The 72,089-nt window shown below is 39.8% G+C and overlaps 5 protein-coding genes across 9 annotated transcripts; all 5 read right to left on the reverse strand.

The window, feature by feature from the left end:
- Positions 1–271: 271 nt before the first annotated feature.
- Positions 272–3,643, reverse strand: Cyp337a1 (cytochrome P450). The gene is given in 2 exon segments (NM_001111357.1): positions 272–432; positions 2,335–3,643. Coding segments are annotated over 2 exon segments (1,470 nt in total).
- Positions 3,644–9,654: 6,011 nt separating this feature from the next.
- On the reverse strand, positions 9,655–16,498 carry LOC101736881 (uncharacterized PPE family protein PPE12). Its single transcript, XM_004924404.5, has 6 exons — positions 16,359–16,498; positions 16,001–16,040; positions 13,729–15,070; positions 12,051–12,145; positions 11,647–11,689; positions 9,655–9,993 (listed from the first exon to the last, which is right to left on the reverse strand). The coding sequence occupies exons 1-3, from the start codon at positions 16,368–16,370 to the stop codon at positions 14,169–14,171; spliced, it is 954 nt and encodes a 317-aa protein (XP_004924461.1). The 5' UTR covers positions 16,371–16,498; the 3' UTR covers positions 9,655–9,993; positions 11,647–11,689; positions 12,051–12,145; positions 13,729–14,168.
- Positions 16,499–26,360: 9,862 nt separating this feature from the next.
- LOC119629568 (uncharacterized) lies at positions 26,361–29,954 on the reverse strand. The gene is made up of 3 exons (XM_038015720.1): positions 27,885–29,954; positions 27,225–27,377; positions 26,361–26,579 (listed from the first exon to the last, which is right to left on the reverse strand). Exons 1-3 carry the CDS (start codon positions 29,952–29,954, stop codon positions 26,361–26,363), a joined length of 2,442 nt encoding a protein of 813 aa, XP_037871648.1.
- A 14,857-nt stretch (positions 29,955–44,811) lies between these two features.
- LOC101738200 (fibroin heavy chain-like) lies at positions 44,812–51,524 on the reverse strand. Of its 4 annotated transcripts, none has more exons than XM_062672788.1 (4): positions 50,909–51,023; positions 50,217–50,256; positions 48,296–48,394; positions 44,812–48,034 (listed from the first exon to the last, which is right to left on the reverse strand). In XM_062672788.1, the coding sequence occupies exons 1-4, from the start codon at positions 50,948–50,950 to the stop codon at positions 44,862–44,864; spliced, it is 3,354 nt and encodes a 1,117-aa protein (XP_062528772.1). In that variant the 5' UTR covers positions 50,951–51,023; the 3' UTR covers positions 44,812–44,861. The 4 variants fall into 4 exon arrangements, with proteins under 4 accessions (XP_062528772.1, XP_062528771.1, XP_062528770.1 ...); XM_062672787.1 differs by having other exon boundaries at positions 44,812–48,169; XM_062672786.1 differs by having other exon boundaries at positions 44,812–48,235.
- Positions 51,525–54,986: 3,462 nt separating this feature from the next.
- Positions 54,987–59,697, reverse strand: CPG16 (cuticular protein glycine-rich 16). Of its 2 annotated transcripts, XM_062672288.1 has the most exons (4): positions 59,372–59,697; positions 57,514–58,204; positions 57,130–57,235; positions 54,987–55,671 (listed from the first exon to the last, which is right to left on the reverse strand). In XM_062672288.1, the coding sequence occupies exons 3-4, from the start codon at positions 57,188–57,190 to the stop codon at positions 55,076–55,078; spliced, it is 657 nt and encodes a 218-aa protein (XP_062528272.1). In that variant the 5' UTR covers positions 57,191–57,235; positions 57,514–58,204; positions 59,372–59,697; the 3' UTR covers positions 54,987–55,075.
- Between the last annotated feature and the right edge of the window lie 12,392 nt (positions 59,698–72,089).

Raw genomic sequence — 72,089 nt, forward strand, 5'->3', positions numbered from 1 at the left:
TGCCCTACCCTTCAAACCGAAAGGCATTGCTGCTTCACGGCAGAAATAGGTAGGGCGGTGGTAACTACCCGTGCAGACTAACAAGAGCTCCTACTACCAGTTTGAAGCTCCTAGCACCAGTTTAGACGTCATATCACCAGCCTATTAAGCTTCAAATCATAATATATTATATACAAAGTTACAATGTCAATGGTGACATTCGACAATTTACAATGTGATTGTCGCGGTTTTCGTTAAGTTCAGTTCACTATCAATTTAATACTTTTTTTTTCTAATTCGTCCTATTAATCAATCGATATTTCGCTTTTGTATCACGGACCGCGAACGGACTCCTTTCGAACTTCACAGGCTTGTAGTCTTGGGGCACCAACGTGTACTTCCGCAGTAGCCACGCAAGACCTGCTCTCAGTTGGAGACGTGCGAATTTAGCACCTGGAATCAAGAAGTTTGTTTGTGGATCAAGGTCGCTATGGATTATTTTTATAGAAAAATATATTTACCCTTTGGCTATTTAACAAAATAAAAATGAAATATTGTTCCGTATGCTTCTTGGGGAGTGCTCTTAGGAATTGTTTGAGATGATCCCATCATCTCGTTTTTACCATCGCACCGCCCGCCACTGGAGTAGAATTCATCCATACTACGTGGAGCCACTGCGTACATCCACAGTGCGTTCCCAAAGTTCTTTTCTGCCACGTACCAACTGGCTTTGGAATGAACTCCCCTCCAGCTGTTTCCCGAGCGCTATGATATGTCCTTCTTTAAACGAGGCTTGTGGTGTATACTTAACGGTAGGCAGCGGCTTGGCTCTGCCCCTGGCATTGCTGAAGGTCATGGGCGGTGGTAACCACTCACCATCAGGTAGGCCGTATGCTCGTCTGCCTACAGGGACAATAGAAAAAAGTTCAGAATCCAAAAAGAGATACATTTTAATGGCAAGTCGAAATGAAAATGATTTGTCTTGTGACTCTGGTAAAAATATTAGAAAAAATAGTTAATACAATTATTGCATTGTCATTGGTCCTCGTCTCAGTGCAAGTCTTAAATCTTGAATCGTAATCGTATTACGTGCGCACAGTTCATTGAATGGCTTGGGGCTTGTAGTTGTGATGTGATAATCTTTGAACTATATAATCTCAAAGTAAGCTTGTGTACAAAGATCCAATAACATTCATAATACAGCACAATAAGAGTATCCAGTTTTGGCTTTTATATATTTCATAGGATGTGGCATTGGTTGCAATTACGGCCCAATTAGAGAAAATACCATTTTTTTGGGATGGAGGGATGGGTGAGCTGCTGGTTGGGAGGTCGTTCTAGGTCCACCAAAGTGGGTGGACGGGCTTGGGCTTAATTAAGCGAGGGAGTATCAGCTATCAACTGATTAAGGACCATCGAAGTCCTAATAGCTCGGCAGCAGCTTTGCGAGTGAATCTAACGCTGGAACGGGATCCGCTGAGAAGATCCGGCGAGAAGCTCAGCGTGATCACGTCATCGTATCAACTCGTATCAAAAAGTCGTCGTGGCCTAAAAGGATAAGACGTCCGGTGCATTCGTGTTGAAGCGATGCACCGGTGTTCGAATCCCGCAGGCGGGTACCAATTTTTCTAATGAAATACGTACTCAACAAATGTTCACGATTGACTTCCACGGTGAAGGAATAACATCGTGCAATAAAAACCAAACCCGCAAAATTATAATTTGCGTAATCACTGGTGGTAGGACCTCTTGTGAGTCCGCACGGGTAGGTACCACCACCCCGCCTATTTCCGCCGTGAAGCAGTAATGCGTTTCGGTTCGAAGGGTGGGGTAGCCGTTGTAACTATACTGAGACCTTAGAACTTATATCTCGAGGTGGGTGGCGCATTTACGTTGTAGATGTCTATGGGCTCCAGTAACCACTTAACACCAGGTGGGCTGTGAGCTCGTCCATCCATCTAAGCAATAAAAAAAAAATAAAAAAAACTATCGCACTACGCTCTAACACAGAACCTATGTATTGTAACGCGAAAACGGAAGGCTAAGCATATAAACACGTTTGTTAGATTTCAAGTGCTAGCGACTCGGATTCGGATTACGTAGATTGAATTAGGAAAATCTATATATTAATATTTTTATTCGTCAATTAATTTACTATTCGTCTGATATGCGTGGAAAAATTCCAACGAAATAAAAAATCGAGGTCTCAAGTCGCGGAATGATTTGTAATCGAAAAATTACCAATACAAAGATGGGCTTTTGCTCGAAACATAAGATTTGGCTGACACGTTAAGCTGACCCCAAATTTTATACATAGCTTTATTACTTTACCTTATAGATATATGTGTAACTTACCAATGCAAACCCTGTTTCCTTCGCCGAAAGGCAAAAATGAAAATTTATTGATTTCATTAAAATTTTCCGGTGCAAACCTCTGAGGATCAAACGCATCTGACTTTGGATAAAATCTTTCATCCCTATGTAACGCCAATACGGGCACAACTGCTATTGTATCCTTACTTATCCTCAGATTATTACTGGGAAGATTTGTCTCTTTGGTACAAATTCTTTGTAACAAACCTATCGGTGGATACTTCCTCATGGTTTCATTTACTACCATTTCTAAATATTTGAATTTGTCCATATCTTCAAAATTTAGCGTTTTCTTACCGTCTTGGAAAACTTCATCGATTTCTGCATGAAGCTTCTTCAAGACGCTAGGATTAGACGAAAGTTCCAGAAGAGTAAAATGCATAACGTTTGCAGTGGTATCGGCTCCAGCAACAAAGAAGAAGAATGCTTGAGCAGCTAACAATTCATCAGTCGGTACGATTTCGTAGCCTGTAACAAGATCTCTCAAAACTTCATGATTTTGGAGTTCTAAGCAAACGTCAATGAAATCATATTGTTTCTCTCCCGCGCGTCGATTCTCTAGTACTTTTTTTACTGCATCGATGAAACTTGTCTCGTAGTTATCGAAGTTCATCATATCCAACCATTTGATTAGTCTCGGGAATGTGCCGGCTAAAAAAAACGTCATGATTGACTTAAGAGTCGGTTCGAGAGCTTTTCGAGTTATATTAAGCGCCGGTGTGTCTAACGTGTTTTGGTCTACGTCAACACCAAATACTGCGGCTCCAATAGACCCGGTGGTGTACTTGTAGATTGCGTTGAAGGGCATTTCTTCAAGATCTTGATCGTTGCCACTGTTCTCAATAAATTCAACAAAGTCTCGAGCGCTTCTTTCAATACCTTCAAACATAGTTTTAAGTCGCAAGCTGCTGAAGGCAGGAGACAGTTTTTGTCTCAAGATCTTCCATCGAGGGAGGTCGTCAATAAATAAAATACTGTCAGCCAGGGTTTCTTTTTCACTCAGGATGATGCCGCGACTGTGGAAACTTTGGAAATCACCAGCCAACACCGCTTGGATATCTCTTAAATCTTTGAGGATAATAGCCGGCCGACGTCCCAAGTAAATGCCGATTTGACTTTCATTGTGTTTATCGTAAATCTCTTTGTAGTACTCTGGGAGAGAACGACTTCCGAATGTAAATTTGAACAGCGTACCCGTTACTTGCTTTACATTGCGGCTCTTCCAGTAATTATTTTGTTTCCAAAAAAATATAAGCAGTAACGTAAACGAAATCAACAATAATAACAACATACTGAGATGAACGTCTCACTTGTTTCGATTCAAACGGATCACTAAGTATTGTAGTTATCTAAAGTACTTAACTATTATCAATTAGCGAATGAACTAGAACTGGTTATCATTTCGTTGCAACGCAACGATGGCTCTACGTGATTTATGTATTTTGGTAGCGATATCATACTAAGTCTGGCCATAAATACTGTTACAATTAAAAATAAACAAAATATTACATTTGAATTTGGAATCTGTCATTTTTATATGATTGCTCATTGTGTTTTCTCGTTTCGGCGCCAATACATTGTACAATATTTTGCGATATTAAAATGGAGTGGATAAAGAGAACCGAATCGCTGTGATTGCACTACACAAAGTAGGTATGGAGCCAAATGCAATTTTTAATATCTCCATACGCTTGGTATTAGTAAAATGTATGTGTACCGGGCTATTAATAGGTGCATTGAGACCTCCTCTGTTTGTGACAGAAAAATATCTGGCCGTCCACGTAGTGTTCATACGAAAAATGTGGTCAAAGCAGTAAGGGAAAGAATTCGAAGAAATCCTGTCCGAAAACTCCGAAAGCAAAAGATTTTATCTCAGGAGATGAAGATAGCACCTAGAACCATGTCGCGTATTTTAAAAGATGACTTAGGACTTGCAGCTTATAAGAGACGTACAGGTCATTTCTTAACTGATAATTTAAAAGAAAATAGGGTGGTAAAATCGAAACAACTACTAAAGCGGTACGCAAAGGGAGGTCATAGAAAAAAATTGTTTACGAATGAGAATTTTTTTTCAATTGAGCAACATTTTAACAAACAAAATGACCGTATTTATGCTCAAAGCTCTAAGGAAGCTTCCCAATTAGTCAACAAAGTGCAACGTGGACACTATCCGACTTCAGTGATGGTTTGGTGGGGTATTAGCTATGAAGGAGTGACTGAGCCATACTTTTGTGAAAAAGGTATCAAAACATCGGCACAAGTGTATCAAGATACCATTCTTGAGAAGGTAGTGAAGCCCCTTATAGTGAAGCCCCTTAACAACATCATGTTCAATAATCAAAAATGGTCCTTCCAGTAAGACTCGGCGCCAGCTCGGTCTACGCAGTCTTGGAAACGAACGTTTCGGACTGCATCAGAGCCGAAGACTTGCCGTCGTCTAGTCCCGATCTTAATCCGCTGGATTATGATTTATGGCTAGTCTTAAAGAGTATGGCTTGCTCTAAACGCCTTGATAATTTGGAGTCCTTAAAACAATCCGTACGATTGGCAGTGAAAAATTTTCCCATGGAAAGAGTGCGTGCTTCTATTGATAACTGGCCTCAACGTTTAAAGGACAGTATTGCAGTCAATGGAGACCACTTCGAATAAGCTTTTTATACTTTAAATTGTTTTATATTTATGTATTAAACTAACACACTGTAAAAGTAATAAATGTTATTTGCAATAGAATATTTTTTTTTCCTTTGTCTCAGTATTTATGGCAAGACTAGGTATAGGCTGACTGCATAAAGGTCACGAAGAGTAAAATTATAAACAAAATTGTAAGCTACTGCTTTATTTCACAATTATAGGTTTTCTTTTTTTATTATGCAGGTCACCAAATACTTTACGACTTTAGTTTAAAAAGTTACGTCCGATTCGAAAGGCTCTACAAATTTTAGGTTAACTAATTGGAATTTTAATTACTGTTTTTTTTCTATTCATTACTTTATCATTGCTAGTCTAAAGAGTTGTTTCAACTATGCGCAGACCGGTAGGTGAGCTCAGAGGACCGCTAGCACTGGCCGTAGCAAGAGCATCAGTATTATGACTACCTGTTCAATACATACGCAAGACACGCAAGCACGTCCAGAATGCACGTGTTCGGGAGAAATACGTACTGGTGAGATCAATGTGATCATCGACAGACGAAAAGTTATGTCCCTAAAATTTCACTAATGAAAGATACAACGAGCAATCAAAATCGAATTAAGCTTCATTTATTCATATGCGATAAATTGCTTCCCATATTTCACCGGGCGCTAGAATATATTTACGTTTTGCACGCACATACAGAAAAAAAATATTGAATTTATAATTCGCCGGCAAAGCGAACGCGAAATCGAATTATTTTACACATTCGAGGCCAAAGTAAAAATAAACGAATTTTTAATCCCCCCTGGCTTGTTTGGCCCCGCGAAACCTTAATATCCAATCGGTTGGAAAAACAAACAATTTTCCCCGGATTCCCTAATTGGGCTAAGCTGTGTTTTTTTTTATTGGCTGAAACGAACCCTTTTTCGGGGCATTGATGAATTTATCTTTCCACGATTTAATTTTAAATTTTACCCTTCTTTATTCGTCAACATTGGCAGGTGATTCGAAATTTATATTGAACTAACGTTAAGCTAAACTTTAAAATGTAAGAAAATCGTTTGTGATGAGTCATACAATTTTATTTGGCCCTAACTGGTGGTAGGACCTCTTGTGAGTCCGCACGGGTGGGTACCACCGCCTTGCCTATTTTTGCCGTGAAGCAGTAATGCGTTTCGGTTTGAAAGGTGGGGCAGCCGTTGTAACTATACTTGAGACTTTAGAACTTATACCTCAAGGTGGGTGGCGTATTTACGTTGTCGATGTCTATGGGCTCCAGTAACCACTTAACACCAGGTGGGCTGTGAGCTCGTCCACCTATCTAAGCAATAAAAAATAATAAAAAATTCCAGCAATCATTTGTGATTTACTATTACTATAATGTATTACTAATGTATTACTATAATGTTTGGTAGTGTAGGACAACAGTTTGAAAGAGGCATCTGTGACAGAGAAGCTGAGAAGTGCACGTTTGGGATGGTATGGACATGTGATGAGACGAAATGAAAATGAGGTTGTTAAGAGAGTGTTAACTATGAATGTGGAAGGATTTAGAGGAAGAGGTAGACCTAAGAAGAAATGGATGGATTGTGTGAAAGACGATATGGGTAGGAGGGGAGTGAGCGAAGAAATGGTATATGATAGAAAAGTATGGAAGGAGAAAACATATTGCGCCGACCCCAGGTGACTGGGAGAAGGGCAGGATAATGATGATGAGTGTAGGACAACAGTTTCTGTATCACGATACTGGTGTCGTAAGCCTCTGTAAAGTGTCTCGCGAGATTTACCATACAGATACGATATTTTTCATTCTTCCGTCGGCAGTTACTAGTGTTGAACGCACTGTAACAGTGGCATTCGCGTGATCTGTGGGCTCCGGTAGCAATTTTACCCGGAACTCCTCTACTCTTAAAAGTATTAAAAGCCGCGTTAATGTCTTCTTCTAACATAAAAGTCTCTAAAATATATCATTGTTACTCCGGTAAGAGTAACGCCATCTGTCATCAAATAGCAGAAACAAATATCAAAAGAACTAGTAACATTGAGAATAGAGAAGAATTGTTGAACAGAGTTTTAATTTGTACTTTGGTGAAAGTATTATTTATCCCGAGCCCCACCGCGTAACGATATGATGAACGAAGTTAGTATAAACTTATATACTTTAGTTGTTTTTAACCAAAAAGCCTAAGTCATAAGTTAATATTTGTCTTTTTATTTAGCAATTTTTTATTGCTTAGATGGGTGGACGAGTTCACAGCCCACCTGGTGTTAAGTGGTAACTGGAACCCATAGACATCTACAACGTAAATGCGCCACTCAACTTAAGATATAAGTTCTAAGGTCTCAAGTATAGTTATAACGGTTGCCCCACCCTTCAAACCGAAACGTATTACTGCTTCACGGCAGAAATAGGCGGGGTGGTGATACCCGCCCGTGTGCGGATTCAAGATGTCTTACAACTAGTAACAAGTTGTTGAGAGTGGCACATGAAATATAGAAGTTTTCCTGCGAGGCATCCATTTGTACTTTTCTCCTACAATTCGAATCCTATTTTCGAGTCTTTTAGGAGTAAATTTTCCCAATTTATCTCGGGATCAACGTCCGCGAAGGGAAAGTTGAAACCATAAAAAAATCTTCAAAAGCTCACACGAACTGTTTATACTAGCTACACGTTCACAAAGCTGCCTACACGCCTCGCATTGTTTATTACGTTTTTTTGAAACGCCAAGAAATCTTTGGCCGAACGTTTTCGCCGTCAAAAGGCTCAACTTTCACAATTAGGCTCCTGATACGAACACAGTTCATAGGTACCTACCTCTAAAGGAAAATTCGATTGCCTCAAATCATAACATCGTACATCGCAAACTCCGCATTGATGGTGAGCATCATCAGGATACCGTTCCAACACCATCAAGATTTTAACGCTTTATTTGTTATTGCTTAAATGGGTGGACGAGCTCACAGCCCACCGGTGTTAAGTGGTTACTGGAACTCGTAGATTCGTAGACACCTAAAAGGTAAATGCGCCACCCACCTTGAGATATGAGTTCTAAGGTCTCAGGTCTAAGGTCAAAAGTTATTACAGTAGGATAGTGAATTTAAAAAAAGAAAGTTAAACTTCCGCATTGTTTTTTTTTATTGTATCTCCACCTGATGGTGTACGGTTACTGTCGCCTATGGATTTCAGCAATGCCGGGGCAGGGCCAAGCCTCTGTCTACCGAGCCAAGGCACTGCCTAATCTACTGTTATGGTGAACTTTTCAAATCTAACCTTGGGGCGTTAGTGATTATGGTCGAATTTTGATTGTTCGACAAGCACCACAGATTTAGTCGGGCTTTCCATCGAAAGACAAGATATTTAGCTCTAGTGTCTCTAGGTAGACTAATGACGTTCGTCCTCCAAAACTAGTCTCCCACACGAGAATCGATAGACCAAAACAATATGCTCCTCACACGGTTTTCGCAAGAGGCAGCCGATTTATCAAAACAGCGTGCTGAATATTTTGATACTGTGTTTTTTTTCTACGCTTCCCCTTCGAAGTTCGTCGGTAAACAATGAGAAGCTTTAATTAAATTCGGTGCGTGAGACTTTTCAACTTCGTTTAATTATTTTGCGTTAAAATTAATTATAATCGAGAAGAAGTTGCTTGTTGGCTGGCTGTATACCCCGTAAACTAAAATAAAATTTGGACACATACCAATTTATTTATATTACTTTATAAGACCGCGGCCCAGTAAGCGGTGGTAAGACATAAAAATTATGTGGTGTCGTGGGACACCAGGTAGGAACGAAGTTCCTTCGGCACATGTAGAATCGACACAAATTGCAAAAAAAAATCGTGCTCAATTTTATGTAGGTTTTCTTGATTTTTCTCTTAAATTTTGCTGATTAGTTTTTATTTAAGTACAAGAAAGTATTTAGGAAATTCAGTATTTTAGGAAATAAAAAGAAAGAAAGAGAAAGAGAAAGGTTTATACACTACTCGCTTGTGTATGCGACTGTCGCGCCTGCGCACGTCTCATTTAACGGTTTTATTCCACGCACTTTTTTCCACGGATTTTTTCTTACGGTTTTACTATCACATTTTTTTCAGTTCGGTCGCGCAGCAAAATCCCTATCCCCTCCAAGCCTGCCGTAAGGAACTTCGTTCCAATAAAAAAAATCACAATTGAATTCTGACATTTACCTTGAGACGTGAGGTCAAACTCTCTACAGTATTGTACAACGGCTATACCGTCCTTCATTCAAATCGGAGCGTATGCATGCTTCGCGTTAGAAATAACAAGGACAATGTGTGGCCGCCTCACTAGCCGCTACCATCGGTAGGTAACAAAATTAAGATTTTTACGAGTTAGACTTTTCCCTACAAGATTTTATTCGTTCAATTTTATTCGTTCTTGGATTCGCTCTTTTTGGCACGTATGTATATTCATTAGATGATTTCGCGATCTGCCGCGGGTTTTAAATCCTGACATAGTGACACCTTTTGATATAAGTATATCGTTAGTCTCATATTGTCCAGATAAACCGGCAGCTAGGATTTCAAACCCTGCCTAAATCAAATTGTATCCCTATTATTATCTCTAAACGTGTTTCGACATATTTAAGATGATCCCGACTCAATTAATTTCTGTAGGCGAGTCATTTACCCATAAATGAATCACGCATTTATTTTGAAATATTTATTTCACTAAAAACCATTTATTACATATTAATTTTAATTTGGGCATGACAGAAGAATAATTATCAGATGTCGGTTTCCCCTATGATGTGTTCCTTGGGGTCAACGGCATCATTGCTTGCGAAACCAGGACCACCTCGTCCAAAGCCAGGGCCCAGTTTTCCAAAATTCTGAACAACTTTGTCATCCCCTAAGTTTCCGAATCCATGATCATCTAACCCTGATTTTCCAAATTTAGTACCGTAACCAACGCTTTCAGTAAGAGATCCGGGGCTGTCTTTTGCATCGACCACCGCACCGACTTCATCACTTCCAAGAGGACGGGCTGAAATAAAGAGAATAAGTTAAAAAATAAAGTCTGATTGATTCGTTACTAGCATACTAGACTAAAAGCTGATTGCAAATGAACTAATTTTATTATCAATCCTCTATTTAAAATTATTTATTACCTGCAATCTATATTTTTTCTTTCGTTATTTTTTTTTATCCCCAATTATTTGAAATAATTACATCGACAATAACAGTAATCACTCTAATATTAAAAAAATACCGAATTCTCACCGTAGCATTTCAAATGGTGTGCTTTAAAATAAGACAATACCCGATCGCTAATAATGATATTAGATGTTATACTGCATGTTTGAATTTTTCAATTTACACGTTTACATTGTGTCTCCACTAAAGAACAGGCGGCCACATTCTTAGTAGCATTAAATGTAGTAGTTTAAAGATCAAATTCAAATTATGTACGAACTACGGTATGGCCGTATTGGAGAAGTAACAAGATCCAAATTGTTTGATTTTGCTTAACTATTGTTATTTTGTTTTGTATTATTTTTTAAGGATTACCGACATAATTTACAGTAGAACAAAAATTTCTAGTTATATATCATTGAAAAACGTGATAATTCCAATTCCAATAACAAGCAATTTAATCTGACCAAGAAAATAGAATATTTTTTGTTAATAATTTATGGCTAAACTAGTTCAAGGCGCGCCTGGTGTTTCATCATAACACTAATAGAGTCCATGGATATCATATCATAGCACCATAGCCACTTTAAAAAATTTTCAATCGGTTGGCCTATCTTTTAAGTGGGCATAGGCAGGAATAGGGAGCAGGGCGAGTATGCCCCTGTAGGCGCCCATTAGCCAAGTCGTCGTGGCCTAAAGGATAAGACGTCCGGTGCATTTGTATCTAGCGATGCGATGGTGTTCAGATCCCGCTGGCAAGTACTAAATTTTCTTATGAAATACGTACTTCATAAATGTTCACGATTGATTTCCACAAGGAAGGAATGACATCTATCTTCTATAATATATATAAAAATGAATTGCTGTTCGTTAGTCTCGCTAAAACTCGAGAATGGCTGTACCGATTTGGCTAATTTTGGTTTTGAATTATTTGCGAAGTCTAGAGAGAAGGTTTAAAAGGTAGATAAATATGAAAATAGTCGGAATTAAATAAATATAACAATTTTGTTTTTTCTTTGATGTGTTCCCCGTCGGACGTTTTTATTTATCGACTTTTATTTATTGATTGAGGCACTATGAAGTCTGCCGGGTCAGCTAGTCGTGTGATAAAAATCCAACCCGCAAAATTATATTTTGCGTAATTACTGGTGGTAGGACGTATTGTGAGTCCGCACGGGTAGGTACCACCACCTTGCCTATTTGTGCCATGAAGCAGTAATGCGTTTCAGTTTGAAGGGTGAGGCAGCCGTTGTAACTATACTGAGACCTTAGAACTCATATCTCAAGGTGGGTGGCGGCATTTAAGTTGTAGATGTCTATGGGCTCCGGTAACTACTTAACCATCTTTGCATTTAAAAAAATAGAAAAGCAAGTTTCTATAATACATTTTACGGGCATGAATTTTATTAAAGAATACGATTCCGATGTTTTATTTTGTTCGTGAAATAGGGGCGGATTAATAAATACTACGAGGAAAATGAAACGAAAGAAACTTTTTACCCACCCTGTACTGCGACAGCCACAGCTAGTAGTACCATGCAAATCACCTAAAAATGCAAACGTATTTTTGTTAAAAATACAAACTTTAATTTGGAAGTAAGTAGTCGATGACATGAAAACAATAAGTAAGCATGCACATATTACTGTATTTGGTAATGTGCTTAAGCTTGGGGACGATATGTCAAATGTTGAGCTGGGTGCGGGAATTAACTTTTCGTGTCGATGGGTTCAGGAAATTTTCTTAACAAATGAAAAGTGGCCGGTGTAGATAGCCAGCCAGACTAGTTTTCTCAGAATGGCGGCTACCTAATCTGTATCCCGCATTACTGTGTCGCAGCAAATAGGTTTCATTTAAATTGGCCCTTTAAAAGTTAAAATATACTCGTAATAGTAAAAACGAACACTCACCTTCAACGCCATTGTGTAAATAACCAATGGTCTATTCACTGATGTAATTATATAGTGGTCTTAATCTAAGCATTTTGGGAGCTTGACCTTCCCATCTAAATATGATCATGTTTTTTTCCGTTAAAAAGGTGATCAAAACAAGTTTAGGGTTATCAGTAATATAAAATATTATCATTATGTCGAATTCCTAAACTCTGATCTGCCCATTTAGCTTTATTCGCCGACGACACGACTGTTTACTATTCTAGTAGAAATAAGTCCCTAATCGCGAAGAAGCTTCAGAGCGCAGCCCTAGCCCTAGGACAGTGGTTCCGAAAATGGCGCATAGACATCAACCCAGCGAAAAGTACTGCGGTGCTATTTCAGAGGGGAAGCTCCACACGGATTTCCTCCCGGATTAGGAGGAGGAATCTCACACCCCCGATTACTCTCTTTAGACAACCCATACCGTGGGCCAGGAAGGTCAAGTACCTGGGCGTTACCCTGGATGCATCGATGACATTCCGCCCGCATATAAAATCAGTCCGTGACCGTGCCGCGTTTATTCTCGGTAGACTCTACCCCATGATCTGTAAGCGGAGTAAAATGTCCCTTCGGAACAAGGTGACACTTTACAAAACTTGCATAAGGCCCGTCATGACTTACGCGAGTGTGGTGTTCGCTCACGCGGCCCGCACACACATAGACACCCTCCAATCCCTACAATCCCGCTTTTGCAGGTTAGCTGTCGGGGCTCCGTGGTTCGTGAGGAACGTTGACCTACACGACGACCTGGGCCTCGAATCAATTCGGAAATACATGAAGTCAGCGTCGGAACGATACTTCGATAAGGCTATGCGTCATGATAATCGCCTTATCGTTGCCGCCGCTGACTACTCCCCGAATCCTGATCATGCAGGAGCCAGTCACCGTCGACGCCCTAGACACGTCCTTACGGATCCATCAGATCCAATAACCTTTGCATTAGATGCCTTCAGCTCTAATACTAGGGGCAGGCTTAGGGACCCCGGTAACCGTACTCGTCGAACTCGACAAAGAGGTCGACGTGCAACCTAACCCATGCATCAGCCCGCTGAGTTTCTCGCCGGATCTTCTCAGCGGGTCGCGATTCCGATCCGGTAGTAGATTCATTCGCGAAACAATTGCTCTTGAGTTGTTAGGTCTCCTTCGGAGGCGCTCGGGCAGTTGTTAGCAAATCCCACCCCTCTTGGCTGAGCCTTTGCTCGCCCACCTGTCCTGGTGAAACTGGAAAGGCCTTCGGGCCACCAGTAAACTTTCAATCATAAAAAAAAAAAAAAAAAAAACTCTGATCTAGCTGTTCAATAACGGTATTGCTATGTCGTTAGGAGTAACGCCATCTATCGTCAAATAGCAGAAACGGATATCAAAACAAGTATTACTATCAAGAGAGTTCGAGAAAATTCTAAACATATCGTGTCAGCTATAAAAGCGTTGCTAAGATATAAAGACAGTTTCCTCCTGGCTGAGTCTTTGCTCGCCCACCTGTTCTGGTGGAGGTGGACAAGCCTCCGGACCTCTAATCCATCTTCATAAAATGAAGAAGAGTAGGGAAGAGTAAAGTAGGATGTAACCAGGCTTAGTTTAACTTAAATTTCGATTTGACTCATTTACAATTTAACTGATTAATTTTCGTCTTTTATTGATTTGACAAGTTTACTAATTTGACGCTCCATTCGATTATCCCAGTCTTAGATTATCCCAAGAGGAGCTTATTGATTATTTTCTTTAACTTAATTTAAGGTCAAATTTTTTATAGAATAGATATGACAAATGTCAACTAAGATGTCAAATTATTAATTGAAGTCAAATTAATAAAAAAAGCTTAAGTGAAAAAAAGCTCGAGTTAAATATAGGAAAAATTCTAATTAAATGAATGAATTTTTTTATGAATAAAACCTAATAAAATCTTAATTACCTAACTACAATTTCAAAATATAAAGAAAAAGCATCTAGTAAACGATACACAGAAAAGAAAATGGGTACTTATAAAGAATTTTTATTAAATTAAAAAGGAATTAAAGTTAAAACAATATGTGTAATGTAATTATGCAGATGAGAGGCACTGTAATATTGGGATTAGAGTTATTGTCTTCTCGATCAATGTCTCTTGAAGCCGGCCACAATGTTGGTAACTAGGCCTTCGCCAATAGCTGCACCGATACTTCCCAAATCCTTAGCCATATTTTCAACATGTTCTTCAAGTTTAGCTTCATCTATATCAGGATCTGGTAAACTAGAACCGACATTGTCATGATTTGTGGAACTGGAATCGTCTTTCCTGGTAGTACCTGATCCAGAGCTATTATGTCCAAAACTACTGGATCCAGAGTTACCAAAGCTACCAAATCCAGAGTCGCGGTGATCGAAAATGGAGTCATGCCCAAAACTATCGAATCTAGAGTCGTGATTCCCAAAGCTACCAAATCCAGGGTCACGATTTCCAAAGCTTCCGAATCCAGAATCGTGATTCCCAAAGCTACCAAATCCGGGGTCAAGATTTCCAAAGTTTCCGAACCTAGAATCGTAGTTCCCAAAGCTACCAAATCCGGGGTTGTGATTTCCAAAGCTACTGAATCCGGAGTTACCATGTGCAAAGCTATCGAAATCAGAACCGCCGTGTCTAAAACTATCAAATCCTCCATAGTTTCCAAAGCCACCTTGACCGAAGCCTTTTAAGCCTGAACTGGTTCCTTCTGCTTCGACACTGCTTCTAGTTTTTCCGTGTACAAGATCATGATCAACAGCGTTTCGTGTATCCCTGCCAATTCTAGTGTATACTCGTTCATGTACACCATTACCGGCTTTAGCGCCATCACGCCAAGTGATTTCATCTACTGTATCAGCTTTAGTGTCGCTGTTGTCGTAGCCATGCCCGCCAAGATCAAGATTAGCGCCCAAACCAGCTTCGGCATCAGCGTTTCCATAGTCGGGTCCGTGCCCATGCTCATGTCCGCCTAGATCAACACCAGCGCCAACACCCAAGCCGAGATGAGGAAGGCCTGAAATGCGTAATTGAAATTTGAATTATTGTAATATATTTGTTTATCAAATAGGTATTTATAATTTTATTTTTTATTTTATTTTTATTGCATAGATGGGCAGACCAGCTCACAGACCACCTGGTGTTATGTGGTAACCGGATCCCATAGACATTTACAACGAAAATGCCGCCACCCACCTTGGGATATGAGTTCTAAGGTCTCAGTATAGTTACAACGGTTACCCCACCCTCCAAACCGAAACGCATTACTGCTTCACGGCAGAAATAGGAAGGGTGGTGGTACCTGCCCGTGCGGACTCACAAGAGATTCTGCCACCAGTAATTATGGAAATTCTAATTTTTACGGGTTTGATTTTTGTTACACGATGTTGTTCCTTCACGGTGGAAGTCAATACAATATACAATACACAATAGCGCTTTGTAACCAGATAGAGTTCACAACATCATCACCGTTTAAATTTGGTAATTAGGTTTAGATAACATGTATGTGTAATATTCACTGTATTCAATATCAGGAAATAGAATAATGTAAACCCCTTGTTGGTAATGTCTAATAGTATATAAGCATAAAATCTTTATGAATAAATCAGTCCTTAACCATTCTCTGCCTTGAACGGTAGCTCTCTTGTTTCTTTTAAAAAAGCCTCAAGCTCTGCCGCGTATCATAACTCCGGCAAAAATTACTGGTGGTAGGACATCTTGTGAGTCCGTACCACTAACCTGCCTATTTATGCCGTCAGCAGTAATGCGTTTTGGTTTGAAGGATGGGGCAGCCGTTGTAGTGTTAAAACTGGAACTTAGAACTCATGTTTCAAGGTGAGTGGCGGCATTAACGTAGTTGATGTCTATGGGCTCCAGTGATTACTTAACATCAGGCGTGAGCACGTCCATCTATTTAAACAAAACAAAAAGAAATAAAAATACCAACCCTGCACAGTTGCGGCCACTGCGAGTATGAGGCAAGTAATCTAAAAGAAAATTCAATTAATATATCATTGAGTAATAACGAAGATAAATTTTTGAAAAGAGGTGACACAAACACTAAATTTTAAACGTACCTACATATTATTTATTCGGAAATCTAAATTTTATATTGTCCAGTGAAATTTCATATAAAAACTTGTAACTGGTGGAATGAGTCCTTGCCTACCTCTATCTATCAATTCGTTATCCTATCTGACTGGTATTATTAGTCCTTGAGAAACAGACCGCGCCCAAGTATCAATTAATATTTAAAATAAACGACGTAATTAGAAGTAAGTGGCAAGTAAAAAAGCAATACTTACTTTCAACACCATGTTCAAATTAACTACAGTCAACACTTTGCCCGATGTTTTATATAGTATTCTTTATCAAGAGTTCTCTAAGTGTTTGACCTTTTTGTTTATAAAAGGCACCAGTTCGCGGTTTTTATATTTAAAAGTATGATAAGAAAAACTTATGATTTGTTTTTGACGTAAATTAGAATGATTTCTTTGCTATTTCAAAGGAAACATTCATCAACAAACATTAAATGAGTTAGGCAGAACGGTCCCGGTCCCAGTTGAGTATGGGAGCAGCTGCCTTATGTAGTCATTGTCTGCGAAGAGATCAGACCTTGAAGCTCGTCTTTCGAGTGACGGAAACCATAATTGCTTAACCAAGTTAGGAATATTATACGATAAAATTTAAGGTATTCATATTTGTAACAATTAAAAAAAAACGAATTTGCCAGCCATTAATTAGAGATGAAAATGCATGTCTTTTATGTAAAGACTTGTATGTTGTATTCTTTTCAATACCAAGAATGAATCAGGTGCTTCGGCAATGGTACGTCGGCTGCCCAGCCAGTTCAACAGGTGCCCTGGGATATCCGCCGGGTCAGAACCAGCTTGCTGTGTTGGGAGGCGATACATCGTCAACTGGTCGTTTTTGCGATAGTAGGGTGGCGTGCGGCATCGTCACAAGTCAACCCATGACCTTCACTAATGGGAGGCCGCCGTCTACAGGGGTTGGGACGTATGCTCGTATTGCCACCGGTCTGGCCACTGGCTAGGGTCGGTCCGGTAGCGCACGTTTTCAGAACCACAGCGGAACTGTAATATACCATATGACTTATTTATTTATTACACTTCATGTAAAATTTACATTGGCGGACTTAATGCCTAAGGCATTCTCTACCAGTCAACCAAAGGTAGTGCAGAGTAAATAGTGGTAGATGCAATGAAATTTATATTAGGTAACGAATACATACAAAATAAGTATATCTACATATATACAAGATCACATATACATATACATACATACATATATACAAACATACATACATATAATAGTTTATACAGTATTAAAATTGACTTATTGACAAATTAATTGACTTATGTACATGCAGGACACTGTGTGAAGCAGATCTCTGAAAGAGTGCTTTCCTACCAAGGGATGTTCGGTGACGTGGCACCTCCGTCATCCATAGTCGAGATCGAGGTGAAGAGTTTAACCAAAAGGTCACCCTTCTCTTTCGCACTATGGGTCATAATGTCATTGTTTTTGCGCAATGGCGGTAGACTAGACTGGCAAAAGTTCACTTCTGCACCTTTAGGGAGCGACTAAAAGCACGGCTCTCGGAAGACTAATTTTTGAGTACCTCGCCAATGTTGCTAACGTTCTCTAAATTCGCCTTGGAAATAGCCCTCATATTGGACCTGGAAACGGCGTTATATTTCTGCGTTTCCTGAGACCTAAGGATCCCAACGTCTTATGAAGTACAGCATCCCTATTGAAACACATGGGTCTGATGCGACCCCCGACGGGTACCTCAAAAGATCAGACGATTCAAGTGGAACGTCGACCACCATACTGTATCCAACTGGATGATTGGTCAGCTGAAGATACAACAAAGAATGCTCGTGCCCCTCAATGTCTAGGACCTTGGACACGGTACATGGGATGTGTTACTAGCTGGGATAAGCCGTAGGCTAATGCGAAATCATAGGTAGTCGAACCACGGAGGGAAATCAGTCGTTCTAGAACCCAACCACAATTGGTGGTGAGCGTTAAAATCTCCAAAGACCACTAGCACCTTCATAGATGTGTACAGCTCAAGTATTTATTTATTTATTTATTTATACTTTATGCTCAAAACAAAACTTGTACACAGGCGGACTTAATGCCATGGGCATTCTCTTCCAGTCGACCATAGGGTGGTGCAGAGATAATGCATGGTAGGTGCATTAACAAAAGAATGACAAACAACAACAACAAAACAAAAAAAAAGAACAAACTCAAAACAAAAATCTTCCTTAAAATAACATCTCAGTATTATAGAATACACATACTACAATTTAATATACCTATGTATAAAATAGTAAAATACATACATACACATGAAAATACACAATTTAGTATTATAGTTAAGAATGGCTAAAAGTAAATATATATATAGTTACATTGGTGTCGTGTGAATTATATTACCAAAAAGAAATTTTATTTAAATTCGAAAATAAGATATTCAAATTGAAATAATTCTCACTGGTTCCTTGCATCCGTTCATGATGGAAATCATGTGTCACATTGTATATTTCTGTATTTGTTCCATACAATTAATCAGTTTTTCGACATCCATCCAAATGTATGGATATATCGGTTCCGTATACTGTCCTGTATTTATTCTATGCATTCCACTAATTACATGACTACTTTCTATATTTGAGATTATATTGGTACCGAATATTTTTTCTGTATGTACTCCATAAATTGTTTTGAGCTTGCTGCTACCTCCTAAACTTATAGTAATATCGATACCGTATACTTTTTGGAGTGCTGCCGTCTTCGATTAATGTAATAAATAATAGATCCCAATGAATTGAGAACCATCTCTTTTTATGAAGTCAATTAAAATCAAATTTATGTAGCTTTGGGTTTGGATGCCGGCTTTTTTTCCTATTCGCCGGTAGCCTAGGAGACTATTTCAGTACGACCTTACGGGTAGGTGAGCTTATGGCTTCAACCTGAGAGAATTTACTAACACCAGCCCTAACAAGAGTTGTGCTTCGCTGAATCTATCACCGGAACGGAATTGCGATCCACCGAGATGACAATGGCTTATCGATAGCGAACACACTCTTCAAACAACATCCACGCAGGCTTGTTGCTGCACTTGAACTTCACCAGCTGCTCAATACCGAAATCTAATTGACTATATACTTATAAAATCAAGGTGGAGTGGTGGAGCCGACTACGGATCTGATCCTGGTCTCTAAATTCCAACTTAAACTTCAAGTTGCAAGGAAAATTGATGAATGCGAAATAATTGCTCCTCATGATACCCAAAAATTTTTTGTATCCTTCGAATAGTTTGAAAGAAATGCAAATTGAAGGGCATGATCAACTGACGGCTGAAGAATTTTGGAATAGAACAAAAGCAATGATTTGAGAAGCAGTGAAAACATCTAAACCTACCAAATCTGAAACCAAAAACATCAGCACTGGATGAGTGATGAAGCTTTACCATTGGTGGAAGAGAGACGACACAAAAAAGCACAGGGAGTTGAAGTGCAAATACTGAACGAACTGGTGCTAACATTCAAACAGCCTGTAGGAGGGATAAAAATAGCTTTCTGAGAGAGATCTGCTCGAAAGTTGAAGCGCATGTTGAAAAACACGAAGCAAGAGATTTGTACCGGAAAATTAGTGTAATCCCCAAGACTTTAAGTGTCAGACCTGGTTTGTTGAGAAATCGGATGGATGTGTAGTAACAGAGTTAGAAGACTTTTAGACCGATGGAAAGAATATTGCCAAGCTCTCTTCTTTGACCCCGACTGCAAAATTTTACCCCCAACGACATCAGATATCCAAGAACGCGAACCAGAAATACTGAAAGAAGAAGTTCGTCATGCCATCAAACATCTTAAAACTGGAAAAGCAGTAGGAAGTGATAACATCCCAATCTAGACATTTAAAGATTTTAGCCAGAGTGGTGTCGAAATCTTCCATGCAATTTGTAACAAGATATGGAAATCTGGCACCTGGCTTACAGAATGGACGCACTCCCTTTTTATTCCTTTGCATAAGAAAGTTTCGACAAGGAAGTGTAGCAATTATCGTTTTATTGCTCTGATATCAATCACACTGCAGCAAAATTCTACATATTCTTAATGAACGTTTAAAAAGCTGTTTAGCAACACAAATAGTCCCAGAACAAGCTGGCTTTGTAAAGAGGAAGGGAACCAGAGAACCGATCTTGATTGTGCGACAAATAATAGAGAAGCCGAGAGAGTTCAACATGCAAACCTTCATTTGCTTTGTTGACTTTCAAAAAGCATTTGACTCTGTTAAATGGCCACATTTATGGAAAACCCTCGAAAATATGGGAGTGCCAAAACATCTTCAGTAAAGCTAGACAACGTTGCCTCACAACCTCTGCGTCCTAGCGCTGGAGTCCGGCAAGGGTGTATCTTGTCACCTCTCTTGTTTAACATTTACACTAAGGCAATTATGAGAATCGCTCTACGAGGGCTGCACTAAAAGTATCGGGAATGGAATATTTCCACTGGTCCTGTCATATTAAAATCTTTTTAATTGAAAACTCCTTGGTTTTAAAAATCGAATACCTTTTTTTTATTTAAAAAAAGATTCTAGGTCTTGTCACGAGGTTTTGTCAACTTGTTTAGTCGTTGAGAAAATGGAATTGACTCGAGAAAATTCAAGAGCGATGATTTATTATGACTTTCGAAGTGGTTTAACACAAAAACAGTGTGTTGACCGGATGATTTCTGCATTTGGTGATGAAGCCCCATCCAAAGCCACAATTTATCGCTGGTTTGCTGAGTTTCAACGTGGACGTGTCAAGCTCAGTGATGATCCCCGTCAAGGTCGTCCAAAAACTGCAGTCACCCAAGAAAACGTTGATACTGTGCGTAAGCTGATTGAGGAAGATCGACATGTGATATACCGCGAAATTCAGGCAACTTTAGACATTGGCATGAGTCGAATACAAATAATCTTGCATGAACAATTAGGTGTAAAAAAATTGTTTTCCCGATGGATACCGCATTCGCTCTGTGAAGAGCAAAAAGCGGCTCGCGTTACTTGGTGCGTCAGAACTCTCGAAAGATTCCACGCAGGATCCTCAAATGCTGTATACAACATTGTATCAGGTGACGAATCCTGGATATACGCGTACGAACCCGAAACAAAAAACCAGTCACAAGTTTGGGTGTTCGAAAATGAGTTAAAGCCAACAAAAATTGTTCGTTCACGGAGTGTTGCAAAAAAATGGTGGCCACGTTTGTCTCCAAAACCGGCCATGTTACGACTATTCCTCTTGAGGGACAAAGAACGGCTAATGCAGAATGGTATGCTAGCATTTGTTTGCCACAGGTCGTTTCTGAACTCCGTAAAGAGAACTGCAACCGCCGCATCATCCTCCATCACGACAATGCAATTTCTCACACCGCGCACAGAACAAAAGAGTTTTCAGAGCAAGAAAACATAGAATTATTAGACCATCCGCCGTACAGCCCCGACCTAAGCCCTAATGATTTCTATACTTTCCCTAAAATAAAGAATAAATTGCGTGGACAGAGATTTTCATCACCTGAAGAAGCTGTGGACGCCTACAAAACGGTCATTTTGGAGACCCCAACTTCCGAATGGAATGGTTGCTTCAATGATTGGTTCCATCGTATGGAAAAATGTGTCAAATTTCGCGGAGAATACTTCGAAAAGCAATAAATACATTTTTAAATAGTAATGTTGTGTCACTTCGTTAATTCCCGAAATTTTCAGTGCCGCCTAGGTAGATGACTGGACTGATGGTGTGCCCATTGGTGGCAAAAACATATGCAATCTTCGTGATGCTGACGATACTACTCTGCTGGCTTGTAACCAATTGGCAATCAGATCTTTGCTACAATCAAAAGAGTTGCTAAATCGCGTCGAAACAGTTGACTTGGTCTCCGAATCAACAGCCAAAAAACCAAAATGATTATAGTGGACGAGCAATAACAATACCTCGGAGATTACCGAGATTGCAAGCTGTGAGGTCGTTTCATCTTATACCTACCTAGGTTCACTAGTGACTAACAGTGGTGGTTCGGAGGAAGAAATTAAGCGGCGCATAATCATAACGCGATCGGCCATAGATAAACTCGGCTTGTAAGGACCGGAATATCACCAAGACCATCAAAGTCCGACTGGTAAGGGCACTGGTGTTCCCCATCTTTTTATATGAGGTTGAGACCTGGACTGTGAAAGAAAGAAGAAGGATCGATGCATTCGCTAGCGACCGGGTTTTTATCGTTAATTGACACGCTAAAAAGTAGCGGGGAGAAAGCGGCCGAGATATCGAGTTCCCTCGACTCAATACCGAAACGAACGGCTTTTTTTTATTGCCCTTGTAGGCAGACGAGCATACGGCCCACCTGATGGTGAGTGGTTAACGTCGCCCATGGACTTCAGCAATGCCAGGGGCAGAGCCAAGCCGCTGCCTACCGCTTAATACTCTCCACAAGCCTCGTTTGAAGAAGGACATGTCATAGCGCTCGGGAAACACCGTGGAGGGGAGCTCATTCCATAGCCGGATGGTACGTGGCAAAAAACATCTCTGGAAACGCACTGTGGATGACCGCAGTGGCTCCAGGTAGTATGGATGAACTCTACTCCGGTGACGGGCGGTGCGATGGTAAAAACGAGATGCCGGTATCATCTCGAACAATGTCTCAGAGCACTCCCCATGGAACATACGGTACAAAATACAGAGGGAACCGAAGTCCCTCCGCAGACCCAGAGGTTCCAAACGATCCGTGAGAATGGGATTATCGATAATCCGAACGGCCTTCCTCTGTATAGAGTCAAATGGAAGAAGCTAGTAATTGGGCTCCACAAAAATTTTTAAAACGCGGCATTTGTTTCTGGCGGAGCCGGGGGCTTTCCTTTGTTGTAAGTTCGCGATTTTTTCTTTGACTCCGTTAATGGTAATGTGGGGTAACGCGTCTGAGGGTTTTTGGGAAGCTCTGGGCTCGACCTCCCTAGCAATTAACTCGGTGTGTTCGGGGTCCACGGCTTGAGCACTGACGGTGCACTGCTCCTGGAGAGCATCGGCTAATAACACTACCTTTTCATCGTTATCAAAAGCCGAGGGTTGGCCTGAGAGGCTTACGAAGGAATGTATATTGGCGATCGTTTCCGATTTGAGGGTCCTAGCTAGTTGCCAGTACGCTTGGTGAGAGGGCGCGAATCCTTCTAAATAACTTATCCACCTTCGGGTTTCCTCTAGACGAGATTAAACATCTTTCTCTCATCTTTCTCAGCTTTCTTCCAATTAGGTTTATGTGTGAGTACATTATTTATATGAGTGTCATTTTTATAAATTTAGCTATGAACACGAAATAAAACAATTTTTTCGACAATACTATCAAGTTTTATTACACGCTTTATATTAGCTTCACTTGTATGTATGTTTGTAACTGACTCCTTTAGACGCGATTTTGACCCACTTTAAACGGCCAGATTTCATTCAAACTCTATAGATTTATCGAGGACCGATGACAATTCAAAATTGGAAAAAATTTTAGAAAAAATTGAAATTCAACTAAAAAATGAATTAATGAATGAAAAAAAAAATCGTAAAAAAAGCGTGGTGTGCTTTTGAAGATATTATTGAAATAATAACTCTTCTACTCATATCTATCAGAAAAATATTTATAACTAATAACACCATGCACCCCACGCTTTTTTTACAATAAAATATATATTTTTTTACACTATTTTCAATTTAAATTTATTAAAATTTATTTTCTATTTTTTAGTTGAATTTTATATAAAGCGTGTTTTTTAGTTTTTTTAAACTATTATTTATTTTTACAAATTAAGTACAATTAAATAAAATAAAATAAAATAAAATTAAATTAAATTAAATAAAATTAAATTAAATTAAAAAAAAAAAAAATTAAAATTAAATTAAATTTTTATATAATTCAAAAAACAATACTCATAATTAAATAATAAGTGTTGACAAAACAAAAACAAAAAACATTGCGAAAATTGAACATGAAAGGAGACTGGCATAGCAATTACGATTAAGAATAAGAATTATTTAAAAACGACTAATTAAAGTCTAGTTTATTTTATCATTGGCTAAAACTGAATAAACTTGTGTAATGCGTATGTAAGCAACACTAGTTTTCATCCGCGGCTCCGCTCACATGATTCGTTGATAAAAAGTATTATTATACATTCTCTAATATACTGATATTCACAGTATAGGCGTCGTTGCGCCCGCGCCGGCCGGAACAGAATTGCAAACAAAATCACGGCGCTTGCATGACGCATGCTAACTCCGCCCCCTCACCCCTGTTATTCCCGCGTTTCCCTCGGAACGGTGTCATTTTGTGTGACGTAATTAAACCACAAATTGCAATTGATAAAAACTTTTTTTATATACAGAAGCCAAATTATCGGTGCAATATACGTAAACAAAATATCCAATATACGCAACCGCTATACGCCGCAGAGGAGCGACCTCCAAAAATCGCGTGCCAAACAGCGGAACTAAGAAATACGCTGAGAATCAATCCGGTGACAAAATAACGTCCATGCCAATATTTAACCCAAGCGGATCCGTATCCGCTTGGGTAAAATATACGGATCTTTCGGCTCCCTCTGACTGAATTTGAGAAATGGTAAATCTTGCGTCCGTATACAGGACGCAATAAGTCAGTCGGATGCAATATCATCGGTAAAAACCGCCATATAGGACGTAACATCCGGAACTCCCGGATGGAAATATATATAAGTGGGAAGATCGATACTTTTTGGTTAATTAACACTGGCACACTAGTTTTATTTTAAAAGAAGAAAATATAAATGACAGATATAAAATTGACATGACGATGTTACGAGTAGTATTTTTTGAAAGAATAAAAGATTTTGTTGTTAAACTAAATATCCACTAAATTTCGCCATACCATCCCACATCTTTTTGGGGGCTCGTCCGGGATGGATACCGTTCAGGATGTTGTTGGGTGATAAATCACAGTGGATTGATGAATTTCTACAGAGATAAGTTGACCGCTACCATCGCATTTTTCTTGTGCATCGAAGACTTCGAGACGTGTAAAAGTAACGATTTTATGATGAAGTATTATTGATGAAGTTTTGTGTAATGTTATTTTATGCAGACTTATTATGAAGATTACATAAGATTATTTACTGAAGATTAGTTAAGAAGAAGACTGATTTTGAAAATTGTTATTAACGACTACTACGACTATTTACGAGTTCAACGAGACGATTATCTTTTTTTTGCATAAAAAATCCTAAAGTAAAAAATGCCTCCTAAGAAGAATAATGATATTGACGAAAGAGAAGACGTCGAGGTGCATATCTCGTTTCGTGATTTGGAGCAGTCCATGACACCTTTCACCGGAGATGATACTTACCCGATTTTGGAGTTTTTTGATGAATTTGAAGATGTTGCTGATTTGATGAAGTGGACTAAAGTGGAAAGATTGATCTATGCAAAGAAACTTTTGGGTGGAACAGCAAAGCTATTTTTAAGATCTATTGGTAGAGTTAAAGACTATCCTACTTTGAAGGAAGCCCTTATTGAAGAATTTGGCCCTAAGTTTAATAGTGCTAAGATTCACAAGAACCTTATTTCACGAAAGATAAAAAATGGTGAAACTGATTAGGATATGGCCTAGGTCTGTCGACTTACCGTGAATCGTCCCGCAACCACGTCCGAAGTTCCTGGTCGAGGATGAGTATTGCCGACAGAATCAGTTCATCTATCCTTCACATGTAGTCATAGGTCACTGTCACTATTTTCCAGTTTTTTTATATGAAAGGGGGAACTTTATTTAAATATAATGCGCGTGCCGATGCGGCTACAGCGGCTTCGCGCGAAAAACTCTGTTTTTGTTTTTTGCCGCACTAACAGGCAGGCAAGTGGTGGCGCTAGTGTCGCGCCGAAGAACCATTTCCCACGGAAATGGTGCATTCCGATACACACAACATGTCGCAGACCCAGTACAAGAAAAAATAAGAAATGAATAATACATATAAACCAAATTGTGTCGCGTTACGTACTCAAAGAATAAAAAAAAAAATTATTCACAATAAAAAATAATAATAATAATATAAATATGTATTTTAGAACAAACTGTTACGGGACGGAACATGCCGCTCACCTTAAAAGCACGTAGTTGCTTTTAATATTCAAAAGTTAAAACTAATATCGAAAGAACGTAAAGCTTAAAAAACTTACTCGAAACTAATAAATTCAAAAAACTAATAATTAATGACTTGAACTACTCCAAGGGAAGAGGACATATTTTAACCACGGGTCGTTTATAAAGGGAATTTCCCATTTTAATGGTTACAACTCGTGTGATATTGTCCGAGCCGGGATGAAGTTCGTGGATGCGCGCCAACCTCCATTGCAACGGCGGCAAGCGGTCGTCGCATACCACCACAACAGTGCCTTCACGAAGGGCGACGCCCTTGTCCTGAAGCCACTTGTTACTTTGCTGAAGTTCGTGGAGATATTCTTTGCTCCATCTCTTCCAAAAGTGCTGGATGGATTGTTGAATCCAGCGCCAGCGAGTGAGACGATTCGGTGACTCATCTATCAATGATACGTCAGGCAGAGCTGTCATGGGCTCTCCGATTAAAAAATGGGAAGGTGTTAATGAAAGGGGATCCGAAGCATCTGAACTTAAAACGCAAAGTGGACGCGAATTTAAGATCGCTTCGACCTGACACAAGAACGTATGCATCTCGTCGTACGTTTGGATGCGATTACCTACAACGCGATGAAGATGGTGTTTAAAACTACGAACACCAGACTCATGTAGTCCTCCGAAATGGCTCGCGTATGGAGGTTGAAAGTGCCACGTAATTCCCTGTTGAAGGGTTTGTTGGTTAAGTGCGCTTTGCACAGATTCCCTTCGTAAAAACTCGTAAAGGTCTTGAAGATAGTGGTCACACCCGACAAAGTTCTTTCCACAGTCTGAATAAATATCGGTGCATAAACCACGACGGGACGTGAAACGTCGCAGGGCTGCTATAAAGGCTTCTGTGGAAAGCTCTGAAACTAATTCGAGGTGTATCGCTTTAATGCTCATACACACGAAAACCGACACGTAACATTTTATAATTTTTGCATTACGCACCTTATTGGCGCGCACGTAAAATGGACCAGCAAAATCTACCGCGGTCTTTAGAAACGGTCGCGCGGGGCGAACACGAACTGCTGGGAGTGGTCCCATGCGCGGTTGATTGTGCGTCGGGCGCGCGCGGAAGCACTGCACGCAGCGATGTATGCGCTGCCGCACGATGTTACGGCTTGACAAAATCCAATAGCGTTGTAAAAGCGCGTAGCGAACGGACTGCGGTCCGGCATGTAAATTACATAAGTGTGCATCGTCAATAATAAGATTAGTTAAAGGGTGTTTTTTAGGTAGAATTAATTGATGTTTGGCTTCAAATTGTAAAAGCGATTTATGGATTCGACCACCAACTTTAAGTAACTCGTCCGTATCATCCAAGTATGGCGTTAAACGACGCAAATTCGTTGATGGTAATTTACCCACTCGGATATTGATTATGTCTTCGCTAAACACGGATTGCTGCGTAATTCGAATGAGCCGAATTAATGCGAAATTATATTCTGTCACGGTAATGTACCTTGAAAACGATTGTTGTGTTTTTTTACATTTGTTGAAAAACCGAAAGATGAGTGCGGTGACACGAACAAGTTTTCCAAGCGACGAAAATCGCGTAATAAAATCAACATCCTGTATAGGCGGCGCCGTTGACGCGCTGGAACACACCGATACGTTGCGTTTTTCTTCGCACGTGTCTCTTACGGGATTTTGAATCGGCCAGGAGTTCTGACCCAGATGTAGCCACGAGGGTCCGTGGTACCATAAGTCATGCTGTACGAGCGCGGCGGGCAAAAGGCCACGAGACGCAGCGTCGGCGGGATTGTCGGCCGACGGGACGTGGCGCCAGCGGTCCGCGGGTATGCGGCGCAAAATCTCACTGACACGGTTCGAAACGAAGGTTTTCCATTCGTGCGGAGATGAGTGTAGCCATGCTAGCACGATGGATGCGTCGGACCAAGCGTAGACCTGGTCGAAGCGAACACGACCACTGTAAGTGAGCATTACTTTTTCAATTAATTTAGATAAGAGGACTGCCGCCATTAGTTCGAGGCGAGGAATAGTGAGACGCACACTCAACGGTGCGACGCGAGTTTTGGCTATAATCAGGTGAGTTTGAATGAAATCTTCTTGATCTTTGTAACGAATATATACACATGCTCCGAAACCCTTCTCGGAAGCGTCAGCAAAACCGTGAATTTGTATCGGTTCGGGATTGGTATTGTTAAATATATAACGCGGAAATGAGACTTGTGAGATGAGTGGGAGCTCGTCAACGAAAGAAGACCACGAATTTACTATGTCAACAGGCGGCGTCTCATCCCAATCGACTTTGGCTATCCATAAGAGTTGAATCAAATGTTTGGCAAACAATGTGACCGGTGATAATAGCCCGAGGGGGTCGTATATTTTTGCTATTTCTGAAAGAATGACACGCTTTGTACACTTAATCGATGAAACTTGGACTTTAAAATTGAATGAATCAGATTTAGGGTTCCACTGTAAGCCCAGAACCTTAACCTTTTTGTCGATCTCCATTTCAGCGAAGAGAACGTTCTCCGGCCGCTCACCATGAGACTCTGATGGCAGCACCGCAGCGAGTAACGCTGGCGAGTTGCTGTGCCATTTGCGCAATTCAAACCCAGCCGCCCCACAAATACCTATCAGCTCTTGTTGTAGCGCGAGTGCGCTGACTTCAGAGTCCTCGCCAGATACGACGTCGTCGACGAAAACATCGTTAAGTAAAACGGGCGACGCGAGTTTGAACCGCTCGGCCTCATCTTGAGCGAGTTGTTTTATTGTACGCAGAGCGAGGTAAGGTGACGATTTCACACCGAATGTGACTGTACGCAAACGGTAGTCACGAATAGTTTGCTCTGGTGATGTGCGCCACACAATACGCTGAAAATCTTTGTCACTTTCACGAACAAGTATATTACGATACATTTGTTTTATGTCGGCAGTAAGCGCGATTGAATGGACACGAAATTTAAGAAGGACGTCCACTATGTCCATGTGAAGCTTAGGACCCGTTAGTAAAACGTCATTGAGCGAATACCCACTAGTTGAGCGACAACCGGCGTCGTACACCACACGTGTAGGCGTCGACTCACTCGATTCTTTGACCACGCAGTGGTGCGGAATGTAATAACTTTCACTAACTGAAGGTTGATCATCGACGAGCTCCATGTGGTTGAGGTCTACGTATTCCTGGAGACAAGCGTGGTAATCAGCCTTCAACTTGAGGTTGCGTTCTAACCGATATTCTAGTTTATGAAACCGAGCTAGCGCAATGGACCGCGACTCGCCGAGAGACGGTGCGTCAGGCTTAAACGGGAGGGCGACCACGTATCGCCCGTCCGCATTACGAGTGTGCGTCTTTTGAAAAAAGGATTCGCACAACTCCTCATCTGGAGTGTAACTCCGTTTCTCTGGTATTGATTCCAGCTCCCAAAATCTCTGAAGGTTGTCGTTGTCAAACGAGCTAAAACACACTTGAAATGAAGTTGGAACAGAAGAATCTAAATCTAATTTGCCTAAAAGTAAATAACCGAACACACTATTCATAGCGATCGGCGTGCCCGGCGGGCCTACGATAGTGTTGCCTAGTAACACGTGGGACAGTATATCCGCTCCTAGTAACATTTCAACAGGCTGGGGCGTATGAAAGTCCGGATCAGCTAACTTCAGATTTTTCAAATGTGACCACCCGGTATACGGTAAAGGTACACTTGGCATTTTTGGAATTAATTCGGGCAAAATTAACGCATTTACCGGAATGACAGGTTGTTGTTGACCTTTAGGCGCAATGGAACACGAAACTAAACCTTTTGGATGCACGGGTCCGGTGTCACCAATACCGAACACCGGCACGTTGCTATGCCGGCGTGCTAGACCTAAGCGCTGCACACAAGCTTCGGTAATAAACGATGCCTGGCTCCCCGTGTCTACCATGCATCTAACAGTGGAAATCGTCATATTATTACCTATGACAATATCCACTAGTGCTGTCGATAACAACACTGTTCCAGTGCGAGCGAGAGGTAAGTTAGATGCGCAATTTCCGTGTACCGCGATCGGAGTCGGCTTCTCCTGCATAGGAGTGAGCGGAACAACAATAGGTTGCTTGATTTCGCTTGCAACCGCTAGCGCTTGAGCCGGTTGATTCGTAAAATGTAATAAACTATGATGTCGTTTATGACACGTTCTACACACAAAATTAGAAATGCAATTTTTTACGTCGTGACCGACATTCAAACAATTATAACAAACACTTTTGTTTTGTACAAGGGAATACCTATCCTGCGGGGAAAGATTTAAAAACTCTGCACATTTTGTCAAAATGTGTGAACCGTTACACTTCAAGCAAGTTCGAACCTTATTACCGTCGACCGTAGGTCGAGTTTGGTCTAATGACACGTTGGCGGCAAACGATCGCTTTACCGGCGCAAAACTGTTCGGACTTACATTGTAGCTACGCGGCTGTAATGGCAGCGGATTACCTACCCGCGATATCTGTTTGTTAGCGTGCTGTGCGGAGGTACTTGAGGAGCTAGGAGATACCATTTCTTCCGCGGCGATTTCATGTTGTAAATATGAAACCAATGTGTCTACTTCTGGAATATCGGATGGCTTGGCCAATGAACGTTCGAATCCCTTTCTCATACTACTCGGAATTTTACGTAGTAAAATTTGTAGGAGAACGAAACTCCACTCATGAGTCGGAAAGTCCATGACCTCTAACGCCTTCATGTTTTCCTGATAGACATTTAACAATTTTCGTACACTATACGGAGATCTATCTGAACACGATTCTATGTCTAAAATTCGATCTAGATGTTTCGACGCAATTACCCTTTTATTTTCGTAGCGGGTTAACAATATTTCTAACGCGATCGGGTAGTTATCTTCCGTGATAGGTATGGATTTGATCAGGTTATACGGTTCGTTTTTAACTGCAAGTAGAAGATATCTAAGTTTCTCTGCTTTAGAGTAGGCATTGTTGCTATGCACTAACGATTTGAATAAATCATAAAATGATGGCCAATCCGTAGGATCGCCTTTGAATTCAGGTAAAGGTAAAGTAGGTAAATTTCTTTTATCGTTACTTATCGCATCAAATGAACAATTACTTGACCGATTGAAACGGCGCTGACGCTCATCCATCGACTTTAACGAGTTTAAGTGACCGACAATTTCGTAGTATAAGTCATTAAAATCATTACGAATCTTTATGTTATCATCTTTGCTAAATGATTTGGATCTGATGAGAAACTTTTCAATTTTAGTCTGAACCTTTGTAAACTTTCTTTGGTGAGCCGCTAGGTCTATAGTACGCGAGCGAAATTGTTGTTCGTTCGTCTTCGCGAGTAGAATGATACGTTTGAGTTCATCAAGAATTAAATCCCTTTCGAAAATATCTTGTTCACATGGCGATAATTCTTCACCTTCCGACATTTTGCGAAACAAAAGATGGCGGGGGACGCTAAGAATCGAACGCGTGATTTTACAATTTGAAAATGAGTACGTAAATACTGCTAAATAACACGACACAAACTGGAAAATATGTATCCGGCTCGAAGGACCAAATTTATGATTAGGATATGGCCTAGGTCTGTCGACTTACCGTGAATCGTCCCGCAACCACGTCCGAAGTTCCTGGTCGAGGATGAGTATTGCCGACAGAATCAGTTCATCTATCCTTCACATGTAGTCATAGGTCACTGTCACTATTTTCCAGTTTTTTTATATGAAAGGGGGAACTTTATTTAAATATAATGCGCGTGCCGATGCGGCTACAGCGGCTTCGCGCGAAAAACTCTGTTTTTGTTTTTTGCCGCACTAACAGGCAGGCAAGTGGTGGCGCTAGTGTCGCGCCGAAGAACCATTTCCCACGGAAATGGTGCATTCCGATACACACAACATGTCGCAGACCCAGTACAAGAAAAAATAAGAAATGAATAATACATATAAACCAAATTGTGTCGCGTTACGTACTCAAAGAATAAAAAAAAAAATTATTCACAATAAAAAATAATAATAATAATATAAATATGTATTTTAGAACAAACTGTTACGGGACGGAACAGAAACGTTACAACAATATTTTTTAGTTATGAAAGAAATAGCACTGCATGGAAGAGTAGATGATGCTGCTTTAATGGAATACGTTATAGATGGTATCAATGATCCCGAATCTAACAAAGCAATTTTATATGGAGCTACAGATTTGAACGATTTTCGAAAGAAGCTAGACATTTACAGTGATTTTCGAAAGAAGCTGGACGTTTACAGTGATATTCGGAAGAAAATGAGTACACTATCATATCACCAGGCAGTTCCGCAAGTAAATGCAGATGCAGGGACATCGCCATCAAGAAAACCGCACTTTAAAAGATGTTACAACTGTGGTGATTTAGACCATCAATCCCCCGGCTGTACAAAGGGCATTAAATGCTTTAAGTGTAATGAATTCGGCCACAAGGGCAACGAATGTAAGAGTGATGCTAAAAAGTCTTTAATTATTCAGAAGAAAAACGAAGAAGAAAAAATCCCTTACAAGAAAGTGTTATTGAATGGAACAGAGATGGTGGCTTTGATCGATACAGGTAGTGACGCGAATCTTATTATACAATCAGAATTTGAAAAAATTGAAAATAGTATCCAACATTATGACAAGAATTCAGAAGTTCGTCTTACGGGTATTGCTAACAAAGAAGTACTTGTCAAAGGTGTTTTTACTACTCAGCTACAGATTGATGATGCTGTTACGGATATCAAATTTTACATTGTGGAAGATGATATAATACCTGTAAAGCTGATCATTGGCAACCCCATACTGCGTGAATTCGAAGTTAAGTTTACAAGAAATGGTATTGTAATGGAGAAGATTCCACTTTGTGCTATTGTTGTTGAGAAGGACGAGGTCAAAGAAGATTACAAGAAGTTAGAGAAAGAAGATTATAAGAAGTTAGAGAAAGAAGACTGCAAGAAGTTGGTTAAAGTACCTTACCAGAATCATTTGACACAAAATAAAATACTGTACAAAGAGAAGAATGGAAGTAGTTTTATCGCTGTACCAAAGAAGATGGATAAAGAAATTAGAAGACAGAATTATAGGAGAGGACGACTAAAAGTTGAAGATTGGGAATGGAGGAGGTCCGATACATACGACTAGTCTAATTTTATTAAACTATGGACTGATTCGTCTGAGGCAGACGAATAGGTAGGAATGGCCGAGTGGGAAGATCGATACTTTTTGGTTAATTAACACTGGCACACTAGTTTTATTTTAAAAGAAGAAAATATAAATGACAGATATAAAATTGACATGACGATGTTACGAGTACTATTTTTTGAAAGAATAAAAGATTTTGTTGTTAAACTAAATATCCACTAAATTTCGCCATACCATCCCACATATATATACCTAGTCAGGTCATAAATTCTGTCACATGTTTAATGTAAAATAATTGAAACAAGTTTATTCATTATGTAACCATTCATATACCAAAATGAACTTAACAAAACATAGATTCTTATGACACTAAAGTTTATTCAAAATGACCTCCGTGATTTTGAATACAGGCCTTCAATCTGCGCGGCCAGTCGTCTATCGCAGCACGAACGAGGTCTATGTCAATATCGGCGGCTGCCTTAATCAAGGATGTCTTGAGTGACTCCAAATTGGGATGAGGCTTTGAGCAAGCCTTTTCCTCCAAGTGTTGCCATATCTTGTAATCTAACGGATTCAAATCTGGACTGGAGGAGGGCCAGTCTTCGTGCCGGATGAAGTCGATTTCACGCGCCGCCAGCCAGTCTTGTGTGCTCTTCGCTCTATGAGCTGGCGCCGAATCTTGTTGGAATACCCAGTGCCTGTTATTGAACATGGTATGAGAAACAGGTTCCACAAGGTTCGTCAGGACTGTATTTTGATACACAACTGCATTCGTTTTTACACCTTTCTCACAAAAATGTACCTCTGTTAAGCCCCAATAAGAAACTCCCAACCATACCATGAGCGAGGACGGAAAATGACCTCGTTGGACACGCGGAATACGGTTGCTCGCTTCTTCACTACTGTGTGCGTACACCTTATCATTTTGTTTGTTGTAGCTCTCTTCTACGGTAAAAATTTTTTCATCCGAAAAAAGAATTTCCCTATATTTTTTTCCCGCGTACCGCTTCAACAAAGCGCGGCATCTCTTCAGTCTCAGGTCCATTAGACGAGCATTCAAACGATGTCCTGTTTTTCTTCGATATGCCCGAAGCCCTAAGTCTTCATTTAACACCCTTTTCACCGTGGTTCTGCTTAACCCCATCTGAAGGGCCAACAGTTTCTGCTTACGTTTGGGATTTCTTTGAATTCGCGCCTTCACAGCTTTTATCACTGCTGGAGTCCTAACAGACCGAGGGCGACCAGTTCTTGACCTGTCATCTACAATAGAGTCTTCATTGTATCGTTTGATGGTACGATAAACGAATCTTTTGGTTATATTCAAATTTTTCAGTATGTTAAAAATTCGAATTGGCGCGTAACCGCAACGATGCAACGCAATAACTGCAACACGGTCTTCTTTAAGCGTCCACTCCATATTTAAAAATGAGTAAAATTCTAAAAGTATACATTTTTATTTTCATGAACAATTCGAAATTCTAATTCAATAAACTTTTTTGTGGCCAGCATTCTAAAAGAAAAGTTTTTACTGTGTGACAATACTTATGACCTGACTATATATATAATAATAATTATTGAAAAATAAAATAAATTAGTTTGGAGATGATTCTTCCAGTTTTTTGTGGATGTATTCGCGAACTTTGAGTTTAAAAGTAAAGCGATTGCTGATCATCCTGATTTCTTTGGGAAGCAAATTCCATAATATTATGCACTGTACAAAGAAGGAAGAATGTAAAAAATCTGAGCGATGGATAGGACATTGAAAGAGACGATTATGTGAAGAACGTAGAATTTTCTCATGGCTTGCGTTCAAGTATCTAAAATGCGATTTTAAGTAAGAGGGTGAGGAGGCAGAGCCCAAAAGAGAAAACAAGGTAGTAAGCGCTCTCTCCTCTCTACGCTGACGGATCGGTAACCATTTCAGACGAGTTCGATGCACGGACACATGGTCATATTTTCTAAGATTGAAAACGAATCGAATGCAATTATTGAGAAAGCGGTCTAGTTTGTTGAGGAGATCTGCATTCAGGTCATAGTAGCACACATCACCGTAGTCTACCATAGGGAAAATTAAAGTCTGCACAAGCATGGCCTTTACATTCGATGGTAGCATATTTTTAGCCGATAGAGAGATCGCAAGGTCCTGATGACTTTTTGACTAATGGATGTTATTTGCGCTCTCCAACCAAGTGTAGTGTCAATGTGTAGTCCAAGATTTTTCACGTTTCGGCTAAAGGGGATGATTATGTCATTGAAAACAACAGGCGGCAACTTAAAATTACTGATCTTACTCATATTTCGATGGCTACCAACAATTATCGCCTGGCATTTGGTAGGATTCACCGCCAGACCAAACCTATCGGACCAATTTTTGATTGATTTTAAATCATTGTTTAGTTTGGTAATAGCGTCCGATATGTGATCAACATCAGTTTGTGCGTACAGTTGTAGATCATCGGCGTAAAGATGAAATGCACACCGTAGCTCAGGGGTGAGAAAATTTATAAAAATTGAAAACAAGAGAGGAGAGAGGACACCGACTTGTGGGACGCCAGATTCAAGATTACACCAGTTTGATGAGAGTTTGTCATTACGAACAGATTGCTGACGTCCCTGAAGATAGGAAGAGAACCAATCCAACGCCCCTTTTGAGACGTTGAGATGAGAGAGGATGGAAAGAAGGATATCGTGACAAACGGTGTTAAACGCGTTTGAGAAATCAACCAAAACTAGTATAGTGATTTTGGATTCTTCCAAGCCCACCCTGATATCACCTGTCACTTTCAGAAGCGCGGAAATGGTACTGTGGCCTGGTCTAAACCCAGATTGAAAAGGGCTAATTAGGGAATTATTAAATATAAATCGAGAAAGCTGCTTATGTACACAGATCTCGAGTACTTTGGATAGGAAGGGTAAGATTGAAATTGGGCGAAAGTGATTAGGAACAGAAGGGTCAGGAATTTTAGGTAGGGCACGAACATAAGCTCTGCGCCATAGGAAAGGAAACTGTCCGGAGTCAAGAGAGAAGTTAATAATATGATAGATTGCAGGTAGGAGACAGTCTAGGATAGTTATAATCATGCGGCGAGATATGTTGTCATATCCCACCGCATTAGATTTAATGGAAAGTATCACTTTTCTCATCTCAGAGGGAGCAACTGGAAAGAGCTGAAAGGGGACAATATCTGGACGCTTTAGGCCAGACAAATAAGCTAACGTTTGATTTTTAGTGAAGGGATCTATCACAGAGGATGTGGAGAAGTGTCGGTTGAGATCATCTAATTGAATAATATTTGGAATGTCCAAACGTCGCGATCTGCCGATACCCAAAGTTCCGAGAAATTTCCAAACATCGGCAGGAGAAGAAGAAGCGATATTATCCAGAATGTGGCGGCGCTTGGCATTGCGTATCATTTGATTACACCTATTCCTAGCAGACTTAAAAAGGACCCAATTATCTTCGTTGCGATTCTTTTTGTATTTTAGAAAAGCGCGATCTCTGCGACGCATGGCCATTTTAACTCCTTCAGTCATCCATGGTGCAGGCGTTCGTTTCAGTTTTACTTTTCTAATTGGGGCATGAATATCATATATTTTGATTACGATATTATTGAACATTTCGACTTTGTGATCAGCTGATGCAGCATCTACTAGGGGATCCCAGTTTATCTCGGCTGCATCATTTCTGAGTTTTTCAAGATCCATGCGAGAAAAGCAGCGCCTGTGCAGGGTCTTGGGAATAGGTTTTGGGGATTTAAGGATATAGGTAAGAAAAATTAGGTCATGATGAGTCAAGTACGCGGTCAGTTCCTTCTTCTTCATGCTCAAACAGAGTTGAACCTGCTTCACCGCTGTGGGACCTGTCCCAGCAAGAGTAGATTCGCGTAGGCACTCCCACAAGACCGATAGGTCCCATTGCCCGAAAACTCGAAGGTGGCGCTAGCAGACATCGGCCAGGACGAACACGCACACGAAGGCTTTACGCAGGAAATACGTAGCCGGGGTATTCAAGGTACAAAGTATCATCCAGAGCAGATATCGTCTCCGTCAGACAAAGCAGAACAGGCTGCGCCGTTTCAAGGTGGTTATGTACCGCGTCAAAATTGGTTTGTATGTAAAATCTTTTTTTAACGAAATTTGCTGAAAACTTACCTTTTTATGTCCCAAATACGCTGTAATTTATCTGATTAGAAATATTTATTTTTTCACCTTATTTTGAATTAATATCGAAAAAGCACCCTAATTTTCAATCGAAAATTCACCCGTCAAAATATCAGCTTTTTTCAAAAAGTTAGTATGTTTTCTGCTCGTTGAAATCTCTATTTTCCGATGGTGAAAAAAAAATATATGTTACTATAGTAAATCTTCTCAGAAAATGCGAAAAATCGAAAAAAACTCGAATTCAAATAATTTTTTTTAATTATTATGTACAATTTTTTATTTTAAAATATACCATTTAATTACTCGAAAAACATAAGATTACAAGTTACATTGATAAAAAAAAATTGCAAATCAAGATATACTACTATAATTAACAAAAAAATAAGTTAATAAAATTCATATTTAATAAGACATCTACAATATTTGGAGAAAGTTGTCGAATCTTCTTTAAATTATATGCGTAGGTGCCTATTTATAACTATTTTTAGATAACTTATATACCTGAGTGACCTGCGAAAAATTTTAGCACATCAAAAGGTATTTGAAATATATGAAATATACTTGAAAATTAGCCAAAAGTTAGTTATTAAAAAATAATAATCTCCTTAATTTTGCACAAACATCGCCCGTAAATTAATTTCCTTTCATTTTTATAATATTCCCCTCCTTTTGTAATGGGTTTCATTCTACTATTATTCTTTTTGGTTTTAAAAATTATCGACACTGGTCTATAATAATAATTTTGCCATCGATAAAATGATACTAAAGCACTCAAACTATATACAGTAATAATAAGAGTTTTGGTGTGTTGTTTATATTATTTCTGACTACACGAACAAAATAAGTACCCAAATGTTAGCTAACAGCCCCAGTTACGCGAAAGTTGCACAAAGTACGATTTTCCCAAAAGAAGATCAAGTCATTGTTATTGACGCTATAGAAAACGTGCAAATTAAAGACTACGCGCAAGCTTTAGGGAAATTCATAATTTCCAACTCAAATAAGGTTTCTGTCTAGAATTTCTAATAACCGCATTTGTATATATTTGTCGTCAAAATCTATAGCTGATGATATCGTAGGTGATCTTGGTAGGCAGCGGCTTGGCTCTGCCCCTGGCATTGCTGAAGTCCATGGGTGACGGTAACCACTCACCATCAGGTGGGCCGTATGCTCGTCTGCCTACAAGGGCAATAAAAAAAAAATCGTTGATAATAAAAAGTATATAACCGTACAGAACCACAAGCTACCAATTCGACCACTGATCAATAGAAACAAACGTATCATTCTCTCAAACGTATGTCCAATTATCCCTCACTCTGAGATAGAATCAAAACTGAAGGAAGTAGGAATCAATCTAATGTCGCCTATATCTTTTTTGAGAGCCCGTATCAACGATCCTGGATATAATCACATATTGAGCTTTCGCCGTCAACTCTTTGTGACTCCCGAGAATTTTTACCGCCTCCCAGAAAATATCTTCATAGAATTTGAAGACACTCCCTACTGGATCTATCTATCGTCGGATACTATGACCTGCTTCGTTTGCAAGAGTGAGGGCCATATTGCCTCGAAACGTCCTCAAAGCGAGTTAGGTATAACTTCTTCAATTGAATTTGATTATAGAAAACAGCGTGTCACAAAATGAACCTTCTAACTTTAAACGGCCACATCCACCACCTGAATCTTCTACAACCGATGAGCCCAAGGCTCGTTACTATACTTGAGACCTTAGAACTTGTATCTCAAGATGGGTGGCGCATTTACGTTGTGGATGTCTATGGGCTCCAGTAACCACTTAACACCAGGTGGGCTGTGAGCTCGTCCACCCATCTAAGCAATAAAAAAAAAGGCATTTGAAACAGGGACCCCGGAAGAGACTATCATCGACTAAGACAGCAACTCTCTTTCACAATCAAGTTCAGAAGGAGCCATGAAGAGGAACGGTGTTAAAAAACTTAAGAAGTCACCCCAGATCGACTTAGACTTACAAAACTGGAAAGATATTGAACACTTTTTATCAAGCTCTGTCAAACCCTACCCACTAACAAGAGTTCAAGTAAAGAATTATCTGGAACATACCTATGGTGCCAAAAACATCGAAAAAATCACGGCTAATTACACCGAGAACATCGACGATTTAATTATGCTTTTTAAAGACTTAGTTCCCCTTATTGTAAGGTGTTCTGTTAAAAATAGAGTTACTCGTATTGTATCTAAACTTAAATCTATTAAAGATAAACAATAAGTATAATAATATGTGTAATAAGCGTAAAGTCAACAAATACATAAATTTAAAAATTGTACAGTGGAACAGCAGGAGCCTTAGTCCTAAATTATGTTGGAGAGAAAATCCATATTTGTATATGTACGGAGACATGGTTGTCATCTGAGAAAAGGGTAAGTGTGCCCGGTTTTTATTGTTTTAGAGAAGATAGAGAGGATGAGCACGGAGGGGCTGCCATTTTTGTACATAATTCGATTAAAGCAAAGTTAGTTACTACAAATATTTCGAACTGTCGGATGGAACTCATTTGTATACAGATTAATTATTAGTTTTAGTAAATTTAAGAACATTATAGCTATTTATTTACCACAAAATGTCAATGTCAGTAGATCGGATTATTATAATTTATTAAGCTTCTTTGATCGCAACACTTTGATAGCGGGAGATTTTAATGGGCATCACGCGGCGTGGTCCTATAAAACTGATACTAGGGGTCGTCTCATCGCGGAGGCAAGTATAGATCATAATTTCGTGTACTTAAATGACGGCGCACATACACGATTTGCAATGCATCACGGTGAAGCTGTCTTATCTGCGCCGGACATCACCTTTGCAAGCTCAGATATAGCCCTAGATTTTGACTGGTCTGTAACAAACGAATGTTTTGGTAGCGATCACCGTTTAGTTCTACTAAAGCTGCATGATTTATTTAGTTATATGCCACCAAGCAGTAAACGAAATATAAAAAGTGCATACTGGCATTTATATGAACAAGAAGTGGGCGCAAGCTGTGTGGATTTTGCCTTGAATAACGATTTGCAGGACTGCTACGATAGGCTCCTCGTAGCTATTAACAGTGCAGCTGATAAAGCTATACCCTATACTCGTTTTCCAGAAAACCCACATTCAAAATTTAATCCAAAAATTGGTGGAATCAAGGCCTTTCAAAAATCGTCGCTGAAAGACGTTTAGCTTTGAAAAACTTTCGTAAAAACCCTTCTGCCGGAAATTTTGATATTTTACAAAATAAAGTTAGGGAAGCCAGACATATGATTAAAGCAGCTAAAAAGGAGTCATGGCAACGGTTTTGTAATAGCATAGATGCAAAGACTTTATATACAGACCTGTGGAAAAAGTTAAGGTGGTTAAAAGGTTATCGAACACCCAAAAAACGAGATTTTTTACAAGATGAGGTTGCTGAAAATTTTCTAGCTAATCTATCTCCAGATTGTGTTAGTTCTGAGTCCCGGAAAATTAATTGCACCAGTTTAGAATCTCATCCATTTACTTTGTCAGAATTAAATGCCATACTCAAGAAAAATGATACATCCGCAGGGTTGGATAATATTCTATGATTTTTCATCTACCACCAGACGTTAAGGTTTTATTGTTGTATATATATTATTATAATCTGATTTACTTTTCCGGTCTTATCCCGAGTCAATGGAGAAACATCAAAATAATAGCAATTCCAAAACAAAATAACAACACATGTAAGTTTCGACAAATATAGGGCCGTTCGGATTGTCGATAATCCCATTCTCACGGATCGTTTGGAGCCTCTGGGTCTGCGGAGGGACTTCGGTTCCCTCTGTATTTTGTACCGTATGTTCCATGGGGAGTGCTCTGAGGAATTGTTCGAGATGATACCGGCATCTCGTTTTTACCATCGCACCGCCCGCCACCGGAGTAGAGTTCATCCATACTACCTGGAGCCACTGCGGTCATCCACAGTGCGTTTCCAGAGGTCTTTTTTGCCACGTACCATCCGGCTATGGAATGAGCTCCCCTCCACGGTGTTTCCCGAGCGCTATAACATGTCCTTCTTCAAACGAGGCTTGTGGAGAGTATTAAACGGTAGGCAGCGGCTTGGCTCTGCCCCTGGCATTGCTGAAGTCCATGGGCGACGGTAACCACTCACCATCAGGTGGGCCGTATGCTCGTCTGCCTACAAGGGCAATAAAAAAAAAAAAAAAATATCCCTTCTAAATTGTATATGCAAAATATTTAACTTGATGGTAACTAAAAGTCTAGAACATTTTTTTGAAAGTAAAAAACTATTTAATGAACATACACTAGAGTTTCGTCGTGGTTTTTCATGTATTGATAACTTATCTCGTTTTGTAATGGATGCTGAAATAGCTCTGACAAACAAAGAATACATGTTGTGTGGTTTTTGTGACATTTCAGACGCCTATAATATTGTTTCAATCGAATGTCTTTTTGTTTGGTTAGTTTTGGCTTAGATCCTTATCTATGTGTTTATGTTAATGAATTTTTAAAAGAAAGACATCTTTTTTTGTTTCTACAAAATGGTGAATGTTCATTGAGGTTGTGCCGACAAGTTATGTCTCCGATACTTTTTAAGATTATTACAATAAATTTAAGCAGCAAGCTACCTTTGGTGAGAATATCTTAATATGCTGATGACTTCACCTTTTACTACGTTAACAAGGATATTCAATGCTGTGTTGAAAATATGGAGATCACTCTCAATGAATTTTCGATGTTTTTACGAGAGGGAGGATTAGATCTTTCTTATGCTAAAACTAAGCCGTGAAGTCGTCGTGGCCTAAAGGATAAGACGTCCGGTGCAATCGTATGTAGCGATGCACCGGTGTTCGAATCCCGCAGGCGGGTATCAATTTTTCTAATGAAATACGTACTCAACAAATGTTCACGATTGACTTCCACGGTGAAGGAATAACATCGTGTAATAAAAACCAAACCCGCAAAATTGTAATTTGCGTAATCACTGGTGGTAGGATCTCTTGTGAGTCCGCACGGGTAGGTACCACCACCCCGCCTATTTCCGCCGTGAAGCAGTAATGCGTTTCGGTTCGAGGGGTGGGGTAGCCGTTGTAACTATACTGAGACCTTAGAACTTATATCTCGAGGTGGGTGGCGCATTTACGTTGTAGATGTCTATGGGTTCCAGTAACCACTTAACACCAGGTGGGCTGTGAGCTTGTCCATCCATCTAAGCAATAAAAAATAAAAAGCTTTGTATTCTTACACGGAAGTATAAAGTTCCGTCGATAGAAATAACGATTAATGGTGGACAAATTTATGTTGTTAAATGTACGAAATTTCTAGGTATGTGGATTGATAGTAGATTAAACTGGACCAAACATATTGATGATTTAGTCAGTAAGTGTGTGTCATACATAAACATATTTAAATATCTGTGTAATTCTGGCCTGCATCCGTTGCTGCTGAGACGATTGTATTGTGGCCTAGTACAGACTAGGATAGATTATGGTAACTTTCTCTACGATAGTGCGAGTACAGGAGTCCTCAGGAAGGTAGAATTGATTCAAAACCAAGGCTTACGGTCTTGTGGTGGCTTCATACGTACAACTCCAATTCATGTGATGTAATCAGAATTAAGTATAATGCCATTAGGGCTTAGAAGGCAATATCTTTGTCATAAATATATGTTGAAGGTTTGGTCCTTGTACAAATTATTATCTAAGTTCGCATATAGCTGCTTTTCTTGATTTGTTATTAAATGGCGCCCGATATTGGCGAAGAACCAGTAGTGTTTTACTGATTGATACACATAAAAAAGTTAGAGAGTTTGAAGTTTCCAAAAATCAGACATTGCTACAGTATCAGTTACCCTTTCTTATTACGAGGCTGCCCGTGTACAATATCATTTCTATAGATATTAAATCAATAACAACCCCTAAAAAGCAAACCATTGAATATGATTACAATAATGCATTTGCATCAATGTTAGAAAATAAATTTCATGGTTTTGTTCAAATATACACAGCGCCTCAAAGGATAGACTAAATGCGGGTTGCTCCTTTTTTGATCACAGTAGATCATATAACGCTAAGTTCAAGATTGATAATAAACATATTCCTATTATGGGACTGGAGTTGCTTGCAATATTGAAGTCAATTTCTTATGCGGAATCATGCGGATATAGAAAATTTGTGATATTTACTGATTCGGCGTCTTCTTTGCATTATTTGTTAAGCTGTGGAAAGGGCACTTTTGGGAGACAGGAGGCTTACTCCATTATAAAATGTATTTGGTGTTTAATAGATAATGGTGTTCAAGTCAGGATGCAATGGGTCCCTTCGCATGTGGGGATCCGCGGCAACGAGGTGGCTGACGCTGCGGCCAGGTCGGCCTTAACCAATGGTGCGGAACTAAAGATCCAACCATGTCATTTTGATTACTTAGCACAGGTTCGCGAAAGTATATATAAATTGTGGAAAACAGCATTTTGTCAAACCTCAAGAGAGAAGGGTATCTTGTACGGTACTATAGTTAGGGAGCCATCTCGTGTGCCGTGGTTTTCCGCATGTAGGTTGAGTAAAAGAGAGCTGATCCTCTGTATGAGGATCCGTTCTGGACATGTTCCCCTGGGTGCATTTAGGTTTCTAATGCGCTTACAAGACAGTCCCAACTGTGCCACGTGCCACAATGTCAAGGAGGATCTCTACCACCGCCTAATGGAATGTGTCCAGAACGAACCGGAAAGAGCAGAACTGTTGCAAGATACGGGTCACTCTAGGTATGAATTGTTCTTTTTTTGCATAATATTTTTGTATCAGGTTTTAAATGTGATAGTGTTATGAGTTTTTAGTTTGTTCTTTCTTGAAAGATGTAAATTAAGCGATATAGTTATTTTAAGTGTTTTTCTTTAAGATTTATGTTTCACTGTATTTAAATATGTTTTTTTTTTGTTTTGTTTATATAATAGCCGACTTAACCTAAAAGGTGTATGGCTCTCATAAAGAATAAATTTTTTTTTTTTTATGACGTAGCAACGTAGAATGGGGAACCGCTGTCAAAACCCAGTTTCTTTTTAATTATCATAAGCTTTTTCGGGTATCACGGGTTAAACCTGTGGAAGCACGAAGCATCAACCTCCAGCGGGAAGCACCAACACACTCTACACTATTATAGAATATTGATGTATTTTTGAAGCATAAGGATTCTGTGACGTTCGGTTCGTCTTGAATAATTTCATACAAAGGTCAAAGGTTAGCTGATGGTCATGAAAAAAGAAGAAAGAAGAAGAAGAATTAGATATAATTAATTAATAATAATGTATATTCACTATTTACATTGTGTTGTAGATTATATTATTGTAGCCAGGGTAATTGCCGTGGCCAAAGTCTCGGTAACCATAGTTTCTATAGCCGTTAATGCCATATCTGTCGAATCCATAATCGTGGCGTCTGCCTAAGCCGCTAAAGGCACCAAATCCAAAGTCAGATAAACCAGCGCCTGCTCCACCTCCGACGCCTATTCCTAGACCTAGCTTAGCTCCATCATGACGGTAGCCGTCAGTGCTACCACGTCCGTATAATCCAGTACCAACATTGGCTCCACCTCCGAGTCCGAAATCGTGATAACCATGGCCGTAACCATGTCCGTGAGATTCGGCACTGACACCGAGTCCTAGCCCTGCGTCACCATGTCCGTATCCGTTACCATGGCCATGAGCTCCAACACCAACACCGAGTCCTAGGCCAGCGTCACCATTTCTGTATCCGTTACCATGGCCATAACTTCCAACACCAACACCGAGTCCTAGTCCAGCATTATTGTCTCCATTTCCATTACCATGTCCATGAATTCCAGCACTAACGCCTAGTCCTAGTCCCGCGTCATTGTCTCCATGTCCATGGCCATGTCCATGAATTCCGGCACCAATACCTAGTCCTAGTCCAGCGCCACCGTCTCCATTTCCATGTCCATGTCCATGAACTCCAACACCAGCACCAACTCCTAGCCCAGCGTCACCGTCTCCATTTCCATGCCCATGTCCATGAACTCCAATACCAGCACCAACTCCTAGTCCAGCGTCACCATCTCCATTTCCGTGTCCATGTCCATGAGCTCCAACACCAGCACCAACTCCTACTCCAGCATCACCGTCTCCATTTCCATGCCCATGTCCATGAACTCCAATACCAGCACCAACTCCTAGTCCAGCGTCATCGTCTCCATTTCCATGCCCATGTCCATGAACTCCAACACCAGCACCAACTCCTAGTCCAGTGTCACTGTCTCCATTTCCATGCCCATGTCCATGAACTCCAACACCAGCACCAACTCCTAGTCCAGTGTCACCGTCTCCATTTCCATGCCCATGTCCATGAACTCCAATAACAGCACCAACTCCTAGCCCAGCGTCACCGTCTCCATTTCCATGCCCATGTCCATGAACTCCAATACCAGCACCAACTCCTAGTCCAGCGTCATCGTCTCCATTTCCATGCCCATGTCCATGAACTCCAACACCAGCACCAACTCCTAGCTCAGCGTTACCGTCTCCATTTCCATGTTCATGTCCATGAATTCCGGCACCAATACCTAGTCCTAGTCCAGCGCCACCGTCTCCATTTCCATGTCCATGTCCATGAACTCCAACACCAGCACCAACTCCTAGCCCAGCGTCACCGTCTCCATTTCCATGCCCATGTCCATGAACTCCAATACCAGCACCAACTCCTAGTCCAGCGTCATCGTCTCCATTTCCATGCCCATGTCCATGAACTCCAACACCAGCACCAACTCCTAGCTCAGCGTTACCGTCTCCATTTCCATGTTCATGTCCATAAGCTCCAACACCAGCACCAACTCCTAGTCCAGCGTCACCATCTCCATTTCCGTGTCCATGTCCATGAGCTCCAACACCAGCACCAACTCCTACTCCAGCATCACCGTCTCCATTTCCATGCCCATGTCCATGAACTCCAATACCAGCACCAACTCCTAGTCCAGCGTCATCGTCTCCATTTCCATGCCCATGTCCATGAACTCCAACACCAGCACCAACTCCTAGTCCAGTGTCACTGTCTCCATTTCCATGCCCATGTCCATGAACTCCAACACCAGCACCAACTCCTAGTCCAGTGTCACCGTCTCCATTTCCATGCCCATGTCCATGAACTCCAATAACAGCACCAACTCCTAGTCCAGCGTCATCGTCTCCATTTCCATGCCCATGTCCATGAACTCCAACACCAGCACCAACTCCTAGCTCAGCGTTACCGTCTCCATTTCCATGTCTATGTCCATTAGCTCCAACACCAGCACCAACTCCTAGTCCAGCGTCACCGTCTCCATTTCCATGTCCATGTCCTTGAACTCCAATACCAGCACCAACTCCTAGTCCAGCGTCATCGTCTCCATTTCCATGCCCATGTCCATGAACTCCAACACCAGCACCAACTCCTAGTCCAGTGTCACCGTCTCCATTTCCATGCCCATGTCCATGAACTCCAAAACCAGCACCAACTCCTAGTCCAGTGTCACCGTCTCCATTTCCATGCCCATGTCCATGAACTCCGACACCAGCACCGACTCCTAGTCCAGCGTCTCCGTCTCCATTTCCATGCCCATGTCCATGAACTCCGACACCAGCACCGACTCCTAGTCCAGCGTCACCATCTCCATTTCCATGCCCATGTCCATGAACTCCGATACCAGCACCGACTCCTAGTCCAGCGTCACCGTCTCCATTTCCGTGTCCATGTCCATGAACTCCAACACCAGGACCAACTTCTAGTCCAGCGTTACCGTCTCCATTCCCATGTCCATGAATTCCAGCACCAACTCCTAGCTCAGCGTTACCGTCTCTATTTCCATGTCCATGTCCATAAGCTCCAACACCAGCACCAACTCCTAGTCCAGCGTCACCGTCTCTATTTCCATGTCCATGTCCATGAATTCCAGCACCAATACCTAGTCCTAGTCCAGCGTCACCGTCTCGATTTCCATATCCATGTCGTCCATGGATTCCAGCACCAACACCTAGTCCTAGTCCAGCGTCGCCGTTTGCGTTTCCATGTCCATGTCCATGAATTCCAGCACCAACACCTAGTCCCAGTCCAGCGTCACCGTCTCCATTTCCATGTCCATGTCCATGAATTCCAGCACCAGCATCTAGTCCTAGTCCAGCGTCACTATGTCCATTTCCATGTCCATGTCCATGAATTCCAGCACCAATACCTAGTCCTAGTCCAGCGTCACCGTCTCGATTTCCATATCCATGTCGTCCATGGATTCCAGCACCAACACCTAGTCCTAGTCCTAGTCCAGCGTCACCGTCTCCATTTCCATGTCCATGTCCATGAATTCTAGCACCAACACCTAGTCCCAGTCCAGCGTCACCGTCTCCATTTCCATGTCCATGTCCATGAATTCCAGCACCAGCATCTAGTCCTAGTCCAGCGTCACCATGTCCATTTCCATGTCCATGTCCATGAATTCCAGCACCAATACCTAGTCCTAGTCCAGCGTCACCGTCTCGATTTCCATATCCATGTCGTCCATGGATTCCAGCACCAACACCTAGTCCTAGTCCAGCGTCACCGTCTCCATTTCCATGTCCATGTCCATGAATTCCAGCACCAACACCTAGTCCCAGTCCAGCGTCACCGTCTCCATTTCCATGTCCATGTCCATGAATTCCAGCACCAACACCTAGTCCCAGTCCACCGTCATCGTCTCCATTTCCATGTCCATGAATTCCAGCACCAATACCTAGTCCTAGTCCAGCGTCGCCGTGCTTATGTCCGTGTCCACGTCCACCAAGACCAAGGCCAGCGCCGATATTTAAATCGAGTCCAAGATGAGGTAAGCCTGAAACACGCACATAAAATTTTGTGTTAGAGTTGCATTTATATGTGACGATTTAAAAATATTTGAAGGAAGCGCTTTGTAGGCCCATTTTCGGTACAAAAATTCTATGACGACTTTCTTATAAAAGTGTATAATTTCTTTTCATTCTATAAAGACCAAAGTAAATGGTATGCGAATAAAGTGGGGTACATGGTAATTTTGACAAGACTCCTAAATTTAAGATTCATTGGATTTTTTGTGTACATTACCTACAAAGTTTCCTTATGAAATTTTAACAAGATCATTGGTGACATACATAATTATATGATACTAATTGAAATATCAAGGACATTCTGACCCCAGAAATGGTAAGCGCTGACAAATTCTTAAATTTTGTGTAGCATCAGGGATCACTGATTGCATATTGTTATTATTAATAGCCAAACATGACTTTCTATTGTTCGCCGTGTATAGGAAAGCATTGGCATTACTTCTTTACAGTTGTATTGTTTTCATCTAAAAACTCTAGGTTAACGCTTATGTGCCACTCATTTTTTATTATCATCAATTGAACAACCCAAATCCCTTTGTGTTCTGAAATTAGTTCATAATGAATCCATGTTGTAAGCTATTGTTCTGTTGTGTATATATATAGCTTGATGTTTTTTTTTTTAATTGCCATGTACCAAACTTTAAAACAGAGCTAAAAAAGGATCTTTGCTATCTGCCAAGCGCGTGTTATGAGCTCCTTCGGACACATCATGTGGTCTCTCAGACATGAATTAGAGAAGCTCATAATTTTAGGTCGCATAGAGGGCAAGCGCGCCGTGGGCAGAACACCAGCCATATGGTCAAGTCTGGTTAGAAAAGCGGTTGGTGGTAGTCTATAATCACGGGGTCCATGCCACCCATGACCAAAGCCTATGGATGAAAGTCACATGTGGTCGCGATATTCAGCAGTGAAGGAAAAATGAAGAAGAGGTACCAATTTCTAAATGACCTCCAATCTCTTCGTAGGTGATGCGTCAATTTTATTCAACTAATCGCCTCACAGTGGCCACATTTTCCCCAGTGATCGTAGTAAGGGGAGCGAAAGATGATCTCTATTAAATTTAACGTACCAACGCTTTACGGGGCTCAAACGAGGTGCTTCACTTTCAAAAGCATTTCAAGAATGAGCAATGTAATCTTATGGAGATATTAAAATCGTAAAAATCATCACACTAGTGCATCACGAGAATTTTTGCTACGAACGACGAAGTGATACAAATGACAGTTAATTTCCTGTTAATGATTTAATGAGTTCGCGTGTCAAAATGATGTAAGAGAAATTTTGAACACAGTTGTATTATACTATAATGCATACTCAATCCCGGAGAGACTAACAGTTAATGTAATGAATGTATTATTAGGAACGTATACTTATTGGAGCCTAATTAAATAAAGGACAGAACACCTACTATTTTTTTTTTTTTTATAGCTTAGATGTGTGGACGAGCTCACAGCACTTAACACACAGTTAAGTGGTTACTGGAGCCCATAGACATCCGCAACGTAAATGCGCCACCCACCTTGAGATATAAGTTCTAAGGTCTCAAGTATAGTTACAACGGCTGCCCCACCCTTCAAACCGAAACGCATTACTGCTTCACGGCAGATATAGGCAGGGTGGTGGTACCCGCGGACTCACAAGAGGTCCTACCACCAGTAATTATATAAATATAGATAATATGTTTTCAGTAAATCTGGTGGCCCCACTTTCGTCATATGTGGTAAACACAAATAATATGCTATTGTTAATAAATAAAATTTTAAAACCATATATAAAAGAAACTATACCAACCTTGTACTGCTATGGCTACTGCCAATATTAGGCAAGCAATCTGGAAAAATATTTAAGATCATGTTAACAGGTTCAAGAACGTTGTGAAAATTGGTGAATCTTGCAATTAATATGGTACTTTTATTAATTTAACTAACTCTCACGCTTATCATAATAAAATTAATGAATGATAATACTACTTTCATCATCGTTTTCGTGTTCACGGATTACGGTAAAATAATGATGAGGAATGGGAGAGTGATTCGTAAAAGTTTTTTTGGTTATTACTACGACTCGCGAAAACCGAAGAAAATTCTAAAACATTAATAATTTAGGAACACGTTGGAATTGAGGACAATAGTCATGTTGTAGTTCGTACCACCTCGGGAAACCGCTTCGCTGGTGGTAGCGTGGTGATAGTCGGCGCGGATGTGGTGGTGTGTTATCCGCTTAATTCTGCCGCGAAAAAGTCACGCGTGTTGGTTTGAGATGCGGAAGAGCCGTTTTACAATATAAGATGGCTAAGTTCACAATTATTTCAATGAAATTGGAATACGTTTGTGTTTTTTTTTAAATTGAAACACTTGGCCTTTTCATGGCGGAAACGGGTACAATCATGAGACTAGGTACGGTGGGATCACACGTCCTATCGTATATGATTCTCATTTTAATAACACACACCGTAAATTACTGAATACTCAAAATCAACTTACTTTGAAAGCCATTGTAAATGTAACTAATAAAGACATGTTCATCAATGTTTTATATTGCTGTTTTTATCTAAATGTTTCATCATATTTTGGCCTTCCCGTTCAACTATGAGATCAGTTCGCATTTTCGTTATAAAATATTGATAAGAAACATTTCTGAAATAGTGACAATTATCGCTACAAAATAAAATTATCTTTTAAATAGTGACGCAACTAAAATCTTATTGAAAATCGAGATGTTAGAGCTTCTGGTAACCTGTGCCTAGAATAAATTCGACCGTAAAGGATTCAGTATCGGCGCTCCGTACTGGAGGCGTGGTTTAGCCTCTTGATGAATCCGTTGCCTCATATTCTGAGCGTCGAGGTCGGTCTTCGCAGATCAGGTGAGCCGTGCTCGAGGGTATTTAATTTTCCAGCTGACGCAGGTGTTAATTGGTCCCGATCGTTTCAGCTGGTAGGATTGAACAACTGTCCCGAACTTCATACTCAAATCCATGACTGCATACACGGTTTTGAATACACATTAAATAAGCGTCTCCATCAGCGCGTACTGTTCGCGTAGACGAATAGTTGGTAACATTAAATTGCGCGATGGACTGCCTCCTATAATAGATCCGATGACACAGTCTCTGTAGGCTGCGGCACATGGCATCGTTATCTTTATAGACATTTAAACTTGAACTTCTGATCAAAGTTTACTTGATAACTTTTTACGTGTTTAATTTTATCCATTATTTTTATAATGTCGATAGAGAATAATATTATTTATCAGTAGTTCTTACACGTGTTGGTCTATTATATTTTAGATTATGATTAAATTTAATAAATTTCGATTATCAGGCATTAACTTACTTTGGTATTAGCCTTTTGTGATTTTCACTTATCCCTAAAATTAGTTTCAAATCCTTGGAACTAAATTCAAAGATGATGATAACTACCGTCTTAGTTGAGTTTTTTCGGATAAGGAAATTAAAGGTCGTGTTTCGTGTTTATTTTTAAACTTACCCCTTTGTACAATCGACGCTGGCGACAAAGTAATATAAATACTATGATGATTGGTGCTGATTCTAGTGTGACCTGAACGGGTGGGTACTATTATACTGCTTATGTCTAGGCCTCTGTCGTAATGTACCCAAGTGTTCCATATAGGTAAAGCACTTAGAGAATTGAATAGCAGTAAGATTGGGTAGCAGTACTAGCTAGAGTCTCCGACAATAGCTCTTTAGTTCGATAGAAGCGTTCATGCTGTGATAACCACGGTTTTCGGTGCCAGGAAAAATATCCTTGCCCATGGTGAACAATGAACTCCTATTGAATAATACTTCTACCTTGTCGGACACTCTTGGCAGAGTAGTCATGGCTGTCAATGGATAGGGTTGCGTCTTGTCGTCGCCACTGGCTTCCAAGTAGGGTTGCCAACCCCAGAATAGAGCAAAACTGTAGTTATGCTTCAAAAAACTCTAAATATCAAATTGAAAACAGTAAATCAACAAGTAATAATAATTATTATATTATAATATATTGTGTATTAAATGTATGTGTATATGTATGTGTACATATATGTATATTATGTATTTCACTGGATTGGTACACCGCGCGTAGTTCGTTTCCAAATGATTCTTGTCCACCCGATTGTTGTCTGGAAGAGATCGCTCTTAGCGATAAGACCGACAATTGTACTTTTTTGTGTTTTTAATGTATCGCACTGTTTATTTGTTTTTTGGTGTACAATAAAGAGTACTCTCTCTCTCTCTCTCTCTCTCTAAATCTACACCCTTATCTTTATATTATATTTTGTATAATTTAATGATAGTATCTAATAAATAGAATACATTGTAGGGAGGGCATTAAAAACAATTCCCGAGTAAGTAAAAGAACCATCGATATATCGATGAAAAGAACCAATAGCAGAATGTCGGTAAAACAGCATCGATCGAAATGACCACTAACGCCATCTATTAACTCACCTAACCATTACCTCCGGTTCGATGGTAGTATTCGATAGTAGTATTAATTGGTTTTACTGAAGCTGACTTAGTGTCCGGACGAATAAAATAGATGGCGCTATCATCTTACATAAAAAACTGTAGATTTCTGTAAAAACTAAGAGAATTTCCGAAAAACTGTAGATTTACAGTTAAAGCTGTAGGGTTGGTAGCAGTGCTTCCAAGGCAACCGCACGTCTGGCGATGTTCGTCCATTAGAGGCGGCTGTTAGCATTGCGAGCATTATCATGACGATATGAACTCCGGTAATTTTCTAAAGTGAATGAATGAAAAGGTAATCCTAAATTTGCCTGAAAAGTCACTCGTGGTTATGGACAAAGCCTCATACCACTGCACACAGACAAACAAAGCGCAAACATTGGCACATTAAAAAGTGAAATACAATTGTGATTGCATAAAAAAATATATCTTTTTTTTCTTATTGCTTAGGTGGGCGAACGAGCTCACAGCCCCCCTGGTGTTAAGTGGTTACTGGAGCCCATAGACATCTACAACGTAAATGCATCACCCACCTTGAGATATATGAGTTCTAAAATCTCAGTATAGTTACAACTGCTGCCCTACCCTTCAGACGGAAACGCATTACTGCTTCACGGCAGAAATAGGCGGGGCGGTGGTACCTACCCGCGCGGACTCACAAGAGGTCCTTCCTACCACCAGTAAAAAGTTCATTTTGAACTGACCTGGACGAAAGCCGTATTGTTTGATCTAATTAAACAAAATAAAGGACAGCCAACTTATGCAGTAGATGAACTTTTAAAAAGCTACAGCCAGGAAATTCTGAGACTACCACCATGTCACTGCGATCTTAATCCAATTGAAAAAATATGGAGTCTTGTACAAAGACGCATGGATGAGAAAAATTTTGACCAGGACCCGAAAAAAAAACTTATTTAAAACAATTTAATTGTAAAATTTTATTGACGGGAGACGCGCGAATACATGCGCGACTCCAGAAGATAGGTTTGTTCAGTGCAAACATGCGGAACATTTAGAGGATGAATATTTTAGGAATGACGGGTTAATGGATGAAAAAATGGACCGGATTATTATATCAAAAGCAAGCGACAGTGAAACAGAGTCGGATGACGAAAGTAATATGAATGACTATGATTCAGGCAGTGACTGTTGTATGTCTGGAATAAAACCAATGGGTGTTAAAATATAAATAAAATTATATTTTATTCTTCTTTTTTATTCTGTATTTTCTTTTTTTTATGAATACATAAAATAGCGAATTGTTCAATTTTATTTACCACCTGCCACTAGGACTCCGTCTTCTAACTAGGGGATTTTTGGAGAATTCTATAGGAAGCGCTGGCAATATTTTGTCGCATGACTGCAGCACCGCGTCGGCGGGACTTCTTTCGTGAGACGAACTTTACAATAATTAATCCGATCCCGCCATATTGTATCAGCTTAATAAAATATGGACCGCCAAGAGAACAAACAAATCTGTCCTCGAGCAACTTCGTATAGAAACGAGACTGGCGACGATTTGTTACCAGAAGGTTCTTGGTTACTTTGGTCACATTGCTCGGCGGCCACCAGTTAACCTTGAAAGATTGAGTGTGGTGGGCAAGGTAGAAGGGAAAAGACCCGCCAGCCGGCCACCCAACCGCTGGTTGGTTTAGATAACTGCACTCACTGGACTCTCTGTTGCGAACGCCCTGAGAGAAGCCGAAAATCGAAGCAAATGGAAGCTAATGGTACAAAGAGCCACGAAGGGCTTTTAGGGACACGGACCTTCAGTAATGAAGTATTCGACTAAGAAGAAGAAATATCTATGAGTTATTTATTTACTGAGTTAGTGTACGAACATTCGACAGAGATTTGTTAGTTTGCTTTGTTAATTGATGTAACTACAAAAATATTACAGCAATTCGTTTTAACTATGACAATAAATTGTATTGCCGCCATTCAAGCAAAATATTTCTAAATAAAATAACCAATCGTAACATAGTAATAATAATATGTGTATCTGACAATAGACGGCGGATGGATTCTCCCCTTGGAAAACTCAAAATTATCGTGGTTACAGGATATGGTCGTAGATCAATAATGTATACACATAATACATTTTAAAATTAAATTTATTATACAACATTGTTTATACAACACGTGAGCTCTAAGCTGTTAAACAAATTGTGTTGACATGCCTAGATCAGTGTCTGAGGCCATTTGCGATATTTGAGGTGAGGGCACCACCAATGGCAGTGCCGATACCACCCAATGAAGTGGCAATGCCTTCAAGGCCCTTTTCGATTTTATCTTCGTCTATACCATGGTCTGCTAAACTGGAAATATCCTTTACGTGTCCGGCATTGTCTTTGCCAAAACTGTCGAGCGCGGAGTCACCAAAGCTACCGAATCCGGAGTCGTGGTGTCCAAATCCGGAGTCATGGTGTCCAAATCCGGAATCATGGTGTCCAAATCCGGAGTCATGGTGTCCAAATCCGGAGTCATGCCCGAAGCTACCGAATCCAGAGTCGTGGTGTCCAAATCCAGAATCGTGTCCGAAGCTTCCGAATCCGGAGTCACGTCCAAAGCCACCGAACCCAGAGTCACGACCGAAACTATCGAATCCAGGGTTGCGATTTCCAAAGCCGCCAAATCCGGAATCATGACCAAAACTGCCGAAGCCGCTATGACCAAAACCAGAATTGTCGTATCCTCCAAAACCAAAGCCTTTTTTTAGAGTTCCTGCTACAGCTTCGACTTCACCGCTTCCATCAACATCGCTACTGCCATGAGGGAAGGCTGAAACATACGTGCGTACATAATATAATATAACATTTTTATGCGTGCTGGACTTAAGCGTCACTAGCTTTATAATATAATTCGTTTTAACTTCAGGAACCCGAACGAAAATTCAACTTTTAGAATATAAAAAAAAAACTTCAGAGGTGTCAAGGGACACTCGGATGGAACGAAGTTCCTTTCGATTAATTAGTGAAGGAATTGTAATTTTTTTTTTAAGTTATAATAATAAATTACGGCATTATGAAGAAGAAAAAAACAATACTATGAACTAAATTACTATTGTTGAAACGCTATCTCGAGAAACTGTACTCATTACGCGGACCAATCGGATACGAACAATGTCACGCGATAAGCGCCTACACGTTGATTGGTCAGAATGACGGATCTAAAAAGTGTCGTGACAACTTTTCGTAAGATTTTTTTCCGTCTAGCCCCCTTTCACAACGCGCGATAAGGAACTTCGTTCCAATAAAATTTCCCACAAATTATACATATTGCATTATGACGTTTAGTGGTTAATAAAGAAGAAAGGGATATGAACAAACAAATTAAAAGTTATCATTTATAATTTTTAGCAAGTGAAAGTCTACGGGATATGCCTACTTTGGAGAAGGCGCACATTGTGTTTGTGGCTTAAATATCAGTCTATTTATGTCGTCATCCGTTCCCTCGGCTTCAAGGATGCTGAAGCCATCAAGTACAGGTGAAACTCTCTTCTATAATACGGTTTTTACAGCACGCTTCCGTTAACACGAAAAGAAATATTCCCTAAAACCTTCTTATAACACGGTAATCTAATCTCCAATCCAGAGACGTAATCTCGAAGCCTCAATTGCGTCCGAGTAGCCAACTCCAACTCTTAAAACCGGAGAATATTTTGGTTGTTCGTGCAGCTTATCGGTAGGATGGTGGTACCGGTTTAGTTAAAACAAAGTATTTGAGTACAGTTAACCCTCCACGGGCTTTTATAAAACAGTTCCACTATAACGCGGAAGGGAAAATTCCCCAAAACCCTTCTTATAGCACGGTACTTCTACAACACGATAACGGGATTTTTGTTCATAATTATTTAGAAAATTGAGTTATGCTCTATGATCACTCAATATAATATGAGAATAATCGAAATTTTACTGTTATTTTTTTTATGGATAATCGGTAAAAAAACAGGCATAGTTGCGATGCTTATTTCAGAAAAATTACGCTCTTTTTTATACTGAATTCTCTTCTCATATACCACGCTTAGCACAACACGGGACTTTATAGGAACATATCTAGCCTGTAATACAATTTTTACTTCATGCGTCAAGGTCGGTATCTGAATTCACCAGGTAAACAGTGAGCTAACTCACGCCTTTTGTGTCATAAAAATAATGATCTTGAGAACACGAGGGCACAAAGATCGTCCGTTTTTGGTGGTGCTAAAATAAATAAATGAAAAAAATACTTAATACCAACCTTGTGCTACTGCAAGTACAGCCAAAATAGAGCAAGTAATCTGAAAAGATAAATTATACATGTTATGAAGTTATCGACAGTTGACTGAGTTGATTATATGAGTCGTCTATTATCAAAGGTGGTAATCTGTGCATTTGGACAAAAAAATGTTATTGATATGTCAATACAGATTGATTTGAATATAATCGTCTCCTTCAAAGAATACGGTTCAAAACCTGCATTAAATAAAGGTTAATACTTAACCTGTTATTTATCTAAGATGTCGTTCAGAAGAGTTTTGTGACTGCCAATGGAATACAAAGTCAATAATTCGTTTTTCTGATTTACCAATAATTGTCCAAAAGTCACATTGCCGGCTTTGATAATAGTCGACTCATATAAAACTGAAGAGGAATGTTATATATAAAGTTTAATTATCGCGGGATATTGACATTTAATTTAAATATGTATAAACGATCACTAATTTTATTTATCATCGGCTAGGTAAGGTTAGAATGTGGCTGTGTTATGGGCTTTGAGGTAGTGTTGTCTGTGATTTCGATAACCACTTTAAAATTAATAATGACGGTAAGAATCGGTAATAAAGGATATCATTTGGTCCCAAACTAGGATTACCTCTATATATAAACTAGAGACTGAAATACATACTCATGTTCTTTTTTTTTTTTATTGCCTTTGTAGGCAGACGGGCATACGGCCCACCTGATGGTGAGTGGTTACCGTTGCCCATGGACTTCAGCAATGCCAGGGGGGCAATGCTCTAGGGGCAGAGCCAAGCCGCTGCCTACCGCTTAATACTCTCCACAAGCCTCGTTTGAAGAAGGACATGTCATAGCGCTCGGGAAACACATGTGTAATGTACATAAGTTTTAAATATACATATATGTATATTACGCAATGAGAGCCAATTTGTCACACTAGAATTTTTGCTCAATGTCCGACTCGAAACCAAAATATTCGACCTGACAGCTAGGCTGCCAGCTACTGTACCGTCGAGTCAGATAACTATGATCATCATTTCGAAAATTTGCCTTGAAAACAGTTTCCAGAGTGGACCATTTTGAGGGATGACCGACTATTTGGGTTAACACGTTGACTGCCATGTAGGTCACCGGTGCCCTACACGGCGCCCTGAAGTAATTATGTCGTTTTCTGTTACTAAGAGCCTGGATAGAAATAGGTTCATTCTTTAGGAGGAGGAATCTCACACCCCCGATTACTCTCTTTAGTCAATCCATACCCTGGGCCAGGAAGGTCAAGTACCTGGGCGTTACCCTGGATGCATCGATGACATTCCGCCCGCATATAAAATCAGTCCGTGACCGTGCCGCGTTTATTCTCGGTAGACTCTACCCCATGATTTGTAAGCGGAGTAAAATGTCCCTTCGGAACAAGGTGACACTTTACAAAACTTGCATAAGGCCCGTCATGACTTACGCGAGTGTGGTGTTCGCTCACGCGGCCCGCACACACATAGACACCCTTCAATCTCTACAATCCCGCTTTTGCAGGTTAGCCGTCGGAGCTCCGTGGTTCGTGAGGAACGTTGACCTACACGACGACCTGGGCCTCGAATCTATACAGAAATACATGAAGTCAGCGTCGGAACGGTATTTCGATAAGGCTATGCGTCATGATAATCGCCTTATCGTAGCCGCCGCTGACTACTCCCCGAATCCTGATCATGCAGGAGCCAGTCACCGTCGACGCCCTAGACACGTCCTTACGGATCCATCAGATCCAATAACCTTCGCACTAGACGCCTTCAGCTCTAGGAGCAGGCTTAGGGACCTCGGTAACCGTACTCGTCGAACTCGACAAAGAGTTCGCCGTGCAACCTAACCCATGAATCAGCTCGCTGAGTTTCTCGCCGGATCTTCTCAGCGGGTCGCGATTCCGATCCGGTAGTAGATTCATTCGCGAAGCAGCTGCTCTTGAGCTGTTAGGTCTCCTTCGGAGGCGCTCGGGTAGCTGTTAGCAAATCCCACCCCTCCTGGCTGAGCCTTTGCTCGCCCACCTGTCCTGGTGAAACTGGAAAGGCCTCCGGGCCACCAGTAATCCTTCAATCATAAAAAAAAAAAAAAAAAAAAAAAAAAAAAAAAGGTTCATTCTATTCGTTGGATTCGTCTTTCCCAGAGTCTACTAGATATTCCGGCGTCTTAGTAAGAAGATCGAAGACAGAAATCGACATAATTACTTCAGGGCGCCGCGTAGGGCACCGGTGACCTACATGGCAGTCAACGTGTTAAGCGACATTTTTACAGCTTTACAGGAGAGTCATTTAAAGTTTAACATTTTTGAAAAAAAAATATCATAACTTAAAAACTTCTACGGCTGTTTCAATGGGGTAAACAATTACATCGAAAATAATTACATCAAATTGTTGATGCTAATAAAGAGCCTTTCACTCCTCCATATTAATGAAACTGTAGGGTATCAGATCTTGTGGTCCGCAAATAAATATCATAATAAAACTTAATAAATAACAACAGTAATTTTTAGTTTTTAATCAAAACATAGATTTGGAAAAAAAGACTTACTTTCAGTGCCATCTTGGAAGCGTCAACTGATGAAAGAATGTTCACTGAAGCTTTATATAGTACTCTTTATCTGGATGTTATGAGTATTTGACCTCTGCGCTTAAACATGATTAGGAACAAATATGACGATCGACTTTAGATTTTTTGTGACAGAAACTACAATTATTTCCATAGATTTAACAGGCATGCGATTTGCACACGATTTTGAAGTCGGCGTGGCCTAAGGATAAGACGTCCGTTGCATTCGTGTTGAGCGATGCACCGGTGTTCGAATCTCAGGCGGGTACCAATTTTTCTAATGAAATACGTACTCAACAAAAGTTCACGATTGACTTCCACGGTGAAGGAATAATACCGTGTAATAAAAATCAAACCCGCAAAATTATAATTTGTGTAATTACTGGTGGTAGGACCTGTTGAGAGTCCGCGCGGATAGGTACCACCACTCTGCCTATTTCTGCCGTGAAGCAGTAATGCGTTTCGGTTTCAAGGGTGGGGCAGCCGTTGTGACTATACTGAGATCTTAGAATTTCAAGGTGGGTGGCGCATTTATTTTGTAGATGTCTATGGGCTCCAGTAACCACTTAGCACCAGGTGGGCTGTGAGCTCGTCCACCCATCTAAGCAATAAAAAAAAAATGTGTGCGTGTACTAGTGTACACACGTAAGAAGTGAAACTTGTTTATGGCCTTATTTTTCGAAAAATGATCTACATGCAACTTTCTAGAAATTGGTTAAATAAAGTTAAATTAGATAAAGTTTAAACAAAAGGATTTTATTATCATAGACATGAATACAAAAAAGTTAAATTAGATAAAGTTTAAACAAAAGGATTTTATTATCATAGACATGAATACAAAACAGATGGCGCGTAACGGAAAAAAGTGACGCGTAACCGAAAAATGTGACGGTAAATTTTTTTCCAACGCCGATAAGGAAGTTTCACTTCAAAAAAAGCGCAATTGTAGTTTTTTTTCATTTATTTAAATGCTTATGCCAAATCTTATAATTTTTATCTTTGAAATATTTTAATTTGAATTGAAAAGTTCATTACTATTGCTTCAGATTTTCTGTGTGCTATTCACCTATTTATTGTCCAAGTGAAGCCGGAGTGTTCATTCAACTGCATTATCTTCCCAGTCCACTCTTTGAGACGTCGATGAGATCTTGGGTCTGCCCAAATTAACACAAGCCTACGAAAACTTAATTTAGATCATTGTCAAGAACAAGATACCATCAAAGTCTAGTTCAACCATCGTTAAACGACCGAAGCTGTCGCCGTTAGGCCGTTACGGGTGTAAGATCAAAGCCATAAAGCCGACAACAGCACATGTCTCTGACATACGACACCATTACAGGCGGTACCGTCAGCATAAAACAGGGATATATTTTTAATATGGAAATATATTTTTTAAGGTAACTTGTCTTTTTTTTATTGCTTAGATGGGTGGACGAGCTCACATCCCACCTGGTGTTAAGTGGTTACTGGAGCCCATAGACATCTACAACGTAAATGCGCCACCCAACTTGAGATTCTAAGATCTCAGTATAGTTACAACGGCTGCCCCACCCTTCAAACCGAAACGCATTACTGCTTCACGGCAGAAATAGGCAGAGTGGTGGTACCTACCCGCGCGGACTCTCAAGAGGTCCTACCACCAGTAATTACGCAATTAATAATTTTGCGGGCTTGATTTTTATTACACGGTATTATTCCTTCACCGTGGAAATCAATCGTGAACTTTTGTTGAGTACATACTCCATTAGGAAAATTGGTACCCGCCTGCGGGATTCGAACACCGGTGCATCGCTACATACGAATTCACCGGACGTCTTATCCTTTAGGCCACGACGACTTCTTCTATTTGTATGTACTCTGAACTAAAATAGATATCGTGTAAACAAATCGTTCCCGTGACGGTAATAAAACACTATTCTGATGTTAACGAAAGCCAATATCAACTTATTAACAATTAACAAAAGAATAAAACTTCAATATTCGGTTTTTGAAACTAAGTTTTGAAAATCATCAAAAAACATAAATTTCATGTATCGACCCAGTATTTAATCTATTTAAAACGTTAAATTGGCAAAAGCTGGTTTTATTATATAATCGGTATCTGTATTGTCATGTGTGTAAGTCTTTTTTGGAGTAGATGGGTACCGCAAATTTTTTTGCCCTTTTTACGTAAATTACGCGGACGGACGAGTATGAAATTTCCCACACTTATAGAGAATACAGAGAATGAGCGCAGAATGCTAATTATTTGAGAAAAAATACATTAAATCGATAAATAAAACATTACACACACTACAACGTATTTAACACGCTCACAGACGCATGCATACTATTTGTTTATTGTCAAAATTGTGAATAGAGTAATAATGTTTATCTTTATTAATATTTGTCTAAAGTGTAGTCTTGGCGAAATCTGTGATTATAGAAGTGTCTTTGACATTAGAATCATAATAGTTTATAAACTTAGAATTTCAATTAATTATAGTTGAATATCGATTACCAGGGGACCACTTTTTTTAAAATTCCCTATTAGGCAGACGAGCATACAGCCCACCTGATGGTGAGTGGTTACTGTCGCCCATGGACTTCAGCAATGCCAGGGGCAGAGCCAAGCCGCTGCCTATCGAAACCACTAGTTTATTTAAATCGCCGTTCTTTCCAAACTGACGCCAGTTTTGAAGCATCCCCGACATTCATTCGCAGTACCTTGATAGTAAGATTTGTAGCTAATCTAGCCTCTAATTCGCGTATTGAGTAGGTACAAGTGGCAGATAAAATCGAGAGCGTAAATGAAACATGTGAATTTATATTAAAACGAAATCACAAGTGAGCTAATTTTATTCATATGTCATTGAACTTTCGACTTTGAAGGAAGAGGCTTCGAATTGAGCAGTAGTATCCGCAGTAGTTTTTACTGGTGGCAGGACCTCTTGTGAGTCCGCACGGACAAATAACACCACTCCGCCTATTTCTGCCGTGAAGCAGTAATGCGTTTCGGTTTGAAGGGTGGGGCAGCCGTTGTAATTATACTGAGATCTTAGAACTTATATTTTAAGGTGGGTGGCGCATTTACGTTGTAGATGTCTATGGGCTCCAGTAACAACTTAACATCAGGTGGGCTGTGAGCTCGTCCATCCATCTAAGCAATAAAAAAACATTATCTATGGTCTGCATTAGTCACTGAACAGAAGAAAGGGTATGGTTTACCAAAATCGATTTTGATAAATTTAGAGTTTCTTTAAAAATAGCGAGCTGTCATAAATTATATTATCGGACATTTACCTCTTAGGCACAGGATTCCTAGTCCATCGTAAGACCCAAAAAATATTCCATAATAATTTTCATCGCTCAACGCTAATTCGCTTGTACGATGTGCGTGTTGTGACTCTATAAATTTTAGACAAAGAGCTAGACTTATAATTGAGATCACGAGAGTCATACCAGTCTAATTACTGTGTCGTAATGTTGTAAGTTAATGTCGTAAAAATAGCTTTTAAAATCGATATAAGTTATAACTTTTTGCTATGATAATAATGTAAAAATTGTGATCGGAAAATAAAACTATATTTTTTTTCATTTTTCATGCATATTTTTCTTGAAACAGACGCTGGCGTCCCTGAAGTTGCAGGAAGTCACATACCTTTTGGAGAAATAGAAATTAACGACACTTATTAAATACATTCATATTTATGGAATTGATAGAACAATATTAACGTGTTAATTGACGCCTAGTCAGCTATGTGGTTCACTTTCCGGTCCAATGTCCTTCGAATGTTATTTCTCGTTTGGGTTCGGTATGTACTTGTTCTTATCTCGTATGTGTTTCCAGTGCCCGTAACGCAGGCGAAAACCGTAGCTTAGGATCTTTGAAAGTGGAAGATTAAAAAAATTCTTTAGTACCCTTGTGATTTGAAACTCGATGCAACGGACAGCAACTCTACTTCTGAAGATTTTGTTTTTAACTAGTACGATCTTTGTTATTGCTTAGATGGGTATATAAGCCCATGGCCCACCTGATATGCGGCTTCCGGAGACCATAGACATCAACAACGTATATACCGCCACCCACCTTGAGTTCTAAATCACAGTTTTTACAGTACAATAGCTGCCCCGGCGTTCAAATTGAAAGGCGATTACTACTTCAGAACAGAAATGGGCAGGGTGGTGGTACCTGTGGGGACTCACAAGAGGGCCTACCACCACTAATTTAGCAAATTATAATTTTGCGGGTTTGATTTTGATCACACGATGTTATTCCTTCTCCGTGGAAGTCAATAGCAAACATTTGTGAAGTGCGTATTTCGTGCCAAAATTGGTATCTCTCTCAAGAATTGGAACTCCGCTACATTTGCATCTTTCGATACGAATGCACCTGGCGTCTTATCCTTTAGGCTACGCGATGATGCAAAATGTTACGATTTGCGCATATTTTATGTTTGATATGTAGACGTGCTAAAAAATAAGTTAATAAATTCAGTATCATATCTAGCTCTGAGTCTATAGAGTCCGTCTTCATCTTAACGCCATTAATCTAGCTATATGTGTAATATTTCTCTGTAACCATTCTTTTATTCACCTCACACAAACAATATATAAATTGTTTATTTTCTGTCTGGTAATAATGTTTTTTTTTTATTGCCTAGATGTGTGGACGAGCTCACGGCCCACCTGGTGTTAAGAGGTTACTGGAACCCATAGACATCTATAACGTAAATGCGCCACACACCTTGAGATATAAGTTCTAAGGTCTCAGTATAGTTACAACGGCTACCCCACTCTTCAAACCGAAACGCATTACTGCTTCACGACAGAAATAGGCGGGGCGGTGGTACCTACCCGTGCGGACTCACAAGAGGTCCTACCACCAGTAAATACCACCAGTAATGTTATTTAAGGTTCTTTCATTCTGTATTACGAAAACAAAATGTCGTAATTAATTAATTTAAAATAACGATACGGCGTCCAGCCTGAGCCGCCATCATCATCTTGTTACCACCAAAGCATTCAAGAGACCCGATAAGACATGAGATAATTAGATTAGAATTTATCTACATTAATATTTTAAACGCAATTGTGTTTTTAAATTAATATTTTTATGTCATGCTTTGATAATTTTAATGTTATTAGTACACAATCATAATGTGTTTATCTTTGACCTCTTTGCCATATTCCAGAAACACGTTTGACACTTGTCAATGTTATTTATTAAAACGTGAACGAATTTAGTATCGATAACAGACGTTAATTTTTTTTCACTAATGGTGTGCCGCATTTGTATATATCTCTTTCATTTTGAAATCAACGATTAGTTTGACCATTGAAAAGGATACATAACAATATTTTAAATTTCTTTCCAAAATAGGTTAACGAAATTCATAAGATTGTCTTTCTTATTTCCATATTGGTAAAGCTCTCGAGCATTTTAAGTGACTTACGTACTTAACTGGTTACCTGAGCTCATAGATATCATAACGTGAACTCTGTCATCTACTTTTGTATATAGGGATTGTTGGTGATTCGCAGAGCTTTTCTGCTTCACCAGCTCAAGACTGAGTCGGGATGGGTTTGCTAAAAGTTCTTCGAGCACCTAACAGCTCAAAGGCAACCGCTACTAGGAGTGCAATGACTGCTCGATAGGATCGTGATCCGTTGAGAAAACACAGCGAGAAACTCAGCGGACTGGTGCTATAGGCTATAGGCTTAGTCGTCGTGGCCTAAAGGGTAAGACGTCCGGTGCATTCGTGTTGAGCGATGCACTAGTGTTCGAATCTCAGGCGGGTACCAATTTTTCTAATGAATATACATACATACTCAACAAATGTTCACAATTGACTTCCACGGTGAAGGCTCAGGTTTGAGCCCCGTGAGCTCACCTACCAGTCTTAACTAGTAGGTAACCTTAGTTACGCTGAAATAGCCTCTCAAGGTTCTCAGCTTAGGTACGAAAAAAAAAAAAAAAAAGGTGAAGGAATAACATCGTGTAATAAAAATCAATCACGCAAAGTTATAATTTCGCGTAATTACTGGACTGGACTTCTTGTGAGTCCGCGCGGGTAGGTACCACCGCCCCGCCTGTTTCTGTCGTCGTCCACCCATCTAAGCAATTAAAAAAAAGATGTGTGGTGTCGTGAGACACCGGATAGGAACGAATTTCCTTATTATAAAAATATTAATTTTAAGTTGTATTCGGGGTTAAAGAAAATAAAACTGGAGATTTCGTAACAACCCACGGTCATTCGGTAACGTGCGAATTTATTGTAGTACACTTCATTCACGGTTGTTTGCATAAGAGTTAGTGTATTGCGCAAACGAACGCTCTGAGATCGTGGTCAATGAATGATAAAAAAATATGTTATTTTTTGTACGTTATTACAAAGTTAAGTCGTACACTGTGTGCATTACTAATAAAAATCTTACGTTATGGACGTTTTTTCCCGGTTAGGGTACCCCACCGCATCGTCCCATAAGGAACTTCGTACCAAAAATAAATAAAATAGGCTAATTGTCACGTCGAATACTTTTCGAAGAGTTTGACGAACATGGCGACCAGTATAGGCTACAGTTACTGCTACTATTAAAGTTAGTAGCGTCTATAAAAATCTAGAGTGGATCAGATGAATAGTATCATGTGGGGTGATGGTTGGTGTGTGAGACGGCATTGCGGTGTACTTAGCAGTGGCCATGATAAAGGTTAATCTTGTCGCAACGCTCTTGGCAAATAGGATTCTTACGCTGTTTTTCAGTGCTTGTGGAAGTGTTCAAGATCTAAATCGTAGTGCAAATTCACCCGCCCCTGAAACACCAAATTGAATTCTTATTCAGCTAGATTTTTTATTTTGTTTTTCCCAAAAACGCTTTCTCGAAAATGGACCGTTTTTTTTTTTTCCTACCTAAGCTGGTAGCCTTGAGAGGCTATTCCAGCGTAACCTTAACTAGTAGGTGAGCTCACGGGGCTCAAACCTGACGACGTTGCTAACACGAACCCTAGCAAGAGCCGTGCTTCGCAGAATCTACCACCGGATCGGAAACGCGACCCACTGAGAACATCCGGCGAGAAACTCAGTGGGCTAAATGGACCGGATATAGAGTTTTCGAACTGCTCCAGTACTAATCTAACAATTACTGACGAAACTGGGTAGCGTCACTACGATCCACTAGAACACCTTCGTTGGATACGAGCAGCGTTGCTTTAGTGGTGTTCAGAAGTGCTCGTTAAAACAAAATGAATTAGCTGTTTTTACTCAAAGTCAGTCTTTTGGCGATAAATTGCTTCCTTAATTAGAAAAATATATGATAAACTTTAACCATACATACGTATGTTAGGTTGATAAAAAACGTTATCTAACAGACGTAGTTTGATATTTTCCGCAGTGTTTTACAAGGTACTAAATTGAACACAATGTTTGGATTAGTTTTTATTATCAAACCCATTAGGGTCAATGTGCCACCGATGTCTGTACAAATACCATAACAGCACACGTCTATGGGCTCCGGTTACTACTTAACACCAGGTGGGCCGTGAGCTCGTCCACCCATTTAAGCCATAGATCGTAGCTGTGATGCAAACCTTACTAGTTAAATCTAGAAATACGTTACCAACGTTACCAACTTCAAAGATCAAATAAAACCCGTCAATGTCAAACAACGTTCAATATCTGAAATGGCTTCCCAGAGAAACTGACTAGAATAGAAACCTATTGCGGTGTATTTCTGTGAATCAAATAATCTCATGACAGTGGCAGAAAAAAGCCGTGAAATTAAAAAGATCCTGTAGTAAATTGTAATAATACTGAAGGCTTTCCAATTTAGCGTTAATTTCGTAATAACAACCCTCTCAAATCCCGAAAATCTCATAACACCTGCTTCTCCCGACATCATATTGATTGAAATGAAAAAAAAAATTGAATTTTTCTTCCATTGAAGCAACCATTAGTCCCTATTTCATCATTCGCTTCGTCTAATTTATTCCGAATATAATTGGGACGGCGCGTCAAGGACGATCGGGAATTTCTAACTGAATTATAGGGTATCGACTTTAATACGGTTTTGCATAATTTATTTTTGGGGTGTTATTTTGTGAGCTTCTTTACTTAATCCCAATATTGGCTTAGGTAATATGAGCGGTCTGTTAAAAATTTATTTGGGGGAGAAATAGTTTTATTTATATACCGAAGAAGACAGTCAGATCAGACAGAAGATTTTTTACTGGTGGTAGGACTTCTTGTGAGTACGCACGGGTAGGTACCACCACCCCGCCTACTTCTGCCGTGAAGCAGTAATGCGTTTCGGTTTGAAGGGTCGGGCAGCCGTGGTAACTGTACTTGAGACCTTAGAACTTATATCTCAAGGTGGGTGGCGCATTTACGTTGTAGATGTCTATGGGCTCCAGTAACCACTTAACACCAGGTGGGCTGTGAGCTCGTCCACCCATCTAGCAATAAAAAAAAAAGATTACATAGTGCAAGACGGTGTTTAGAGACTTTAATCGGAATACGTGGGTTGAAGAGCTCACGGATTTATTTTGTGATCCATAGAAATCATAAATGGCATTGTTTATACCGTTTCAAGTAAAATCTTTATTATATTTACTTTCTTTTGAACACGGAATAGATTTGCTGAAGCAATTTTCAGGGTTGTGCTACCAATATGTACAAAGAACAGGCACCGAAGGCAGGGTACCGTGTGTTCCATGGGGACTGCTCTGAGGAATTATTCGAGATGATACCATCATCTCGTTTTTACCATCGCACCGCCCGCCACCGGAGTAAAGTTCATCCATATTACCTGGTGCCACTGCGGTCATCCACAGTGCGTTTCCAGAGGTCTCTTTTGCCACGTACCATCCCACTATGGAACGAACTCCCCTCCACGGTGTTTTTCGGGTGCTATGACATATCCTTCTTCAGACGAGGCTTGTGGAGAGTATCAAGCGGTAGGCAGCGGCTTGTCTCTGCCGCTGGCTTTGCTGAAGTCCATGGGCGACGGTAACCAGTCACCATTAGGTGGGCCGTATACTCGTCTGCCTACGAGGGCAATAAAAAAAGGCACAGCAGATAAATAGATTGTGATATCCTTGACCCTTTACAATATAGGTATATGAGAAGTATGTTCTACAGTCTACATGATAACAAAGTGGTAATCAAAGTAGAATTATTAGGAAATATAGGAATACTTAGATATCAATATTTAGATTCAATATTTGTAATTTTCTGATAAAATTATAATAATTTGAATATCTACATCGAGTGAAATGAAAAAAAGTCATGAATGGTCGCCATTTGAATAGATAAGAGTCGCTTTGATAAGTTTTCTTGCTCATAGAAATAAAAAAACTTACTTGAAATTGAATCTTGCAGCCCGGTCCCACGTAAATTTTGAACAGAACTCAAAGCGATATTATAACGCTTGTAGAATAAAATCCTTCTTAATCAAATAGAAAGCTGCAGGACGTGACTTCTCGATAATCTTTCGTAAATGACCTTGACCTTTGAGTGTCGAGAATATAAAATAACAAAAAATCGTAGATAGAAGCCCTATGAAGGTAGAATGGAAGAATGGAATGGATGGAAGGTAGAACTATAGAAGTAGAAGGTATAAGGAGGTAGTTTCCTCTTGGTGATGGTCATGGGGCGTTCTGAGGGGTTTGAGGCTGCGGTATACAGTATCGTTACTCTGGAAGGCTGGTACCAGGAGTAGCCGACGACTTCGTTGTCTCCTGGACGTTCTGTGGAAGAGCAACCCTAGGAGGGGATACAAAGAGTTAGGAGTGAATGTTAAAATCGAACTACTTTTATTAGCTTGATTGTAGCTTTTGGTTTATTGAGGCGTCACAATGCCAGCCTATCGCATATGGTTGTTTCATGAACTTGTCAGCACAAAAATCCACAGTGACCGCTAAACTCGAGGGAATCTTGAAATATGCAGACTGTAGTGTTGACTTTTGTCTATTTTGATCAAACAGACGGTTAAATTACTAAAACAATCAGGGATTACAATACTAATTAGTGATTTAGATTCAATGGAGATTTAGAGTGAATGAGCGCCACGTGCGACCGCTGGTTACAGAAGAATAGAATGACTTGAGACTTTTTGACGGGAACGTGAGTGAAGTTGTGTGATTTGTTTTATTTTGTCTATTTAGTTTCATAAGACCTTTTTTTAAGGGATTTTATGACCTGGTAACTAAGACCTTTAAGACATGTCTTATTTGAATTTATATTCTTATTTTTATGAAAAATGATAATATGGAGATAAATGTAATGAAATGGAGATGATTAATTTGAGACATTAATCAACTGGGATGAAATCAAATGAAATGACATGATATGGAATGAAATATAATATAATCTCAGTAAAATGGTGGTCATTTACTGAAATTTTTTCAGTGGACTTTTTGGAGGATCCCGAGAAGTTACGTCCAGCGGCTTTGTTTCATTTTCCCACATTTGTGCACTTTCACAGATATTAAACAGTTAATAAACCACCGTTATTACAAATTTAATCCTGAAGAAGAAACACTAAATAGACAAAATAAAACAAATCACACAACTTCACTCCTCGTGCTCCCGCCAAAAAGTCCTTTCATAAGACCTAAAGGTTTTAGATACCAGGTCATAAAATCCCTTTAAAAAAAAGAATGACTTGACATTCACCCCCCATTACAAACGCGACTCCATTCGGTGTTGCCGGCTCTTAATTAAAATTAAATAATAATAAAAGATTATATAATAAAAATAATAAAATCTATTAAAACATTCAAAACTAACTGACTTTCACTATTTCCTTGGCTCCATTTTCTGAAAGACTCCGAAAATCTATTAGTTAAGTTACGATTTTTGTAATGAGATTTGAGTATTTTTGCTAACAACATCACTATAGTATTTATTGCTGTAAACGTAAAATGCCTGCTTCAAATTCCCAAGGGCACTTTTCCAGCATGAACACAATTATTAATTAATTAAGGTTGTGTTTTCGTTGTAGATTGAGGATCAATGTTTTTATATTAATAACACAGTATTACTACGAAAATCGTAGTAGAAGATTTTGTTTAGTTACAATTGATATTGTTTAAGTCACTGGATAAAAAAATATTTTAGAGGAAAATAAATCACATGAGTGATTTCTACAAAATGTGATACATTTTTAAAAATGCTGTTTTTGATATGAATCAAACGGTTACCTCGGCCTTCAAACTATGCAATGCATTACTGCTTCGCTGGAGAAATACGCAGGATATTAGTGCCAGCGCGAGCAGACTTACAAGACCTCCAGTAATTATGCAAAACATAATTATTGTTGTTGGTTTGATTTTTATTATACGACAATATTCTTTTTGTGAAAATCTGTCTACATACGTGTGTATTTCATTAGTGTACTAAACTGGTATAAGATGTTCGTTTTCTTTTTTTTGCCCTACCTTTTCGCTGGTAGCTTACGAAGCTATTCCACGCTATAGGTCCGGACGGGTAGGTGAGCTCAAAAAAAATAGCAAGAGCAGTGCTTCGCAAAGTCTACCGCCGAATCGGAATTGGGACCTACTGAGAAGAGCCAGCGAGAAACTCAGTGGGCTGTGTCTATGGGTCTATATGGGTTAGTTCACTCGTAGAACTCTTCGCCGTAATCGATAGCTTTGTCAAAGTAGCGTTCTGACGCTTCCTTAAGATGCTCACGTATCGGTACTAGATTTAAGGTAATCGACGAGTTCGACGAGGACGGCGAGATGTGGGATTTAAGCCTTTTCACTTAATAACTGATAGAAGTCTTGTAAGTACCCCTTATTCATGTTTGATACTTATACAGCAGTACCACATGTTCTATACAGAAAGTTTTGTTAGGATTGTTGTGAAATAAAATAGAAATACAATAAATCCTCGGAGATTTACGCGGCAATTCATCTTAGAACTTTAGCTATTTATGGAACCTATTTTGATATCGAACAAAGAGAAAAAATAATTTAATTAAATAACTTTTTGATTATCTTTTTTTTTTATAGCTTAGATGGGTGGACGACCTCACAGCCCACCTGGTGTTAAGTGGTTACTGGAGCCCATAGACATCTAGAACGTAAATGCGCCACCAACCTTGAGATATAAGTTCTAAGGTCTCAAGTATAGTTACAAATTTCCTTTATACCTTCACACATAAATCAAGTTAACAATATAGGCCTTGTAAAAAACGATAATCTCATACATTTGTCGGTGGACCGTCCGTTGCGACCGACAGTTAAGGCGACTACATAAACCTGACATTGTCCGCGAAACGACTGCTTCATTCGCCACTTTTTATTGAGGTTTATAGTTGTAGGGTGACCAGGGAACCGTCAAATTTACATGGATATTATTTTGCTTCAAAGGTAGATGTCGGCGTTATCAGCAATAATATGTTTTGGTATTTACACTCGAC

The sequence above is a fragment of the Bombyx mori genome, chromosome 15 (genome assembly GCF_030269925.1).
Source record: "Bombyx mori chromosome 15, ASM3026992v2".
NCBI lineage: Eukaryota > Metazoa > Arthropoda > Insecta > Lepidoptera > Bombycidae > Bombyx > Bombyx mori.

What these genes read in the sequence shown, in the direction of transcription:
- LOC101736881 (XM_004924404.5), bottom strand. An exon ending in AGTGGCCGCAACTGTGCAGG is followed by an intron (nt 15,071 to 16,000) that starts GTTGGTATTTTT and finishes TACGCATTTCAG; the next exon opens with GCCTTCCTCATCTCGGCTTG.
- LOC119629568 (XM_038015720.1), bottom strand. Translation starts at nt 29,954, where the DNA reads ATGCCAAGTGTACCTTTACCGTATACCGGGTGGTCACATTTGAAAAAT. An exon ending in AAGAAAAACGCAACGTATCG is followed by an intron (nt 27,378 to 27,884) that starts GTGTGTTCCAGC and finishes ATCGTGCGGCAG; the next exon opens with CGCATACATCGCTGCGTGCA. An exon ending in TTTACGTGCGCGCCAATAAG is followed by an intron (nt 26,580 to 27,224) that starts GTGCGTAATGCA and finishes CACGAACTTCAG; the next exon opens with CAAAGTAACAAGTGGCTTCA.
- LOC101738200 (XM_012688899.4), bottom strand. Translation starts at nt 50,950, where the DNA reads ATGAACATGTCTTTATTAGTTACATTTACAATGGCTTTCAAA. An exon ending in CATTTACAATGGCTTTCAAA is followed by an intron (nt 50,257 to 50,908) that starts GTAAGTTGATTT and finishes ATATTTTTCCAG; the next exon opens with ATTGCTTGCCTAATATTGGC. An exon ending in AGTAGCCATAGCAGTACAAG is followed by an intron (nt 48,395 to 50,216) that starts GTTGGTATAGTT and finishes TGCGTGTTTCAG; the next exon opens with GCTTACCTCATCTTGGACTC.
- CPG16 (XM_062672288.1), bottom strand. Translation starts at nt 57,190, where the DNA reads ATGTATAATTTATCTTTTCAGATTACTTGCTCTATTTTGGCTGTACTT. An exon ending in TGTACTTGCAGTAGCACAAG is followed by an intron (nt 55,672 to 57,129) that starts GTTGGTATTAAG and finishes CGTATGTTTCAG; the next exon opens with CCTTCCCTCATGGCAGTAGC.